Source organism: Chrysochloris asiatica, unplaced genomic scaffold, assembly GCF_000296735.1.
Source record: "Chrysochloris asiatica unplaced genomic scaffold, ChrAsi1.0 scaffold00015, whole genome shotgun sequence".
NCBI lineage: Eukaryota > Metazoa > Chordata > Mammalia > Afrosoricida > Chrysochloridae > Chrysochloris > Chrysochloris asiatica.
Window position 1 is genome coordinate 11519263 of NW_006408533.1, and position 63485 is coordinate 11582747.

At 36.4% G+C, this 63485-nt stretch overlaps 1 protein-coding gene across 1 annotated transcript; it reads left to right on the forward strand.

Moving 5' to 3' along the window:
- The first annotated feature begins 13944 nt into the window (after positions 1-13944).
- Positions 13945-46312, forward strand: DSG1 (desmoglein 1). The gene is made up of 16 exons (XM_006835126.1): positions 13945-14009; positions 19132-19147; positions 21227-21262; positions 21509-21640; positions 22364-22519; positions 24005-24149; positions 25658-25824; positions 27777-27911; positions 28186-28371; positions 30461-30720; positions 32595-32734; positions 37057-37350; positions 39679-39812; positions 40089-40161; positions 41333-41541; positions 45308-46312. Exons 1-16 carry the CDS (start codon positions 13945-13947, stop codon positions 46310-46312), a joined length of 3153 nt encoding a protein of 1050 aa, XP_006835189.1.
- Positions 46313-63485: the final 17173 nt, after the last annotated feature.

Genomic DNA, 63485 nt, shown 5'->3' on the forward strand with positions numbered 1-63485 from the left:
AGCTGGTAGTTTTGAACTGCTGGCCATGAGATCAGCAGCCCAATTTTTAACCACTACGCTACATATATTTTATATATATATATATAATTGCCTTAATATGGAAACTCTTTTTAAGGGGTCATAAAACTCTAGGCCTTCTTTATCAGAAATGTCAATCCATCTTGTAATAATGAATATACAGTCAAGATTGGTAGTGTGCCATGGAGTCGTTTACAGCTCATAGTGACCCTGCACAGGGTTTCCAAGGCTGTAAATCTTTACAGGAGCAGAACGCCTCATCTTTCACCTGCAGAATGACTGATAGTTTCGCACTGCTGACCTTGAGGTTAGTAGCCTGAATTGTAACCACTAGGTTACCAGAGCTCCTTTCTAGAGTCAAGATTATAACATTGTTAAACAGCAATATATATAGTGGAGACCAGTCACAACCTTGAGGAAACTCCTTTTCTATTGACTGGCTGCTCATAGCATATCTCATCATATAGGGAATTACATTAAATCAGACTTCATCATAAGACTGACTACATTATAACTGCAAACCGGAGAACCATGGTCCAGTCAGGCTGACGCACAACCTTAGCCATCATAAGTATCCCTATAATCTGGAATTATCTATTTCACTTCCATTACACTTCTTTCTCCCTTTCCTTTCCTGCCAAAACCACACTATTTCAGTTTCATTACCTTAACTCTTATGATGGCCTCCAAATTCATTTTTTGCTTTCTAGTGACTCTTGCTTATCCATTTATCATAAACCTCCGAAGACAAATTTCTAAAGTCAATATTCCCTCAAAAATCTACACTAGTTGTCTGACTGCTGAAGAATAGTGTCCAAATTTCTCAAAATGGCATTCAAGCTCCTTCGTATTTTGCCCTCTGTTCTACTTCTGTTAGTTCATTACCCTTGCTACCTCTTACAAGTAGTACACTAAAGTTCAAACTGGCTTCTTTCTGGTCTAAAGGCATGCATTCCTTTCTGCCATCTTTCCTATCTACAACTTTGCTTACTGAAAATGAAGTCATCCATAAATCTCAAAATCTATATCTTCCATGAACTGTTCTCCAGTTGCCTTAAGAAGGAAACTATTTCTCTTTTGAAAGGGTTCTTAAATCTCTAGTCCAGTCTATAGCACATACGTCAGTCTGTCTTGTCTCATCAACCCTTGGAGATCCAGTCAAGATTACAGCAGTCTTAAAAATAAGACCATCTTTTATCTATCTTATCTCCCCTAGACAACTAGTACAGTTCCTAGTAAAGCTCAAGAATATTTGTAGAATTAAACTTGAAAAGTCATGCTTAGCAACAACAGTATCTAAAAATGTTGAACCAAACTTTGTCTGCTCATGTACTATGTACACATCCTGAAATAGAAAATATTTGAGACAAATATCAGTCACCATTGTTACCCTGAAGTGAACTGGCATCATTGCCATCAAAAGCAGGTCTTCATAAATGAAATACAAGGGCTTCAAGATGTTGATGAAATAATAGAATTAAAATATAATAGTTGTTTGTTTAATGACAGTTTAATAAAAATAGGATGATTGAATTCTTTCTAACATATATAGTAAATACCTTGGAGACATGATTTTTCTGCCAAAAGATTGCAATGTAAAGACATTTTATTCTGGGAGGAATTACAGAGTTTTTGTGGCTTCTTAAGATGAGACATGCCTTAAGGTAAACAATTATTCTGAGAGACTTTTCTGGAAAATAGGCACAAAACAGATTTCAAGGAAAGAGTTTGGATGTAAAGGTGAAATTAGAAGTATTGCATGATAATGCAAGATAAAGAGATCTTAGAGATGATCTTCAACAGCAAAAAAGGAAACAAGAAGGCAAATATGAAAGAAAAGAGGATGTGAAATTTAAAGTGTAACATGAGGAATTTAGGTAAATTACAAAGAAATCACACATTGTAATACTGTATAACATTGTAATAAACATTGCAATAATCTATTAAATCATAAATGTATGTCAGTTAGTGGTACAAAATTTCTCTAACCTCACTTTCAACAAAACTGTGCTAAGGGTTCCCCAAAGACAGTGTGTGCCTCTATTTAGCATGTTGGGAAAAAATCTGTTGTCCATCTTACTTCAACTAACCTAGAGCCACTTGAAAGGAAATACCTTGCTGTATTTATCTTTTAAAGTTTTATAGTGCAAGACATGTAGCAGGGAAATAAACTGATGATACTTATTTAAGAAAAAAGAAAGACTGAACTTGCACATGAAATCTAAAAAGTACATGGGGTGGAGGTGGTTGCTAATGCACATAGGTGTATGTTTGAGTAAAACAGTCTTCTTGAAGAAGTAGTGATATGTTGTTGTTGTTAGGTACCATTGAGGTGGTACCAACCCACAGCGATGTTATGCACAGCAGAATGAAACACTGCCTGATCCTGGGCCAACCTTACTACTGTTGCCACGCTTGAATCCATTGATGCTGCCACTTGACCAGTCCTTCTTTTTGGGGGTCTTCCTCTTTTTCTCTGACCCTCCACCTTACCAAATATGATATCCTTCTCCAGTGACTGATCCCTCCTGACAATATGTCTGAAGACTGAGAGAAAATTTGGCCATCTTGGTCTCCAAGGAGAACTCTGGCTGCACTTCTTCCAAAACAGATCTATTGGTTCTTTTGGCAGTCCATGGCACTTTCAATATTCTCCTCTAACACCATAACTCAAAGGCATCAATTCTTCTACAGTTTTCCTTATTCACTGTCCATAAGGTTATTGAAAATACCATGGCTTGGGTCAGGCACACCTTAATCCTCAAGCTAACATCTTTGCTCTTCAACACTTTAAAACGGTCTTGTGCAACAGATTTGCCTAATGCAATACATTGTTTGATTTCTTGACTGCTGCTTCTGTGAGTGTTGATAGTTGTTCCAAGAAGAATGAAGTCCTTGACAACTTCAATCTTTTCTCCGTTGGTAAGAATGTTGTTTATTGGTCCAGTGGTGAGGATTTTTGTTTTCTTTACATTGAGATGTAATCCATACCAAAGACTGTGCTCTTTGATCTTCATCAGTAAATGTTTAAAGTTCTCTTCACTTTCAGCAAGCAAGGTTGTATCATCTGCATATCACAGGTTGTTAATGAGTCTTCCTCCAATCCTGATGTCATGTTTTGTTTTTTTTTCATATAACCCCGCTCCTCAGATTATTTGCTCAGCATACAGGTTGAATAAGTATGGTGAAAGAATACAACCTTGTTGCGTACCTTTTTACATTTTAAACCATTCGGAGTTCCCATGTTCTGGTTGAACAGCTGCTTCTTGGTTCAGGTACAGATTCCTCATGAACACAATTAACTGTTCTGGATTATTCATATTTTGCAATGTTGGCCATAGCTTGTCATGATCCACACAATCAAAAGCCTTTGCACAGTCAATAAAGCACAGGTGAACATCTTTCTGATATTCTTTGCTTTCAGCCAAGATTCATCGGATATCAACAATGATATCCCTCGTTCCATGGCCTCTTCTGAATCCAGCTTGCATCTCTGGAAGTTCTCTATCATTGTATGCTTGCAGCTGTTTCTATATTACCCTTATTAAAATTTTACTCACATGGGATATCAAAGAGATGGTCCAACAATTCCGTTGGGTCACCTCCCTTTGGAATGGGCCCACATACGGATCTTTTCCAATCAGTCGGCCAGATAGTTGTCTTCCAAATTTCTTGGCAGAGATGAGCGAGTGCCTCCTGTGTGATATGTAGGTAAGTAAAATATATATATATTACTATAAAATCATCCAAAAAAATTATTATGCAAAAATATCAAAATGTGATGCATCCCATTATCTGTGTCTAAACACTTCTAAAAGCAGTGTTTCCTGTTTCCATCTCTCTTAACTTGAAGAATTCTGCAATCTTTGATATACTCTGTGTCAAAATGACAGTTTGGGCATCTTCAAGTGACTCAAACCCTGTTCCTTTTAAAAGTTCTTTGAGTATGGGGAACAAAAAGAAGTCTGAAAAGGGAAGATAACTGGGGTAGGTTTCTCACTGAAAGTCTAATAGGAAAGCACCTTCCACCCCTGAAGAATGAGCAGGTACATTGTTTGATAGAAAAGGGAAAAAATAATTACTTGGCACAACTTTCTTGACCTTTTCCTAACCAATGCAGTTTTCTGTTTTCTTCTTCAGAATAAGTTCTCATGGTTGTCCTATGTCCTTTGAGAAAATCTATCATCATTATACCTTTTGAAATACCAAAAACAGCCACCATAAACTTGTGAGCTGACTTTCTGCTTGGAATTTAACTAGCCAAGTAGATCTCATTGGAAGCCGATAGTCTGATTGTTGTTGTTAAGTACCATGGAGTCAGTTCCGACTCATAGTGACCCTGCATAGGGTTTCTGAGTCTGTAAATCTTTACGGGAGCAGAACACCTCATCTTTCTTCTATGAAACCGCTGGTAGTTTAGAACTGCTGACCTTGAGGTTGGCAGCCTGACTTATAACCAGTATACTACCAGAGCTCCTTAGTCTGATAGGACCTTTTTATTGAAGGCACCCTAAGGAGAATAATATAAGTGTATTACTGAGAAAACTTGTCTGTAGCAAAGGTAAGTTTAAACATGTTTTGTTTGGAATAAACTTGTGTATATATGAACTATAACCCCAGTAGCAATACTTTTTGACTTACTCTTACATTACATGTCTGCTTCAGTGTGTTTGCAGTTATGGGATAACTCCCTAATGGAGAGCAGTCAAAATTATTTTGAACACACCACAGACCCCAACACAGTAATTAACTCCCATTTGGATGTTCAATTAGAATATTTTAAAATATTTTAAAACACAGACCATAATAATAGCTTAGTGTCTTTCTTTTCTTATTTGATGAGACTAAACCCTCATATAAGGCACTCTGGTAGCATAGTGGTTATGAATCGAGCTGTGAACCTTAAGGTCAGCAGTTCGAAACTACCAGCTTTTCTGGGGGAGAAAGATGACACTTTCTGCTCCCGTAAAGATTCACAGCCTTGGAAATTCTGTACAGGGTCGCTATGAGTAGGAACCGACTCCACGGCACATAACAACAACAACAAACCCTCATACAATGCTTAAGTATTGTGATTGAGCCCAACATTCTTAAAGTCCATTGAGATTTCCTCCATTCTTACATATTTCTCCATATAGATAAAAATATGTAGATATGTGATGATGTTGAACTCTCATCCTAAAATTGACTAGAGAAAAATAAAATCAAGGTTGACTTTGGATTTGGTTTAAAGAGAGGGAGGACGATTAGGTAGTAGGTTAGTTTAGTCTGAAAATATGAAAAGTACACTTAGATTATAAAGACCACCATTCCCCTGGTAATTAATTTTTTTAAATTTCAGTGGTCATTCTCAGTCATCATGATTTCTACTCCACCCCTTGAGCTCAGTCTGTTAAATCTCCTGAGATCAACTAATTGATTAGACATATCTTGGAAGAGTCAGCAAACTTTTTTTTGCAAAGCACCAGGTAGTAAACATTTTAGGTTTTGCAGGACACAGTCTCTGCCACTACTCAGCATTGCTGTTGAAAAGTGAAAACAACAATAAACAATACATAAACAAATTAGCTCTGGTAGCGTAGTGGTTACGAATCGGGCTGCGAACATAAAGGTCAGCGGTTCGAAACTACCAGCCGCTCCGCGGGAGAAAGATAAGGCTTTCTACTCCCGTAAGGATTTACACCCTCGGAAACCCTGTACAGGGTCGCTATGGGTCGGAACCGACTCGACGGCACTTAACAACAACAACAAACAAATTAGCATGGCTGGGTTCCAAAAAGACCTTATTTTCAAAAGCCACATGTGAGCCAGATCTGGCCCATGGGCTAGAGTTTGCCAAGGCCTACTTTATTGCAAAATTTTACTTTTATTATGAAAAGTTTCAAATATACAGGAAAATAGAAAGAACAATACATATCCACTGAATTTAAACAATTACTAATATTGTCCCATGCAGATTTTTATTTTATTGTTGAATTATTATTAGAAAATGATTGTCCTTGTGAGATTTCACCTCCAACTTCTGTAAAACAAAAATATATTATTGCATAACTAATTTTATCTTTAAAAATAAAGACACATTACTGAATCACCTAATAAAATTGATGGAGTCCTGGAGTCCTGGTGCGGCACTGTGGGTTAATGCACTGGAATGCAAAGTCGGTTTGGACTGCAAGGTCAGTGGTTCAAGCTCACCAGCCACTCCTCAGAAACCCTATACAGGGTCGCTATGGATCAGAACTGACTCAGTGGAACTGAACAACAACAGTAAAATTGATAATAGTTCTCTAATAATCTCTACTTAAATTTCTCCAAATAGCTTCAAATTACAAGGACTCTAAGTAAGGATCTTTAAGGAGCTCTGGTAGCGTAGTGGTTACGAATCGGGTTGCGAACCACAAGATCAGTAGTTCAAAACTGCCAGCTGTTCCGTGGGAGAAAGATGAGGCTTTCTGCTCCCGTAAAGATTTACAGCCTCGGAAACCCTGTAAAGGGTTGCTATGGGTCAGAAACGACTCCACAGCATGTAACAACAGCAAGTTAGGATCACTCATTGTACTAGGTTGTTCTGTATTAAAAGAGGAACCCTGGTAGGGCACTGTAGGATAAGCATGGGACCAAAAAGTTGGTTCAACCACAAGGTCAGTGGTTCAAACTCACCATTGCTCCTTGGAAACTTTGTACACTATGAGTCATATCAGCACTTAACAACAACATATTAAAAGTTTTTAAAATCGAAAACAGAAGCTCTGCTCCAGACATTTATATGTGTGTGGATAATATTAACTCTGAGAAATATTCTGAGTTCAAAAAATGTGTACAATAGTATACAAATACATTTTGGTTCATTTATATCATTTTTAAAGGACCTCTGGTGTCACAAGTGGTTAAGCATTTGGCTGTTACCTAAAAGTATGACAGTTCGAATCCAAGCAACTACTCCATGGGAGACAATGTGGATATCTGCTTCCATAAAGATTCCAGCCAAGATAACCCTATGAGAGAGTTCTGCTCTGTCACGTGGGGTCACTATGAGTCCAAATCAACTGGATAGTACCCAATTAAAACATTATTCTTAATTTGTTTGCCCCAAATTCTCCTTTCTTGTTAAGGTTTGTTGTTATTTTGCTGTTGTTTGTTTGTTTTTAATATTTTACCCATTGTTCTATGAAACAATTGTTGTTGTTGTTAAGTGCCATCGAGTCGGGTCCTACCCATAACGACCCTGTACAGGGTTTCCGAGGGTGTAAATCTTTACGGGAGTAGAAAGCCTCATCTTTCTCCCGCGGAGCATCTGGTAGTTTCGAACCGCTGACCTTAAGGTTCACAGCCCGATTCGTAACCACTACGCTACCAGAGCTCCTTGTAGAGCTAATTAGGGTAATTTAGAGACATATATGAAACTGGAGGTGTGTACCTCCAATAACATAAAAGCATATGCCAAAGGGTTATGAAATAGATATGTCCATGCTATTGGCAGTCAGAAAGTGGAGTGGACTAGACTAGTCACTTAATTTCATTGTTGTTGTTAAGTGCTATTGAGTTGGTTCTGACCCATAGTGATGCTGTAACAGGTTTCTGAGAAGCAGCTGATGGGCTTGAACCACTGACCTTATGATTCAAACTGACTTTGCAGTTCAGCACATTAACCCACAACACCACTAAGAAATTATACATCAGTAGACTTCATCAACATTAGTTTAAAATGCGATTTTTCTTTGCAGGAAGACATTACCATCCCAAAATGTGAACAAACATAAAAATGTACACCCTAGGGATGACACTGTGGAGTTGGCAGTGCCTTATGTGAGAGAAAAAAAACTCTCTTCCCATGAGAATTCTGATTTCCTTTGAGGAGCTCAGTCAGCTTGCCAGGGAAAATCCACAGAAAAGCCACCCCAAATTTTATAAAATTTCCATGAAATGAAAACTGTTGACGTGTGTATGGAGTTACACATACTAAACCATGTTCAGAGCAGAAATTGGATGCACGGAGGTCAGATATTTAGTTAGACAACAGTGTGGTGTGGAGTTACAGATGAGGGAACTGAAAGAAAGAATTGAGGAATGTAAATGTGGAAATGAGAGCGGTTTGTTTTGTGTTTATCTTAAGGTTCTTGACCCATTGGAACTAGGAAACAGAGTCAGTAAAGACTCAGGAAAAGGAACTAACCCAATAAATATAATAGGAGTCCTTAGGAGCTCTGGTAGTGTAGTGGTTACTAGTTGGGCTGCTAACCTCAAGGTCAGCAGTTCGAAACTACCAGCCATTCCACGAAAGAAAGACGAGGCTTTTTACTCCCATAAGATTTACAACCTCAGAAACCCTATTCAGGGTCGGTATGAGTCGAAACTGACTCCACAGCACACTACCACCACCATAAAGGAAAAGAAATGGAAAGGTGATGACTACTGCAGATTTAATTAAGAGAATTGCATTTAAGAGAAAGAAAAGAGTTAAGACTTGGAGTAAGAGAAAAGATAATAAAACAAAGATGTTCTAAGCCTTCCACACTGTTCAATGTTGTTGTTGTTGTTAAGCGCCGTCCAGTCGTTTTCGACCCATAGCGACCCTGCACAGGGTTTCCGAGGCTGTAAATCTTTACGGGAGCAGAACGCCTCATCTTTTTCCTGCGGAGCGCCTGGTAGTTTCGAACTGCTGGCCTTAAGGTTTGCAGTCCAATTCGTAACCACTACGCTACCAGAGCTCCTCAATATGGTAGCCATTAATTATATGTAGTTACATAAACATAAATTCCCTAAAGTAAAATAAAGTGAAAATTTATTTCTTCAGTCATATTAGCCACACTTCAAATAATTCAAAGCCATGTGGTTAGTGGTTATCATACTGGATATCACACAGAGAGAATATTTCCTCATTGTAGGAAGTCTTATGCGGGCAGCATTGCAGTAAAGAAATTAAAATGATAAAGAAAGAGAAAAAAGCAGGCAAAGAGAGAGAGTTGGTAATTCATAAACACCCTCTCCCATTTTTGCTTAAAGTCACCAGCTAGCATGTGACCATCCAGACTCCTATTGCTCTGCAATATTAAGGTTCAACCACACCTCCTTTCTGGAAAGATGCTGGGGTGCTGCTTTAGGAATTCTTGAGCGGACTGGGATTGTTGGTGCTGGATATTCAGTTAGGGCTACAGGGCTCGGCTTGCTTCAAGGAGAGTCATTGCATGGATGAAGAGGGACTGTGCACACCCTAGCACACTGCCCAGAATCCAGGGTGAATCCAACATTCACTTGCCACTGGAAAGCTGCTAGAGCAGTTCCTCTCCTCTCCAGTACCTATTGCTCATACTAAATCATAGGTTGACATTCATATTCTATCCTATTTGACTCATGAGAAATTCGAACTGAGCAGATCCTTTCCAACAGTTTAGTGTAAGCCTTGTATAGTTTTTGTCTCACTCACAGAGTTTGCGCTCAGATATCTTATATCATTTCAGTACTTTATAAATATCAAAGAAAACATTCTATATTCAGGACTGCTGTCGATGAATCAATTAATTCATATCAGCTAATTTCATTATAAGCATCCTTGTTCACTGCAAATAACATTTGGCAGCCTATCTGCTTTCCTCCATGATTCATAATCAGTGCCATGAAATTTCAAACCACAGTTGAATAATATTTTTTGCCACACACTTGTAGTGAAATGATGGTTTTCTTTAGAATTTCTGCCCCTCAAAGATACCCTACCTTTGGGGGGAATTTTAAACATCCTTTCGGCTATGATCAACATCTTATCAAATCTGTCTCCTGTTTCAGACTTTCACTTCAAACTCTGAAGTCACCCAGAATCCACAGGCCTCCTGCCTCTGACAATATTTCTAGATACTGACAGGTGAAAAGAAAATATCCCAAGAACATGTTCACAGGTAACTTTCACAGAGTTCAGAGCTGCATTCATTTTCCTATGTGTGTGGGCAGCCATTTCTCCAGCACATTCCCCATGTTCTAATTGGCTCACTATCTAGCTTCTTGGCTCTAGGCTTGGGAGCAGTCATTGACTTCTAACCCACCTCACCTGAAGAACAGCTTTCTGTGTTGTCATTAATATTTGAGGCACTGAACCTTGTTTCAAAAATTATCACCAGGATTTTAATTGGTGGTTTCGATTATTTTCTTTATATCTAGCCTACTGATATTTTAACTTTTGTGTTCCCCCATTTGAAAGGAACAGAATCTGTCAAAGAAAGATCATTGCAAAGAGAAAATATTAATTTTCAGAGAAAATGGAGGCTTTCTTGGATTTAGGCTGGTCACTTAATGAAAACTGTGATCTATGGAGGGGACCTTGTAAATGTAAGTATTCTAATTTCTCTGTTTAAATAAATAGCAAAAAATAAAATAAAATATTCCCCACTTTCAACATTAGTGAAAATCTATCCCTTAATCAATTTAGAAAATCACTGAATCTTTCCTAATATCTACTGAGGTTGAAAGTTTATCATTTTCTGTGGTGATCTGAGGGCTTGGCAATGAGCATGGACCACATAAATGATAAACCCACCCATACTGCACTTTCATTTCAATATGGAAAGAAACACACACAGAAAATCTATAAGTAAATCACAGTATGAAAGTCCCTATCAACTGTACGATTCTTTCTAATTTTGATCACTTAAAATGCCTGCCATTGAAAACATTCAGATAAGGAGTGAATCTTTAGTACTCCGTGGAGAGTTGCTTTTCAGGTGGAAGAAGGGTGTGTCCCAGAGCTTTTACCTGGGAGCAACGATGATCTTGTCAAGCATTTCAGTGGGACCAGCCCAAGTTTTTAGGGTGGGGATCCAGACTGGTTATACGTACCGTCAGTCCTTCTCCCAGAGGAAGGCAGAAACACCTCAAAGCCTGCATGTAAGAACATCTACTGAGAAACGATTTTAATCAGACACCAGCTGAGTGGGGGGAAGAAAAGGAACAGAGACGAACAAACAAAACTCCCTTGGTCTTGGATGTAAAAGAACACAGCAGCAATGGACTGGCACTTCTTCAGAACAGCTGCTGTGCTATTCATTTTTCTGGTAAGTGGACCCTTGTCCAAAATCCTTCACAATTGTTCTCATTGTAAATGAGCGAGGACTTTTTTAGAAAATGTTATTCAATGTTATTTCTCGCCTAAACTCATTAAAAGTTTATGCTAATGACAAGGTGATTTTATGAAGTAGATTTTTACATAGCGTTTCTCTCTTTAATTGAAGACTTCAGATCATATTAATGCTCAGTGTCAACTCATTCTATCACATCTCCAAGTCTGTGCTAAGTCATGCTGGGAAAATATTGGATTAAGGAAACCCATATTACTACGTAGTAGCACTTTACTGTTCGAATTCTCTTTTGTAGGTGGACTTTTAAGAGAAACATCACAAGCATGTGCTGATTTTTAACCTAAATCTTTTTCTACACTTTTAGTATCTTTTCAGGAAGATTCACAATAATTTTTAAAACATAAAACATAGATTCAATAGGATCCGATAAATTAAAATCATAGCAGTTTGTAGCTGGGCATCCTATCAAAATAACATCTGTTGTTGTTATTGTTAAGTGCTGTCAAGTTGGTTCCGACTTACAGCGACTCTGTACAGGATTATCAGGGAGCAGCTAGTGGCTTTGAACCACCAATCTTGTGGTTAGCAGTACAGTACTTATCCTACAGCACTACACCAGGACTCCAAACAACCTTCACAGTTCCATATATGGTTAGGATCCACACCACTACTACAGAAAGCCCTACACTGCTAAATCGTGGTTTTATTTTAAATGGTATTTTTTTAATTAAAAAAAAAGTGGTATAGGAGGTGTCAAATAACATAGTAGATGATGACTATAATTAAGGAGTAAGTATAATTATTACTCTTTTCCGTATTACTGGAAAGTCAGTAATAACTGTGACATGAAAGTTGTACATTGATGGCCAGATGCAATGAAATATTTTGTCCTTTCTCCCATTACCATATTACTAGCTTTCTCCTTTTAGAGCTAATGCTAAATGCAACACCAATGTAGTTCATCAATGTTCTCGCAACAAGGTTAAAGTAATCCAAAGAAGCAGGTGCCAGGTAAATCAATTTCCAACTTGGCAGGAGGTAGTGCTGTAGCTCATATTTGTTTCTACTTGCTTAATTTTGAACTGGAATGTTGGGTTTGTATAATAACAAGTCAGTGCTTTTATCCAAGGTACACTAGTTAGATTGCATTTAGTTCATTAATTAAGAGAGGTCATAATTGGTAGATTTAGTTATAAATGTGCATCAATTAGCTAGTAGTGTTAGTGCTAAGCTGCTCTTTAAACTGTTCTATTTCATGGATTCTTTTATGGAGATTTAGGGTCAGTATGTGGTAAGAATCAATGCACATTGTACAGGATGCCATTTGAACATATGAGCACTTGTGTACTGCCATATCATCAAGAGCTTTGGCCTTTAAGTTTGTATAAATGTGATTCATTTAGCCCTATTATAGATTCAGTTGGTTAAAGTTTGTTCAGATACTCATGTAACTTTCACTGAATCTGTAAAATAGGTCTTACTTCTTGATTCCTATGATTCTTTCTCATTCATTTCATCGTATAAATTACCTTTTATCAACTACTTCCTAATTAGTAACCCTTCAGTGAAATGTTACATTTTATCAAAAACATGTATTCTCATTGAATTTTCTTTCTTTGGAAAGAGATTTCTGGGTAGTCATATTTTCTGGGTCTGGGTAGCTTTTCATTTGTTTTGCCATATTTTACTTGGAATCCATCACAAGCTTTTTGTAACTCTTCTGAGAATTATTTTTCAGAGAACTTATCTGTATATGAATTAAAATATCTTATTTCCATATGGACATCTGGTAGCATAGTGGTTATGAATTAGGCTGCAAACCACAAGGTCAGCAGTTCGAAACTACCAGCTGCTCCGCAGGAGAAAGATGAGGCTTTCTGCTCCCGTAAAGATGTACAGCCTCGGAAATCCTGTACAGGGTCACTATGGGTCGGAACCGACTCAACGGCACTTAACAACAAGAACAACAACATCTGCATATAAATTAAAATATCCTATTCCCATATGGGCATCATACTTTTTTAAAAAATAAATAATTATACTTTCTAAGGTTTATTAGCAAACCATAATTTATTTTTACTGCAGATTTAACCAAATGATTGGTAATTGTTGTTTGGAGTGATCTAATATTTCTTTTGCTCTAAAAGCAATTCCTGTCTCCCCCTTTTCTACCCCTCCCACTGCATAGGATAATCACCTCTGTAGCAATATTATTCTGTTAACCTCACAGATATATGCTTGCTTTTACCAAAAAAGAAAACAAATCAATGTGAAATGCTAAAAGTTGATAAATGAAAAAAATCCATGTTAGGAAATACCAAGAGCTTTATGACATTTAAATTAAAAGACATTAAATTTTAAAGCAAATCCATTTGAGAGTTGGGCACTATTTGTTCATAAGCATAATATAAAGTCTGCTCAACATTTCTAAAGATTTTAGACCTTGTTAAGATTAGTAGGTTAGATCAGGGAGAATAAAGTCAGAAGAATGTCTATAATGTTGAAAAGATTGCTACATGACTATTTCATTATTCAGACAAGTCTGGATTGACAGGCAATAAATTGCACCTGCAGTAACATAGCCAGCTAAATAAACTTCATTGAATTTCCTTTTACTTTTTTCTTTACCGCTTCTGCAAAATCACTGTATTAGGGAGGTGTGAGGATGGAGATTGTTGTTTTTAAATGCTGTCGAGTTGGCTCTGATGCATAGCGACCCTGTATAGGGATTCCAGGGAATGGCTGGTGAGTTTGAACTACCAACCTAACACTTCAAACTGACCTTAGAGTCCAGTACTTTATCCCACAGAAAGAAGATAATGTCACCTTATGCACCAAATATAAGAAATCTGGGTGAATGGTCATGACTATAGTAAAAGCTATGACACGATTGTTGTGGGGAATCAAAATAGAACCAGTAAAATCCCTGTAAGTCTAATGATTTCTGAAAATTACTTACCATTTTGATGAGTTCAAATTACTCCATTCAAATCACTATAAATCTTAAGGTCTTTTTCTCTATAAAAACAAACTTCTGCAGCTTAAGTTCAAAGAACCAAGAAAACTATACTTTTAAATCTGTTACCAAGAATGATATGATTTCTTCAGTTTGTCATACCAACTAATCTTCTCCACTTTCCATGGATTGATAGTTCCTATAAGAAAACCCTCTGGCCATGTGATAAACTGTGTCATTTAGACTTAGCTGTAGTTCTTGAGGATATAAGCAGGAGTTTTTCCAGAGTATTTTTCAGCACTCAGAAAAAAAAAAATACATATGCACATTTTATTGCATAGGCCATCAACTTACCTGAGCCAGTTATCCTAAATTCCCATAATTGTGTCCACTGATGTTTAAAGGCCTAACAAATCAGTACAAACCACACTGAAGAGCAGTAAAAGAGAGGACTCTTTCATCATCCTTTTAATTCAAAATATTTATGCTTTCTTGTACATTGTGTGATTACATATTTTATAGAAATTAGCATTTCAGTAAAATATTTTATAGAAAATGGAGGAAGCATACCTGAGATATGAAACTTGTAAACTGTCTTTAAGAATAATCTTTTCCATCTATCAGATATTATTTCACTCCAGATTTAGAACCATCATCTTCTTTCACCTTTTCTAAGTAGAAAAAAAGGAGTACAAATTTATCATGCAAGCTTTCCTCACTACAAAAAATCCTTGAATATCTGACATTTATAGAAACCATTGCATTCATGTATGTAAGAAATGTGTGACGTACAGTTCAAACAGGAATAACACAGTTATCAAACTTAAACCAAGAAGCATTTTGGTCGAGAATGACCCTGCCCCTGGTATCCACTTTGCTGATGGATTACAATATTCTCCACATTTCACGTAGAGGAAACTTAAGAATCCTTCTCAACAATTACACTTCAGGAAGTTACTATCAGTTGGTTTGAGTTGTCACAGAGTAAAACTTTTTCCATCCCTGATTTAGGTATTGTTGTTAGGTGTCATCAATTGTGACCTGATAGAAGTCTTTATCCCTAGGACCAAGATTCACTTATTTAACGAGACATAAATACAGAAAAAACAGCATGCTTGTCTATCTCAAACCAAAATCACTGCCATCAGTTCAATTCTAACTCATAGTGACTCTATATAGAGTTTCCAGTACTGCTGAATGTTTACAGGAGCAGACAGCCTCTTCTTTCTCCTAAGGAGCAGCTGGAGGATTTGAACTACCACCTTTGTGGTTAGCAACCCAATGCCTTGTCTATCCTAGAGCATCTAATTATGATAGCTCTTTCTTCATGATACATTATTAAGCACATTGTTGTTGAGTACCCCTGTGTCCTAACAGGTCATTGCCTAATGTACAAGTAAGGAGCATGCTCAGCATTGCTGTTGAGCTTACTATTCTCCCTTACACTGAGGAAACGCCTTAGCAGAGTGCTGGGTTGTACCATCTTTGTGGTTATGCTTGGCATGAAAATTCCTGAACAGATTGACGCAGGTCAAACACCATCAGCTGCTGATCAATGCTTTTCATCAGTGCTTTCCATGAGAATGGAATGCAGTCCTTTACACTTACCTAAGGAGCAACGCTTTGGAGCAGTTTTACTCTGCAACACATGAAATCTCCAGGAGTCAGAACACTTGAAGACAACTGCTTTGGTTTAGAATAACAACCCATCTCTTCACAAACCAGGGGCTGTCTTTTGCTCATAAAATTACTTGACTATAAGTTCTTTGAGGGCAGGTTCTGAGTCTGATTCACCTTTGGGCTTTCCACAGTGCAGTCCATGATTGTTCAGTAGGCATCTAATCACACAAAGCAGGGGACCAGAAGGGAAGTTGGGGGTATTTTCTATTTCTCTTCACCCACACACTTCAAAAAAAAAAAATTGTCAAAGCATTAACATGGAAATCATCTTGGACTTCCCTAATGTTTATTTGTATGATGTAGTATTATATTTACATTTTATATGGAGGTTGTTGTTGTTAAGTGCTATGGAGTCAGTTCTGACTCATAGCGACCCTGTATAGGATTTCCAAGATGCATCTAGTGAGTTTGAACCACTGACCTTATGGTTCAAACTGATCTTGTAGTCCAGTGTTTTATCCCACAGCTGGATTCCTTACAAAGGTTGCCACTATATTTTTAGGATTTAGGCCCCTTTAAAAGTTTTAATCTAGATTTGGATCCACATAGCAATACATGTTTCATAAATAAATAAACCAATGAACTAGTAAGAGAAACCAACCCTTTAAGGACCTGTCTACCCAGACTGATGTCCTTGCCAGAAGTAGTATGAAGGAAAGACAAAAAGGGAGACTTTCTAAAGGATGCCACTTACTATATTTTAGATTTGCTCTAAATTCATCCTTGTGATTTATAATAGGAGTTTACAAATACATTAGAATTTGATGCTTTACAAAAGCTGCCAAGTAACTATTGTGGAATACCACCTCACGATTATTAAATGCAAGACAGTTTTATTATAAAAAATGACTTTATTACCCTCAAGTCCATTTTACTATATGCAAATCATTATAAGCTTCATATGAAAATAAAAAACCTTTAGATAACTATAATTAGAAAAACATTAAAATTAATATGCATTTTTGTATACTGTGTTGTTGTTTTTTAATAAATGGATTGACTCCTAAAGGTAAGGGAGGACTCATTGAAGAAACAGTGCAGTTACATTATTCCTTGACTATTTAGGAATCAGGAGTGGCTTTAGTTTTATATACAGATAAGGAAACTGAAACACATGATAACTAAGCAAATTATCCCAATGTCCATAGACAATGGGCAAGAGATGTAAGAAATACTCAGACAGTCCCTACGTTCATTGCTAAGGAAATCTCCATCACTTTACACACAAATTCTAAATTATTTCTGAACCAGTAAATAATCTCATCCTTTCTTTAAGAATAAAGTCTAAGTCATTCATGAAGAAGTCCCTAATTTCTCTCTTCTAATCTATGGATTTTAATCTCAATCCTTACTTACTTACTTACTTACTCTTTGTCTTTGAAGTTCTTTCTTTCAGTGGATTCCCTACTTCTCTTTCCATCACAACACCTCTATCAAATATTACCTCTCCTCTTTCCTTTCCAGCTTTCAAAAACCAATGAATCTTAGCCTTTCAAAAACCAATGGATCTTACCCTTTCAAAAACCAATGGATCTTACCCTTTCAAAATGTTTTCTTGAATGATTACACATTTAAGTCTACCATCTCACCTTTCTATTTCCTCTCATCACTAAATTTCTGGAGAAAATGATCACCTTGATGTTCTCTTTCCCATCAGTCAAGAAAGTTCTTGCTCCGTTTAACTAAAGCATTTTGGTGAAGATCATTGAAAACCTTAGGATTCATTTGCTCTCCTATTTTGTATCATCTGACTCTTGTTCACATTTTCCTTCTCATGACATCATGATACTGCATTAGCTTTTCCTCGTGCTTCATGGACCATTCCTTCTCTTTCTGTTTCCTTTTTGTTGATCCTTGGCTACAGGATGTTTCTTTGCTCTATTCCCTACTTTAGGTTCTCTACCTTAAAGTTTTCATCTGATTCCAACTCTCACAGTGGGGCAGATGTGCCTCAAATCTATGGATTCATCCCGAACATCTGTTATTATTGCTGAGCAATTTTACCTGGCCATTTTTTTGGTATCTCAAATCAGTGGGCCTACTCTGCTTAAGTCTGCTACTTGTTTATTTGAAATCTCCCCATCTAACGTCTTGGGATTCTTCCCTATCTTGACTCGCACATCCCATCTCCTCTCAAGCCCTATCAGCAGTATCTCTCCCTTGATCATTCCCTGTCTGCTCCCACTGCTACTGTTCTGGCTCAGCAACTCCTCAGCAACAGGGCATGCTGGCATTGCACTGGGACATACTCTACTCCTTTTCTACTGAGATTCTCAACAGCTAGTGGCCTGTAATCTTTGCCTCTTCCCATCATTCCTGCCAAGTGCTGTCAGAGTAATTTTTTAAACCCACACTTTCATAATGTCCTTCTCACCACCGATATTTTCTTACTTCACACAGGTATTCGGTGTTAGAACTGAAAAATTACCTATAGAAGTGTTATGTCTTCTATTTCTTTCATTTTATAGATAAGAAAATTAAAGCTCTGGAAATTTTAGAAATGCATCAAACTTTTCTAACTCTATCAAGTGCTCTTTTCAGTTTCCTATACTGCCTGTCAAATTGTGTAAAATTGTCTCAGTATGTACACTAAACTCTGAGCAAAAAACAAACTGTTAGATGACCATATCATATTTTAAAGCAAACTTAGCAGTATTTTTATGACCATCAAGAGCCTGACTCAGGTGAAACCTACTTGGTCTCCTGCCTCAATCACCTTTCATGGGAAAAAAGAATGACCCAGCTTCATAAATTTGGAAAGACTTATGAGTCATCTGGCATAGTTCTCCAAAATAAACAGTTGTCACTGACACTTCCGTGTGGTGAGGAACTTGCAACACAGATAACAGATGAAAACACAATTCTGTGACTACAAAGAAGGAATTCCCAAATAGACATGTAGGGTATCCCACCAACTCTCTCCCACATTCAAAAACAGGAAAGTAGAAGAGAAAAGGGCTCAGGGAGTTTACAAGAAACAAGAATTAGACACTGACATGGCCATCATATTTCAGTTCTAATCCAGAGATTGTCTATAAAAATAACACCTCAGTTACTGGCACTGACTTATCTTTCTTCTCCCCACCTCCCATTTTAGTTTTGTTGTTGTTATATATGAGCATTCCTAATCACAAAGATAATTTTATAGAGACTAAAATAAAAAATTTTGAATTCTCAAAATCATCATATCAGTTCTTTGTAGCATGTTTTAGTAGCTAGTAATTTATTTAGGTTAATAGGCTGGCTATCTTATACTTTCTTATAAAATCCATAATTCAGGTACACAGTTCAGTTCAAAACAATTTTAACTGAATTGTTTTGGAATGTATCTAGACATAAATTAATACTCAAACCTCAATTTTCTCATCTGTAAAATGGCACTGATAATAGTATCTGCCACAAGTACTTATGAAGATTGGTGGTGGTGATGGTGGTTGTGTGCCACCTAGTCAGTTCCAACTCATATTGACCCTGTATAGTGCTAGAAACCTTTATGGGAGCAGAAAGTCTCATCTTTCTCCCACAGAGCCCCAGGTAGATTTTGGTTAGCAGCCCAGTTTGTAATCCACTATGCTACCAGAGCTCCTTTGTGAAGATTGGATGCATGGATTTCTCTAACCATATTGTGTAGTATTTAGTTACCATTCAATAAATTGTAATACTAATAATGATTGACATTAAATATATAGTTCCTATAATAAAAAGTTAAAGGAAATTATAGATGTTATAGGAGTCCTGGTGTGGCACTGTAGATTTAAGTGCTGGACTGCAAAGTTGGTTTGAACCACAAGGTCAGCAGTTCAAGCTCATCAGCTGCTCCTTGGAAACCTATTCAGGGTGGGTATGAGTCAGAATCAACTTAAAGGCACTTAACAATAATAACATAATAATAAAAAAATCTTTTTATACCTCATATTAACTATAAATGTATATATTTTTAAATTATCAAGTGTGGAATTTAACAAATATATCTACTTAGAGACAAATAATTTTATATTTCAATTAATAGTGAAAGTAAATCCAATAATTTAAAAAGTGATTTACTATATTTGTTAATTATCAGCATTAGTGTTTTTAATGGAAATATAATTTGCTTATATCAGTAATGCTGATAAAGACTAATTGTGATAATATCTTTTATATTCTCCACTTTAGAAAATTTGCAATGAAAAATTGAAAATATCTTATATAGGGAGAAATAAAAACTAAGAATGTATACCATCTTTAATAGTTTTGAAATACAATTTAAAAACCTGATGAACCCAAACAAGTCTTCCAATTCACACCTAAGCTTTAGGTTACATTGTACAATGTCTTACAAAGTATATTTATACATTAAGTTCAATATTCAAATGTCTATAGTGGTTACGAATTGGGCTGCGAACCACAAGGTCAGCAATTCGAAAGTACCACCTGTTCTGGGGGAGAAAGATGTGGCGTTCTGCTCCCGTAAAGAGTCACAGCCTCGGAAACCCTGTACAGGGTCGCTATAAGTCGGAATCGACTCCATGGCACACTACCAGCCAGCCATACTTTTATTAATACCTGTAGTTTCAGAGAAAAACAATCCTGATTTCTCATTTAAAATCATGTATAAAGGCCAAAGCTGAAACTAGTCTGGGCTCCGCTTGCCTGGCACCTCTGTTTGACTAAGGGAACTGTTTAATATAGGAGAAAAGACTGTGAAAGTTGTTTACCCAGATGTTCTTTCCTGCACTCCTCAGTTCCCTCTCCTTGCTGGGAAGGATGTAGTTATACCATCTATTTTATTTCCTACTAACAATAAAATATCAAATATAAACTCTTTCTTACCTAAAATAATATGCTTTTATTTTAGAATATTTTATTCTCATATTCCAAAAACAGTTTAAAAGAATGATCAATTTCAGGGTTTTAGGAATACCAAAAAAATCTTCCATCTAGAATTGGAAAGTTAAGGAGCCGAAACTCTGTAGCTTTGTGGATAGTTTTCAGTTTCATATTCTTTCTTTGCTCTAAAATATATTTTTTTCTATTTCTAGCTAAGGTTGTTCAGATCCTGACACTATAGTTGGATCTGTTCATGTTAAAACTTATTGTTAGCCATCGTTGAATGGGATCATAACTTCTGTAGCTCTGCAAACACAAAATTTAGAGAGAGCTAAGTTTCCCACCTTCATTTGTCTTGGGTTCTAGCTTCAGACATCCTCCCTCATAGAGATAACAAGTATCTTCATAGGCTAAGAAAGAAAAGAGGACTAAAAATGAAAGCAATAATTTTGATGAAAAAAAGCAAAATTGAAAGGCAAAATCAAGAGGAATTCTTGGCATGACAATCAGACCTGAGAGGTAAATGAGGGAGGCCCATCTGTCACCTAGGACAAGATTTTCTCTTCAACACTCCTAATACTGTTAAAATAATTCCAATGACTTGCAGACTACTGTTTGATCTTTTCTTAATGATTAGATAGCATAAATTATAAAGCATTCACTTAAAAATTAACTACTGTAATTATCTTATTCTTTTTAGGTGGTGGCGGAAGTTAACAGTGAATTTCGAGTCCAGGTAACATATATAGCAAATCTTTTTGTTTTAATGAAAATTATTTGTAACACTATATTTTCCAAAGAAAAAAATCATTCTTATAAGTTAATATAATACTAAAATCAATAGATTATCAAAATCACCAATGTTCTCAATTAAGTATACTCTCCTTCTAAATTATAATTATCCCTCCTCCAAAATGTCCAATTCAATGTGTGTTACCAGTATAAATTAATAGGTACAGTTACTTTATCATGTTCATTCAAGGTAAGAGATTATAATGCTAAAAATGGCACCATCAAATGGCATTCAATCAGAAGGCAAAAACGTGAATGGATCAAGTTCGCTGCAGCCTGTCGTGAAGGTGAAGACAACTCAAAGAGAAATCCAATCGCCAAAGTAAGTAACAACTCAAAGCACAAAGTCAAAAATCAGAATGTTCAAGTTCCTAAATAAATTTCAAATTTTAGAAAAAAAGGAAGTATACTGATATTTCAGGATAATGAAGAACATACCTTATTAAAAAGTTAAGACAAACATTTGGGCTATAGTCATGCAGATTACAAAAACTGAATCTAAAGTATAAACCTAGAATTTTAGTCACTCAAATAAAATTAGACATTGATTCACCACATTGGTGAAATTAATGGATATAATATGTCACTTCAAATTCTAGATATAAAGAAAAAAGATTTTAAATGATCATCATGTTTAGTAAAGGGCCAAAGAAAATGAAGGAAGCCCCCAATGAGATGAATTGTTTTCTTTTTCTCTTGTTTGCTAGAAATAGAAGTTGAGTTCCTTTCATTACATGTCAGTTACCATTGGAAAAACTTGCTGTTGTTGTTAAGTACCATTGAGTTGGTTCCAACTCATAGTGACCCTGTATAAGGTTTCTGAGGAGCTGGTGGTGGATTTGAACTACCTACCTTGTAGCTAGCAGTTCAGTGTTTATCCTACAGCTCCACACCAGAGCTGCAATTATTACACTTATCTAGTAAAACATTCCCAATTGGTAACAGCGACATCACATTCAACAATTCTCAACAAAAATTGCCATTGTATGTATAGAATAAAACTTTATTTGCTCACTGTAATTTTCCATTTGTTCTTCTCCTACAGATTCACTCAGATTGTGCTGCAAATCAAAAAGTTACATATCGAATCTCTGGAGTAGGAATTGATCAGCCACCTTATGGAGTCTTTATTATTAATGAAAAAACTGGTGAAATTAATATAACATCCATAGTTGATCGAGAGGTCACTCCTTTTTTCATTGTAAGTGGACTCCAAGTCTCTCATTTTATATATATGCCTATCTATATATATGTTTATATATGCATCTTTGTGTCTACATTATTCTTGAACAGTCATAAGGTTAGATCAAAATTTATGTGATTTCAAGAACCTCAATATCCAGGCATTCCTGATTTTCTCTTCATCCAAAAACATCACATGCCCCCCAAATGCTTCAGTGTTTTAACTAAAAATGCTAACCTCTGGTTTGACCTTATTGTTTGGAAGGACATTAACTTTTACTTCTTTATCTTTAAATCTGTTGAGATTGTTGGCCCCATTTAAGACCAGTGCCATGTGCTGATCTGGGGAAATCTTTTTTGAAGGAACATAACTTTATTATAAATTCACATTGCTGACATTCACCTGAGCTCTAAATGTGACTTAGAAGTCTTTTCAGCCATCCTTAGCTGTATGTATCTTACTCCATTCTCTCCAGACTCTGTCATAAGCTTGAGTGTTCTCACTTCACTCATTTAACCTCATTTCCATTTTAAGCAGCTGACCTCATAGCCAACTTCATTAGAAAGCCTGAGACTATCCACCACAAACACCTGCAATTACTTCTATCTCTCCTTGAACACAGCAAACTGGTCACTTTTCTGCTTTCCCCCACAATTTATCCTAAGAGAGTCCCATATCCCATAATTGCATGTTTCTTGTAGGATCTTATTCCATCAACTTTTGTTGTTGTCATTCATTGTCTATTTTCACCACCATCTATGATCACAACCAACACTTCCTAATACTTTAAATAAAATTTATATATAAAGAAATAAAGCCTTATTTGATCCTGTAATTGAAGATGTTCTATTAAGCCCACATAATTCATATCCAGGCTATCTTCAAATACCCCAACTATTATCCTACCACACTACAAGAACTCTGTTGTCTTCTAATAGTTGACATTTGCCACGTTCGGTCATGCAGCTTGTTTCCAATGCTCAGGCTATTTCTTTTAAGTCAGCATTCCAGTCTATTAGCACAGTGCATTTTTATATATCTTATATAAAACTAAATAATACAAATGTGCATTTTACCACCACTTCACTTAAGAACTCTTAATATGTCTTTGAATCCCTTATTTGACTCTCCTTAAGCACATCCTCAAACCTTCATTGGTCACTATTTATAATTTCAAAGGCTTCATTTTCATCCTACTGTTCCTTTCCTCACATGAATCCCTTGAGTTAGAACACTAACAACTCTCAGCTTCACTTGTTGAAACACAAGATCTATTTCAACTGTATATCCTCCTATGAATTCATAGTATTCTTTTTGTCTTTCTTTATAAAACATATCTTACTACCTTTTCTTAGATGATGTTTTGTGCTTGTGTTTGCTTCTCATTACGTTTGCTTGTGCCTGTGCTCTAATTGGTTTCCCACAATGTCTAGCATAACTCACAAAGAGAGAACTGAAGAAATACTTGTTGCACAATATAATTATTTCTCTTTTCTCTTCTAGATCTATTGTCGGGCTGTGAATTCGATGGGCCAAGATTTGGAGAGGCCGCTTGAACTCAGAGTCAGGGTTTTGGATATAAATGACAATCCTCCAATATTTTCTATGACAACATTTCTAGGACAAATAGAAGAAAACTCTAATGCAAGTAAGTGATCTCCTTTAAGTAAACAAAAATACATTAGCTCCAGATCACTCTTGACGGTCAGGCAACTATGTCAGATTAAAGCATGTCAAGGTACCCCATCATAAATATAAGAAATAAGCTATGGAAAAGCATGCTGGTTAAAAGACATCAGAAAATCACCATAATGGCTTTCTTGGGATTTATGGTGGCAGCTCCTTCCTGTCTAGCATGTCACTCATTAGCTCTGGAGGAGATTCCTACTGAGAAATTTCAAAGTATTATGCATATTGGCAACAATCCCATCAGCTGATAATTCAGTCGGCCTGCTTAGGTTGCCTTTGTTAATTAAAAAAAAAAAAATGGGGGAAGCATTGTTTGCTTTAACTACTTTAAAGTTATTCATAAAAATCAACTTCCAAGAGCTTTTGTTGAAACAAATAAATGCAAGGCAAGCATTTTCCATATATATATATATATATAACCTGATGTAGCACTGTAGGATAAACATTGAACTACTAATCACATGGCTAGCAGTTCAAAACCACCAACCACTCCTCAGAAAACCTGTACAGGGTCTCTGTATCAGAACCTACTCCATATATGTTGTTGTTGCTGTTGTTAAGTGCAGTTAACTTGGTTCAGACTTATAGCGACCATATATAGGATTTCTGAGAAGCAGCTGATGAGTTTGAACAGCCAACCTTACATTTCAAATGGACCTAGGGGTCCAGTGCATTATCCCACAGTTCCACACTAGGACTCTAGAACAACATATATAATTCAATAAATAGGGTTTTTTTTAATGCTTTCTTGGAGTCCTAGTGTGGCACTGTGGGCTAATGCATCAAACTACAAAGTCATTTTAACTGCAAGGTCGGTGGTTCAAGCTCACCAGCTGCTCTTTGGAAACCCTATACAGGGTCACTATGGGTCGGAATCGACTCTATGGAACTTAACAACAATGCTTTCTTATTCAATTCACTGATTTTATATATGTAAAACACTTTATAAAGTTAATTCTATTTAGCTCATCATACATATTTAAAGCTGTGCTCTTAAGTGTTGCTAGTTGCGGGTCACCTGAAAATCTTCACAACTAAAACATTCCATACAAGGGGTTTCACAGTCTGATGGTGCAATTGCCTCCTGTAGACTACACCCACTCTTCCTCTTCATTTATTGACCTGATTATGGTCCAAACACCACGCCTTTATTCAAAACCAATATTATGTGAGAATCAGAGACTACTCTCTTTCTACCACCACATTCCTCACACAGAGCCCCCCCCCGTCACGCCCCAATGCCACTCACAGCCAAATGGGGGTATCCCTGTCCCATACCCTGAACATTTTAGACAAAAATATAGAAAGGAGATAAGATATTGATGTGTTGAAGGAGCAGCAAAGGAACATGGTAATGTGGCCACTATATGGACCAACTAACCCTAATACTGTGTTAGGAAATTGATATATTATACTATAACAAAAAGATGTATTGTCCATTTTCAGTCTATTTTCCTTGATTTCTAGATACACTGGTGATGATAGTAAATGCTACAGATGCAGATGAACCAAATAATTTGAACTCAAAAATAGCCTTCAAGATTATAAGACAAGAACCTTCTGACTCACCCATGTTTATTATCAACAGATACACTGGAGAAATTCGAACAATGAATAATTTTCTAGACAGAGAGGTATTGTTTTTCTTTGCATGGTTATTAAGTCTCAAAGGAAAGGATCAGAATTAAAAGTGTATAAGGAAAAAATGGGAAAATACTATGTTTTGATTTTAGATACATAGTCTTCATATAATAGCAATGACATAAGAAATATCCTTTAATATGAGAAAATTTAAATATACTTCATATAGTCATTTTTTCATTAAATCTTATTTAGGATTTGGCTTAATTTTAAATGATCTAAACTGCATTATGAGAACACATAAAACATGCACAAGGTAGAAAGAATTTCATTATTAAAATACTTTACTACTTCTAAGTAGTAAAATATCAGAATTCCTCTTTAATATAAAGGAAGTCCGTTTACAATTTTTAAAGGAATTGTTGAATGCAAGCATAATTTTCTGTATAAATTTTTACCAAAAATAAAATAATATGTCTTTAAAAAAAACTTCATTAAAAAAATGTTCTATTATGAAATTAGTTTAAGAAACAACCTGATATTGTATTTCCATTTTGGCAAGTCATAATGCATATGAATATGATAAAAGTCTGAGAACTTTTATGGACTAACAAACTGGCTTACCTTTATTAATCCAGCATATCCTAATCTCTTCTGAAAGCAGAATTCTGTTTATTATTATTATTATTCCTATACAAATACCTATTAACAGTGCACTGAATACTTGGGAAAATGAATTAAGGACCAGAATGATGGCTAGAAATGAAATTAACAGTCTAAACTTTCTACTTACAAATAAGAAAATAGGTAGATTAGAATCAGCATTGTATGATTTCTATCACATCATGTAGTCCCATGCTTTAATTTAAAATATCTTCTTTCATTATTTAAAAAAAAAAAAAGGATTATTGCCTTTAAATGAAATATAGCTCACCAGCATGCACTAGGCAAACAAATGAGGGGTACTATGTACTAATTGGAGTCCTCGTGTGGCACTGTGTGTTAATGTGCCAGACTGTAAAGCCATTTGAACTGCAAGGTCGGTGGTTCAAGCTTAGCAGCTTTTCCTCAGAAACCCTATACAGGGTCACTATGGGTTGGAACCGACTTAACGGTACTTAACAACAATGTTCTAAATGATACTCAACTAAATTTTAATTACTACAGTTATTGAAGGATCCCTGGTGGTGCCATGGTTAAAGTGCTTGGCTATTAATCTAAAGGTCGGTGGCTTGAAACCACCAGTTATGCAATTGGAGAAAGGTGTGGCAGTGTACTTCCAGTAAGTTTTACAGCCTTGAGAATCCTATGGGGCAGGTCAACTTATTTGCAATGGGTCTGGGTTTTTTTGGAAGGGTTATTATAGCTATTTTTAAATGACAAATTCCCTGCTATTGACTCCTAAGTTTACTATATAGCAACATTATTTGAACACTATTTAATAATCCAAATTAAATGCCATACACTTCTAAGTTACTTAAATCATCTGTTTGCTTGTTTTAAAACTATCATCAGAAGAAACTATTTAGCTTTTTCTTTCTCAAAATTTCTTGAAGAGCCCTATGGGCTTCCTTTAATGTCAAAAAGTCTTCAGTGGTGAAGAGATCTGATAAAAGGAAGTCAGAAGTAAAGGAACTTGCACTTTGAAGCCACCAAAGCAAATATTGTTAACCTAGGTCCATGGAGAGACCTCAAGATGTCCATCAGCTCCCTTCTCCTGATCATTCCAGTCCATTTCATCCCTGATAAACTTTTTCAATCACTGACATAATATGATTAAGAAAAGGATGAGGTCTTTAAAAAGTGCTGCTTCATTTAAAGGAAGCTGAATAAGCATTGTTGGAAATGAAAGTATAAAATTCGGTATTGATTCATGTGGGATTTGAGAGTTGTCAATATTCTGAGTTATTGAAATATTTACCCACCATTTTAAAAGAACTTTGCATGATATGGAATAAGGACCGTCTACATCAACTTTTATATTGCTTATAATATGCGTTTTTAGGAATACAGCCAGTATTCTCTCGCTATAAGAGGCTCAGACAGAGATGGTGGGATTGACGGCATGTCAGCAGAAAGCGAATGCAGCATTAGAATACTTGATGTCAATGATAACATCCCATACTTGGAACAATCTTCAGTAAGTATCTGTTTCTGAAATGAACAACTTTCAATTCATTACATTCTAAAATTTGTACAAGCAATTTTATTTACAGAAGCATTTTTGCCACAACTAATCATTTACTTGTGTTGATTTATATAATGTTTAGGGGGAATAGCTTTGAATAATAAATATGAGACTGTACATATCAATCTCTTTTTAAAATAAGGAATAACTATAAACTGTTTAGTCTAAGTCTAGTATAGTTCTTCCCCCACTCAATTTGTATTAAATTATTGAATTCTCATTTCAGTATTCCGTAAGTATCGATGAAAATACTCTGCATTCAGAACTGCTCCAGATAAGAATAATTGATTTGGATGAGGAGTACTCAGCAAACTGGATAGCAGCTCCTTTCTTCATCTCTGGAAACGAAGGAGGATGGTTTGAAATAGAAATGAATGAAAGAACAAATGTGGGAATTTTAAAGGTTGTTAAGGTATGGTATAATTATCCTAAATCTTCTGTTTTCTTGATCATTTTTTCAAAATATTAAGTTCAACATAAAATGATGTTGATACTATGAAAACTCAAGTCAGTGAAAGAATGCAAATGATTTTGCTTTAAAAAGGTATCTTATATAAAGCTAGCTTTTTTTTTTTTAACATGAAAAGCCTTTTTCTTTATATTATTTCAGAAAAACTAGCATTAAATTTTATCTTTAAACTCTTTTCTATCAATATAGTACTCCCCCATAGATCATATATGTCAAAAGAATTTAAAAAAAAAAATAGATTTTATGCTTACAACAAAGATATTATAATTATACAACATAAATTCTTACAATTTTGTTTTAGAAATGAATTTACATAATGTCCATGTCAACTTTGTAAATCAATTTTTATTCACCAAGAATATTCATCATGTATAAGGGGGCTTCAAGAAGAGTTTGTGGGACAATCCCATTATCTTTTCATTTCATTTTTTCCATAACATTTCTGAAGTCCCCTCTGGTAGCATAGTGGTTATGAGTTGGGCTGCTAACTTTAAGGTCAGCAGTTTGAAACTACCAGCTGTTCCAAGGAAAAGATGAGGAGTTCTGCTCCAGTAAAGATTTACACCCTCAGAAACCCTATGCAGGGTCAATATGCATCAGAAACAACACCACAATACACCACTACCACCATAGCCTGATTAATGAAAGAACCAATTGTAGAGATGTGAAATTGTCATTAAAGTAGTTCTTTATGGATAAAGCCAGTCAAATGATTGAACTGTTAATGTATTTATGCATATTTTTTAAAAAATGAAACACTTTCTGAGAAAAATGTAATAAAAGTTAACAAGTCCTTTCTTTGCCTATACTACACAATGCATGAATGTTACTGCCTATTATTTTAAGCTTTTAATTTTTATTGAACAACTAGGGTTCATCTTATAAGTTTCCAACTTTTTCCATAATAGTTCTAGGGCAAGTGTTTTTTTGTTTGTCTGTTTGTTTGTTTTTTGCTTTATTTTGTTTTTCCCTTACTCAATTTTGAATATAGTCCTAGTGTAGCACCATAGCACAAGCAGTTGACCACAAAGTCGATTTGAACTGCAAGACTGGCAGTTCAAACTCACCAGCCACTCTTCAGAAGGCCTATACAGTGTCACTGTGAGTCAGAACTGACTCGACAGCATTCATAATAACTATAACAAATCGGATTAAAGATAAAGAAAATAAGACCAGATTGTATGTCTCTATAAAGTGAAGAGGACTTAAAATATTTACTGATGAAGATCAAAGAGCACAGCCTACAATATGGATTGCATCCTCACCACTGGAGCAATTAACAACATTCTAATCAATGGAGAAAAGATTGAAGTTGTCGAGGACTTCATTCTTCTTGGATCAAATATCAACACTCGTGGAAGCAGCATCAAGAAATCAAATGACATATTGCATTAGGCAAATCTGCTACACAAGACCTTTTTAAAGTGTTGAAGAGAAAAGATGTTAGCTTGAGGACTTAAGGTGCACCTGACCCAAGCCATGGTATTTTCAATAGCTTCATATGGATGCGAAAGCTGGACAGTGAATAAAGAAGAACATTGAGTTATGGTGTTGGAGTAGAATATTGAAAGTGCCATGGGCTTCCAAAAGAACCAACAGATCTGTTTTGGAAGACGTGTAGCCAGAGTGCTCCTTGGAGACCAGGACAGCCAAACTTCGTCTCTCATACTTTGGACATATTGTCAGGAGGGACCAGTCTCTAGAGAAGGATATCATGTTTGGTAAGGTGGAGGGTCAGAGCAAAAGAGGAAGATCCCCAGTGAGATGAATTGGCAAAGTGGCAGCATCAATGGGCTCAAGCATGGCAACAATTGTGAGGTTGGCCCAAGATCAGGCAGTGTTTTGTTCTCTTGTGCATAGGGTTGCTATGAGTCAGTACCGACTCAATGGCACCTAACAACAACAAGAACAATACACTAGACTATATATCATTTTTAGGGTTTTTTTGTCTTTACCATTTTCAAAGGCTTGTTCTTTCTCTAAGAATGTCTTTCTTCTCACTATACACCTATTTCATTTTGTCTTTTTTTAGCCCCTAGATTATGAAGCTGCACAGAATCTTCAACTTAGCATTGGTGTTAGAAACAAAGCCGAATTCCATCATTCAATTATGTCTCAATATAAACTCACAGCAACTGCAATCTCAGTAACAGTGGGCAACTTAATAGAAGGTTCAGTGTTCCGTCCCGGTTCAAAGACATATGTCGTAACTGGAAATATGGGAAAAAATTATAAAGTGGGAGAGTTCATAGCTACTGATTTGGACACAGGTCTACCTTCAACAACTGTCAGGTAAGAATACCCTATTCTAAATAACTTTCTCCACATATTGAGCTTTAAAAGGAGCCCTGGAGCTTACATCCGTAATTGGAATTCTTAAATTATGATGTAAACTGAGATCAAATCTCAAGCATATTTGTGTTCAGTCAGAAATCCAAACCCATTAATTGTTTCATGGGAGAAAAATGTGTTTTGTTCTACAGCAATGAGATTTGGCTTTTGATACTGAACATAAGTACATATGTTCTTTGTAGAAATGTTAAATATTTGAATTAAAATCCTTTTCATTGCTTTAAAATTATAGTTCTCTTATAAAAAGTATTTAGTATGCAATTATGAAATGGAGTCCTGGTATGGAATAATAGAATAAGCACTGAATTTCTAACCACCAGGTTGGTGGTTCAACCCACCAGCCACTCCTTGGAAACCCTATACAGGGTCGCGATGAGTTGGAACTCACTCGACGGCACTTAACAACAGCAGCAACTATGGAATTCTTATTTAATTTAGTGTGTAAGCTAAGAAAATATAAAGATGTATGTAAGATATAAGATATAAAATGTAGAAGTATAAAACGGTAAAGATGTAAAATGTAGAAGTATAAAACGGTAAAGATGTAAAACATGAAAATCCTATAACTTAAAGGGTTTGACATTCCTGTGTTTTTGACATTGTATTTATCAGTAAGCTGATTACCCCTCCTGGTATGGCACTGTAGGATAAGCACTGGACTGCTAACCACAAGGTTGGCATTTCAAACCCACCAGTTGCTCCTTGAAATCCCTCTACAGGGTCATTATGAGTTGGAACTGACTCAATGGCATTTAACAACAACAGCACGGTTATTCCTTCTGGAATGTTTTATGGGATTGATTTTGCCACTGAAAATTTGCCAAACTTGAAATCAGTAAGATTTAGTTATTTCAGTTGCATTCTTTAATTCTACATAATATTGGTCAATAGCTTTAGTATGAAAATTAGCTATATTAAGAAATTATGTTTTGTAAGTTTTAAAACTTAATATATACAAATATTTATACTTGATCATGAAGAATATATGTGTATGTGTATAAGTGTTTTCACATGCACTTTTGATCATGAATAACAAAGTTTTAAATGTTGTGTTCTACTTATAACATGTAATATTTCCGTTATAGTTCTTACCACACTGTACCTCCATTACCCATCAGCATAGATGTGACCCCCAGGTGGGAGTTCACTGAGGACAGGGGCCACACTCTTCTTTCAAGTTTCATTCCTTGAGCTTAGCACAATGCCTGAGTCTGAAGAGTTGTCTAACAAGTGTTTGTTTAACACATACGTGAAAGAGAAAGAAAATGATGACGTCAAAGATGAGGAGGGGAAGAGAATAGAGAAAGAAAAGAGACTAGAAGCAATGTTTGGGATTTAAAAGCAGTCCTGTAAAGTTGGTGTATATGTGGCTAGAAGGAGTGGACATAGAGAGGGTGAAAATCAAGATGGTGAAAATGTGACTTATTTGATAAGAGAGCAGTTTAGAATTAGGAGCAGCCTAGGAACTCCCAGGATCTATCTTCCAGTAGTTCTGATACTACCGAAATCATATGAAAATGAGATTAAGTGGATTATCTTGACATCCACTGGGCATAAAAAGACAGTTTATTAGAAATGGCCAATCAGTAATTCTGCTTTTTTACATTTAAATTGTTGTCAACTATTAAATGAATCCAAACAGCTGTAACCACACTGGGGGAGGGGGGGCGGGGGTTGTGGGGAAAATGACTCTAATGAGTGAAGACTATATGCAAGGGCTACAAATACGGACTGAACAATACATTTTGTAATTCAAGTGTAATTTTTTTTTTAGGTAGCTGACATGAATTTATATTGTTTTCTTTAAAATACAGATATGTAATGGGAACTAATCCAGGTAACCTGCTAGCTATTGATTCAAGAACAGGAATACTTACTTTGGTAAATAAAGTTACCAGGGAACAATATCAAATGCTTGGGGGAAGATACCAAGGAACAATTCTATCTATAGATGGTAAGATATCAATTTAACTTTTTCTCCTTTGGAAAAAGATGTATATTGACTAGGATACTAATTTTAAATCATTTTTAGTATTTTGCAGTAGTACTTTTTAAAAATGTTGCCATATTGGGCATTATAATATCTGATCTGTAGCATTATGAAAGTCAATATAATTTAATGGCTAAGATCAAAACTTCTGGGATAAAACTGGACAGGTATCTTGAACCATCACTTACTAACTATAGGTATGCCAGAGAAGTTATTTAACACATCTATGTGTCAACCTTCTCTTCTGTAGCATGAAACAATAATAATAGCACAAATTTAGAAAAATTAGAGTTAGAATCTTTAAAACACTTAGAGAAGTGCTAGTGTTCAATAAATGTTAGCTCTTATTAACATCAGTAACAGAAAATGTTACACTATATTGTAAATTATATTCATTTAATGTAAGTTTTACAATCATTTTATCAGAAATCAATTTAACTTACCTTTACACAATGTTTTAGAAAGTTGTTGTATACATTTAAGCAAAAAAATTACAAGTAGCATATTTAAATAACTTTTGAAAAACAACAAAATTAGAAGATTCCACGACAAGATGACAGAGTAGACAGACATACTGAGTAGACTCTGCAACAAAGCCATGGGTGACTTAGTGAAACAGATATAGATAGATGGTGATTCCAGTACCCTGAGATTCACAGGCTAGGACTGAGAGTGTATTGAGTGTGAGCTTGAAGAACAGCAGTGAGAGCAAAGAAAGATGAGCAGATTGTAGGTGAGCCTTGAGTTTTTGCAATGGGCTGTTGATACACCATTCTGTAAGCACAAGAGTCTGCTGGAGGTTGGTGGCAAGGAGGGTGAGGCTATCTCTTGTTCCTGTTACTCCTGGTAACTGAGGACATGGCCAGTCCCTGCCCTCACCAACCCACCAATCAGTGGCACCGCATCCTGCACAGACCCTGCTCTGCCTGAGAGTGGGCTCCAGGCATGCCATCCTTACTTCTGGAGATGTGTGAAACTACATAAACAGTGAACAGAGAACTGTGTTCAGACCTCCAGTCTCTATCACATCCACTAGGAAATAGGTGGTGAGTACCTGAGAACACACTAATGTACAAACATCAATTGAATGTAAATACACCACCAGGTTGTCTCCGTGAAAACAGACTATTTCAGCTTATATGAAGAAGCAAGACATACAAAAAAAGCAATTAGGGAGTTGAAGACTAATACTAAGACTTCAGAAATAATATGTTGAAAGGACAAAGAAGCAAAACTGAATCACGGGAAGGTCAAATTACTGGGATTGCTCTTTTTGTATGGTTTCCAGATTTTCATGTATTTTGTCAGTTTGTTAGTTTATTTACTAAATTGTTTTAAAGTTTTGTTAGTGTTTCCTTGATTTCATCTGCAAGTTTCCGAATCACGCTCTCAGTCTTATAAATTCCTATTCAAGTAGTTTCAGTACCATTTCTGGTATTATATATTCTGACTCTGTATTTTGATTACTGGTGTGAGGCATCCTGTCTTGCTTCTTTATATAAGCTGAAATAGTCTGTTTTCATTGAGACATCCCGATCGATTTGAACCACAGACCTTTCTGTTAGCAGATGAGTGCTTAACCACTGCACCATCAGGACACCTCTTTAGTGAATAGATGAGCCTACTCAATTTCGTTGGGGTTTTTTGGAGGTGGGCTAGGAGTAAGAGTTAAGACTATGGCTAGGCCTACGCTAAGCCTAAGACTTTATTAGTGTTAGGGTTACAATTAGAGTTACAGTTAAAGGTAGAAGTTGGGCTAAGGTTAAGAATAAGGCATGATTTTAGGGTTACTGTTAGGCTTATTTTATTAATTTGTTATTTGAAATCTACTTGATTCCTATTAATTTGAAAGTTCTATAACTGCATTATTTCCTCTCTTAGCTTTTATTTTTTTCTTTAAAATATCAATAGGGTTATTCTTGAGTAGGTCTACTGTGAGCTTGTTTTTTGCTTTTTAAATTTTGTTTTGTTTCTTTCTATAATTCTATACTTTTTAAATTACATATAATATCTACTAACTTATATTATCCTAGTGTGACATTATACGATAATGCACTGGACTACAAGGTCTGTTTGTACTGCAAGGTCGGCACTTCAAACCCACCAGCTATTCCTTGGAAACCCTATACAAGGTTGCTGTGTGTTGGAACCAACTCAATGGCAGGAAACAACAACTTATATTGTAAAAACTAATAATCCTATAAGCTGTATTACTAGTAATAGTTGTACGGTTGTTTATAATAACAAATTAAGAGGGTTCTTGTGAAAAGTATGTGCACTTTAAATGCTATGTTATTGTTGTTAAGTGCTGTAGAGTCTGTTCCGACTCATAGCGACCCTGTATAGGGTTTCTGAGGAATGGCTGGTGGATTTGAACCACTGACCTTTCAGTTCAAACCTATAGTAGACACATAATATTGTTAATTCTTTTCCCTTCCAGTTGGGCAAAATATAGCCTTACATACCTGAGTTTATAGGCAATTGTAGCAGAGTGTGTATATACTTTGAGAAGAGAAAAATCACTCATTTCCTTTCAAAAGTGCTATGATGATTTTTGCAGTAAACATCTTTATAGATAATTACATAATAAAATCAAAAGATCTAAGTATTTAAAATATTAAAATTTTGTTCTAATCTACATGGCTTAAAATAGAGGAATTTATACATTTCAGTTATGGTGTTGAAGGAGAATATTAAAAGTACCATAGACTGACAGAACCAACAAATCTGTGTTGGAAGAAACAGCCAGAATGTTCCTTGGAAGCCAGAATTTACCAGAATTCACCTCTCATACTTTGAACATTATTATCAGGAGGGACCAGGCCATGAGTAGGACATCATGCTTGGTAAATTGGAGGGTCATTGCAAAAGAGGACAATCTCCAACTAAGCATTGGAACAGTGGCAGCATCAATGGCCTCAAGCTTAGTAATTATTGTGAGACGGCGCAGGATCCATCAGTGTTTTGTTCTGTTGTGCGTAAGGGTGCTACTGACTGTAGGAGAAGCATTAGACTGCAAGGTCAGTTTGAACAACAAGGTTCGAGGTTCAATCTCACCAGCCACTCTTCAGAAACCTTATATATGTATATATATTTAATTTGTTCTATGTTTCTGTTGTTAAGCACCATCGAGTTAATTCTAACTCAGGGGGTTGGGGGGGCCTGTATAGGGTTTACTAGGAGCAGCTGGTAATTTGAACCATGGACCTTGAGGTTCAAACTGACCTTGTGGTCCAGCATTTGTCCTACAGTACCCCACAAGGTCTCCATATATATAGTATACTTACATATATATATATACATATATATATGTATGTACTTATATATGTATATATACATCCCACCACTAATACACATAAATTTAGGTATATTTTGATGTGCTACCTTTTATAAAGAATGAAGTCACAGTCAGCCTCTTTTTAAAATATTGGTTGCTTAACTAAGCAGAATATGTGAGGCAATTAGGTTGTAAAATATTCCAAATGTATCTCCCTCTGTGTTTAGTCAACAAAACATTAATGTTTTGGAAGTTTGAATGATAAGGTAGAAAGCAAGTTTGGAATATCTGCTTGTAAAACAAAAGTGCTTCATTTTCTTATTGCAATAAGAATTTATTTTTCCTTACTAAAACCAAAGACAATTCCCTCTCTTTAAGTTACTTAAACTGTTGATTTTTGAGTTTGAGGCTATGCTGTTTTATTTGAATAGAAATTACCAGCCATCCTGCTAAAAATCTGTTATTTTAGTTAGCTCCATGAAAAGAAAAAGATCAACAAGAACTGAAAATGGAAGAGAGTAAAACAGCAATCAAAAATGAAAGAATTCAAACACCAAACACCATCTAGCTTCAGTATACAGAGAAGTGAGCATGTTACTTAATGTCTGAAAATGACTCCACAGAATCTAGTAACACAGCTAGCCAATGCAGACTGTGACATTCACTGTGGTGCCCCTCAACACATGAGACAGTTTTTCAGGAGCTGCAAGTGGAGTCCTGGTGTGGCACCGTGGGCTAACGCACTGGACTGCAAAATCATTTGAACTGCAAGGTTAGCAGTTCAAGCTCTTGGGGAACCTTATGCAGGGTCGTCATAGATCAGAATCAACTCGATGGCACTTAACAACAATATTCATAATAGTTTGATTTATAAAACTGGATTATAAGCAGGGGACAATTTGGGAAGTTACTGAATTGATGGGAACAGACATGTTGAAATGAGTATTGATCAACTGTGTTGACAAATTCAATGTATAAAATATTTCTACCATTTTGAACCTTATTACAGATGCTTCTCAAAGAACTTGTACTGGTACAGTTGTTATTGAATTTGATGATTCTACTATTGGTGGAGATGGAGATAAAGCAGGTGATGGCACCAGTACAAGTACAGGAACTGGTACTGATTCTGGAACAGGTACCAGTACAATCACAGATGAAGACTATACTTCCACGGACTCTACCAACACATATGAACCCCATATCATAGACGAAAACCCAGCAGGACGAAATCCTTCAGATAATGTACATTTTGGTCCTGCTGGTATTGGACTACTCATCATGGGATTCTTGGTCTTAGGATGTAAGTACTTTAACATTCATATATATATATATATGGTGTGGCACCTTGCAGTAAGCACTTGACTTTAAGGTTGGCAACTCAAACTCACCAGTGACTTCTTGGAAGCCCTTTACATGGTTGCTATGAGTTGAAACCGATTCAGTGGCACTTAACAACATATATATAAATTGTGTGGGAGGAAGTAAGTTTTCAAATCCTTTGATAAAAATGTATTTTCCAAATTCTTCTTTCATGCTATAATCAACAAATTTTTGTGCTTGGCACAGGATTTATGAAAAAAGTAAAACATCTTGGCCCCTGATAGTCCAGTGGAGGAACACACCTGTTTGCAGTCTATCTCAGTGGAATGAAAAAGTGCTAAAAATGAAACTTAATTTAATTTGCTATTTGAGGGATATGGACAATCACACAAAACAGTCAGAAAAGGCTATGTAGAGAAATCAAATGCTGTGTGATGAGTATGAGTTTAGCTTGATAGACAAAAGAAAGGGAACACATACATGAACAGCCATGAAATTTACATGTTTCACTAAATTAGTAAACTGGGTTTCTATGATTTTAAATAACGTTTTCACCCTTTTTGTATTTTGATGAAAACCACTAGAAGTTTGGACATGTGGATAATGTAGCTTAAAGTTGAGGCTCTTTTTCCTTATTTTAGAATTTATCAAGAAACAAAAAATGTTTAGATCAAGTAATACAAATTCATCCTTACTGACTCATAATAAATTGCAATAATGAACTACAAAAGATGTATGACAGAGGAAACAAGGCTGAAAAAAATTATTTCTTAATTACTCAAGTGCTGACTATCTCTATAGTAAATAATATAAAAATTGCACTATTGGTTTTTTATGTTGATGACTGACTACTCTTGTATGTCTTTAAGAGCCTTAGAGTCAGTTCCGACTCATAGAAAATCCGTATGGGTTTCCAAGGAGCAGCTAGTAGGCTTGAACAACTGACTTTATGGTTCACAGTCCTGTGTTAATAAAAGACTAAATATATTTACCCGTGAACCTTTTGAAGTTCCCTTATATAAACTTGAAAAATTTTTTTCAACTGACAGCAAATGACATTGTTGAAGAGATAGTTTACCTTGTCTTGTTGTTGTTAAGTGCTGTCAAGTCAGTTCTAACTCATTAAGGCCCTGTTTAGGGTTTCTGAGGTGAGGCTGGTGGGTTTGAGCCACTGACTTTGAGATTCAAACTAACCTTGCAGTCCAGTGCATTATCCTGCAGTGTTCCACCAGGACTCCACCTTGTCTTGTTGTTAAGTGTCATTGAGTCAATTCTGACCTATAGTGATCCTGTGTAGGATTTCTGAGGAGCAGCTGGTAAGCTTGAACCACCAACCTTGCAGTTCAAAAGGCTTTGCAGTCTGGCACTTTAACCCACAGTGCCACACCAGAACTCCACCTTGTCTTAGGGCTTATTAAAATAAGAAACAAGACTAACTGAAGAGTTTTATAGAGCAAATATCCAACATATGAAACAGGAAATTTTAAGCAGAGGTTAGGCCAAAGATGTTTTCGTCTCTTAAAACAAACAAACAAACATGAATATATTTGTGTACATAGAAAGGGAAGAAACTAAAAAGAGCCAGAAATTTATACCAAATAATAAAGAACTCAGTTACACAGTATGAAAAGGAGAAACATAAATAAAGCAAGGAGGTAGAAACACAGAGAATCAAATTAATTGCTTGCCTCTCCAGCTTTCTTCTTCTCTCCTTTAATAATTCCTAGGTGAATGCCAGGAGAAAAGACTTACCTGTTTAAATAGTATGATACTATTTGCAATTTGAACACTGTGCTATAGAGAGATTTTTTTCACTCATAGACAGAGTAGAACTGCATCAGAGGGTCTTCTTGGTTGCAATCTCTCTGAGAGTAGATTGTCAGTCTGGGCTTCCTCCTGTGATTCTAATCAGTAACCTTTGGCTTAGTAGTTGAGAGTTTAACTACGGTGCCACAATGGCTTCCATCTTAATGTGGTGGTGTTCTGTGCCTTCAAGTGGGTTCTAACTCATAGCGACACATATAGGGTTTTCAACCTTGCAGTTATCAGTCCAGTGCTTATCCTACAATGCCAGGACTCAGAATATATCAAACTAAAATTGATTACAGATTAGTATACTGAAGCTCACATTTATCTTAGTGTCTGGCTATTGTTAAGTTTGCTTCCTAAAACTTTCATAATTTTAGAATCAAATGGAGTTATATTAGGAATTCAAATTTCACCAAAATTAAAAAAAAAAAAAAAATTAGGTTACTGTGTCAATATGGGCCTACTGCTAACTTTGCTATTCCAATCCTTCCACCTTCAGTGGTTCCATTTTTGCTGATGTGTTGTGATTGTGGAGGTGCCCCTGGTGTTGGAGCTGGTTTTGAACCGGTTCCAGAATGTTCAGATGGAGCGATTCACACATGGGCAGTAGAAGGACCACAGCCCGAACTCAGAGTAAGTGCTGATACAGAAGATATGTCCTTTGGTAGTGACCTAAACTCAGTTTTACACACATGAACCAAGCTGTTGGCTATCAGTTCTCCATCTATGCTGTTCTTTGCTTTGGAGTAGATGATGGGGAAAATGAAGGGGTTCCGATTTTCAATAGATTTCAAATGTTTTTAAAATAGTGTTCTTGTAGGAAACTTGTGGTCATTTGAGAATAAACCAAATGCATGACTATAGAAAGGAAAGCGTTATTATAAATGGGGATTTTTTCTTCTCTTTTAGGACTTGACCACCATCTGTGTGCCTCAGGTATTACCTGATAATGCAAACTTAATTGAATGCATTGACAATACAGGTAAGAATTTTTTTTTTTTTTTCATTTTAACAGCTCAAATGACCAACAAGAGCCCCTATTTTCTTTCTTTACATAGCTTACTCTTTCACTTTTTATTGTCATTACTTTTTAAAATAACTAATAACCAAATTAAATGATAAGGAATAATACATACCATCAATATTATTCTTTTATGACATGATTGGGACCTCTATAAATAGGAGAGAATTTGTGAAGTATAAGTCAATTGTGGTCAATGCTTCATGTCTAATAGAGCAAACATCATTTATAATTTTTATTTTTTTTTAAAGTCAACTAAAACTAACCCGCTGCCATTGAATTGATTGTGACACATAGCAAATTTATGGGACAGAAAACAACTGCTTCTTAGTGTTTCCAGGACTGAAAATCTTTATGAGAGCAGATTGACCCATCTTTCTCCTGTATGGCAGCTGATGGGTTTGAATTGCCAACCTTGTGGATAGTAGCCCGATGCTTATCCCACTGCATCATTAGGGCTCTTTTACTGGAATTGTAAAATGCCCCAATGAAAATAGAACTGTGCTTACTTACTGAGGTTTCAATGTGTTCTTCATTTCATTTAATAATTCAAACCCACTCTTACTTCAATCATGGAGTCTTCCCCAAATACCAGTGCTTCCCTCTTCCAGCAGCCCAGTCCTTCTAACAATGCACTGAGATATTCTGATAAGTTTTTGGTTTTTCTGAGACATTTAGAATTTTCGTTTTTGTTGTTGTTAAGTGATGTCAAATCAGTTCCAACTAATAGCGACCCTGCATAGGGTTTATGAGGAGCAAGTGGTGGGTTTGAATCACTAACCTTACTGTTTGTTAGCAATCAGATGCTTATCCCATAGCACTGCATCAGGACTCCATAGAATTTGAGTATTTCCTTCCAATTTCCATCTGTTTGAAATCAAACTCTCTAACGAATAGGTTTTTATGACTTTTTTTCCAATTTCCCATTCCCTCAACAGTACAAAGGAGCCTCTCAGTAAATCTTTACCAGATTAATAAACAGATTAATAGCATTTTGGATGCAATATCATATTTGTATCTTCTTCGTTTCATTTTATTTTTAGTCACAAGAAACTACATTAAAATTAGTCACGACTTTATGTTGCTTACAATATACCAGAAAAATTAAATTTAATTTGATCAACACTTTTAGGAGTTTATACAAATGAGTATTGTGGCAGAGAAATGCAAGATCTGGGAGGAGGAGAAAGAGCATCAGGATTTGAAGTAGCAAATGGAGTTAAAACATCTGGAATGCCTGAGATCTGCCAAGAATATTCTGGAACATTAAGAAGAAATTCTATGAGGGAATGTAGAGAAGGAGGTCTGAATATGAACTTCATGGAGAGTTACTTCTGTCAGGTAAGGCCTCTAATCACATCCCTTCCTCTCTGTCCTCATGCCCACTTGCTGTTTCCACTATTTCTCCATGAGACTTTCTGCAAGCCTAGGTGCCAGGCTCTTGTCTTCACCCTTGACAATCCGTATTCTTGTTGAGTAATATTTCTAACCTGAGCAACTTTACTACCCCTTTTCTTAAAAATTGCCAGTGGCTCTCAGCTCAACTCTGTCTGTGGAAATAAGTTCTTAGCATAAATCCAAATTCCTTAACACAGCAATTAAATTTATCCCCAAATTTACCTCTTTCCTCCACATCTCCAACTATTCCCCACTACAAACTCCCTTTGCCAAGCATCTTCACCTTATTAATGCTGTCTATTAATGGCCTGTCCTTATAGCTTATGTGGTGTCCTTCCTGGAATGCTTTTGTTCCTCTATAACTCTTACCATTCCTGCTCATCTTTCAAGACCAACTTCAAAATCATTAGCCCTGAAGTGTTTACTGTTAACTCTCACCTAAAAGAGGATTCATTTCTTTCTTTCTTTGTATTTCTCTAGCTCTTTGCTCAAACATTATATAGAATACATCACAGTGCTGAAATCTGCTTGTTTATATCACTAAGAGTGTCTCATTCCTATATCATCTGTGTTTCTGTTGTCAAGCTAAGTTCCAGGCACATTGAACCAAACCCAAGTCAAATTCCAACTTATAGCGACCCTGTAGAGCAGAGGAGAATGGCCTGCCCCATAGGGTTTCCAAGGCTGTAAATCTTTACAGAAGCAGAATGCCCTATCTCCCACAGAACTGCTGCTGGCTTTGAACACTCATCCTTCCAGTTAGCAGTAAAATGCTTAATCATTGTATTTCTAAACTAAACCAAATCCACTACCATTGAGTTTATCCTAATTCATAACGCGCCTATATAAAGCGTCCAAGGCTGTACATCTTTATGGGCACAGACAGTCTCATCTTTCTCCTGCAGAGCAGCTAAAGGGTTTGAACTGCTGACCTTTTTGGATAGCAGTCAAATGTCTAACCCACAGTATCACTAAAACTTCTTTCAAGGCATGTGTTGTTGTTTGTTGTTGTGTGCCGTCAAGTCGGTTCTGACTCATAGGTTTTCCAGAGCAGCAGGTTGGTTTGAACTACCAACCTTTTTGGTTACCAGTCCAGTCTTATCCTACAGCGCCAAACCAGGACTCAAAGCACATACTAAACAGTAAATAAGAGCAGGTTCAGTAGTCAAAGTACATAAACTGCCAGAACGTTCTAGAAACCAGCTACAGGTGATGGGAAAAGTATGAAGTCTAGAGAAGCAGCAGTAGATGAATTAACTGGATACAATGGTCTGTGGTTACTCAACATGTGCCATTAAAGTCTAATAGAGCCTCCTGTCTCTAATGCCAACTGGACATGCATTTCTGAGCATCTATAGTCTGACTTAAAGTATCTTCATTTATTCCCCTAATGATTTAAAGGGTAGCTGATATTTTGAAAAAATAAATATTAGTTAAATCCTGCCAAATAGCCACAGATAAATAATAAGATACTTATTGCTGAAAGTCTGAAGAATATTTTCTATCCATGCCTCTGTTCTTAAATGTTATTATCATGACAAGTACAGTTCTGCCTCCAAAGTCTTATATTGGGCAGTTCTCTCTTCCTGGAACATTTATTCACTTTCCAGTCTGTCACTTCATTCCCATTCTGATGAAATATTACTACTCAGCAAAGATCTTTCCTTAGCCACCTTATCAGTTTCCTGTGGCTACTGTGATAAAATACCACAAAGTGGGTGGCTAAAAATAACTAGCAATTTCTTTTCTGAGAGTTCTGGAGGCTAGAATTTCAGAATTATTATCACTGAACTGCAATCAAACTATAAACAAAATCACATTTACCTTCTTCTACAGTATCAAGGGGAGAGTTCATTATTTGCCTTTTCCAGTTTCCGGTGGCTGCTGGCATTCCTTGGCTTGTGGCTGCATCACCCCAAACTTTGTCTCATTCACATCACTATCTTTTGGATTCTCCTCTTTTTTCTGTATCAAATCTCCTTTCTCTCTCTCATAAGAACAGTTGTGATTATATTTAGATCCTTCCTGGATAATTTAAATAGTCCCATTTCAAGATTCTTAATTTAATCAAATCTATAAAATCCTCTTTTATTACAAGGTGACATTAAATGTCTTACAGATTTGAAGCTGATATTTTTGAGTGGCCATCATTCAGCCTAGTACAATCACCCTATCCAAAATGGCCATCTCTTCATTCTGTCTCCTTTACCCCACACTTATCACCTCCTGACATAATCAGTCCTCATTTTGTATTTGCAAATTTGCCTACTCACTAGAATATATTTGTAAGCTTAAAATCAATACTCACAGCTCCCTCATGGTCATTCACAAACATCTTTAGAGTGGCAAAAAATTTAAGTCACTCAATATGATACAAATGCAGCTGAGGTCAAACAAGGCAATGTTCTGTGTTCATATTTCAATTATCTGATAGTAAAGTAGGGTACTTTGTGTGGCTCACAGGAACCTCACCCTATATTTTCTCTCTAAGAGTATGGTTCGGTATTGGCTGATTCAGCGTTCATGGAAAAATTATAGAACATAACTACTGTAAATAATAATAATCAACTGTATTTGCTTATATATTGTCTATCTCATCTAACTAACATGTAAGGCCTATGAGAGAGGGATTTTATTTCATTTGTTCATTACTGCCTAGCCAAGTTCCTAGCAAAGTGCCTGGCAAACAATAAGGACTCAATAAATCCTTTTCTAAGGCAAAGACACAACGAATTACTTTGATATAAAACAATTTCTGATCCCTTACCTGAAAATCTGTAATCCAATATTTTTAACAAGAAAGATTAAATAGAAGTTCAAGTATGTGGCTTTCCATTTTAAGTTGAAGGAGATTCTACTTTCAGAAATTGCCTTTGATCAGCTCTGCTTTTGAATCCAAAAGACATAGACCCAGAGTCAAGTTTTCTTGCTGCTTTGCTGAAAGAGTAATATTGAAATGAGTCTGCATAGAACTATTCTATTTATTCCAATAAAGGAAAGAAACCACAACTCTGAATGATCTCAAATCCACTGTGAAACACCTCAGATACAAGGAAAAAACACACGTTGTATAATTGGACCCAAAACTGATTCCTTTAAACCCTTGGTATACAAAGTGTAACATCCAAATAACTTTGAGAAAATCAAATTTATTATCAGAATTATAGTTGAAATCATTTCCAACAAATTCTTACTAGTAATTAGATTAAAAGTTGTAATAATGTCTAATAGATCATTTCTGTTCCAAACTACCAGCTGTTTTGTGGGAGAAAGATGAGGCTTTCTGCTCCCGTAAAAATTTACAGCCTCAGAAACCCTGTACAGGGTCACTATGAGTCAGAACCAACTCCACGGCACATCACAACAACAACAACAATAGATCATTTTAATAATGTCTAGTAGCGTAGCGGTTACGAATCGGGCTGCGAACCTTAAGGTCAGCGGTTCGAAACTACCAGCCGCTCTGCGGGAGAAAGATGAGGCTTTCTACTCCCGTAAAGATTTACACCCTCGGAAACCCTGTACAGGGTCGCTATGGGTCGGACCCGACTCGACGGCACTTAACAACAACAACAACAAGTAGGTCATAGAATTTGGTTTCAAATATTATTTGTTGGTAATTCTCTGGAAGAAAATGAATGGTGAAGACTGTTCTATTATTGCTAAATGTATGTTTATAATTTATTTTCTCTCTTCTCTACAAATTTAGAAAGCATATGCTTATGCAGATGAAGAGGAAGGCCGCCCATCCAATGACTGTTTGCTCATATATGATATTGAAGGTATAGGTTCCCCTGCTGGCTCTGTGGGTTGTTGTAGCTTCATTGGAGAAGACCTGGATGACAGTTTCTTGGATACACTGGGGCCTAAATTCAAGAGGTTGGCAGATATCAGTCTGGGCAAAGAAGTTGAATCCTATCCAGACTTTGATCCCTCATGGCCACCTGAGAGTACAGAACCAGTTTGCCCTCAGCAGGGATTAGAACCCATTGGACACCCACCACATTTTGGCACTACCACAGTGATTTCTGAGAGCACCTATCCCTCGGGACCTGGGGTACAGCATCCTATGCCTATTCCTGACCCTCTGGGCTATGGTAATGTCACTGTGACGGAGTCGTACACCACCTCTGGTACTCTGAAGCCCTCTGTCCACATTCATGATAATCGACATGCATCAAATGTGTTGGTGACAGAGAGGGTGGTTGGACCAATCTCTGGGGCTGATTTCCATGGCATGTTAGATATGCCTGACCTGAGAGATGGATCAAATGTTATTGTGACAGAAAGGGTAATAGCACCAGGTTCAAGTCTGCCCACTTCCTTGACCATCACTGATCCTAGAGAGTCTTCAAATATGGTAGTTACTGAAAGAGTAATCAGACCAACTTCTGGCATGATGGGCACTCTGGGGATGCACCCTGAGTTATCCAGTGCCCACAATGTGCTTGTGACAGAGAGGGTTGTTTCTGGTGCTGGCATAGCTGGGATTAGTGGAGGCAGTAGTGGCGGTGGGGGCCTGAGTGGTGGTAACATCGGTCTAAGCAGCCTGGGTGGAGGTGGAGGCCTGAGTAGCAGCATGGGGGGGTCAGCCACTATTAGCCACATGCGGGGCTCCTCTGACCATCACTTTACCCAGACCCTAGGGTCTGCCTCCCCTAGTACAGCTAGAAGCAAGATCACAAAGTACAGCACAGTACAATATACCAAGTAGCCAGGACCCCAGCACAGTTTTTCAGTTACTATGGTTTGGATTCAATTCCTACCATACACAAAGCAAACAATGTTATTTATGATGCACAACAAACAGGTTCTAAAACAATTGTGCAGCAAGGCAAGAAAGCAGACTGAGAAAAATAAATGGAAAAACTGCTGGAGGCGAGGTCTCCTTAGCATTTGTAAACTTTTTTTCTTATTAATAGTAAAGAAATGAGCATGAACTAAAATTTGAGGCAGGATCTTCTTTGTGCCTATGTTCCTATAAGGTCTTGTGTGGCCTGTAGTGTACCTCCAGCATGCAGAATAAATAAAACACTATCATAAACAAACACCAGCCTTAAGATTGCAATTGGCAGATTTCTTGCTCTGCTTTGATTTGCCATATAGCTCAGTCAGTATTCCAAAAGAACTAAATGTGATGCAAGAATTCAAGATGCATGCCAGGTGCCCTATCAGTTTCATAGTCCATATAAATAAAAAATCTATCCTTAAATTCATGCCAGAGCTAGCCATTAAAGGGAAAGTTTGACTTCATAGTCAAGTGCATAATCTACCAAACACTCCTTTCTCAATAACTGGATTGTGATTGTTTGGTGTCTTTAAATCAATTTCAACTCACAGTAATCCCATGTGACAGACTTGAACTACCCCATGAGGTTTCCTAAGCTTGAACTTCATGGGAACAGATTGCCATATCTAATCTCCCATAGAGCCACTGGTAGGTTCAAACTGCCAAACAGTAGAGTGCTTAACCATTGCAGCACCAGGGCTCCTTATAATTACAGTAGATAAAATAAACTTCATTAGGAAAGGTTTCCAGGGAGATAAAACTCTATTGAGAGTGGCAATAGATGAGAATCATCTGGGGTAAACTGGCAATTTCGGATCTCAAATGCTGAGATGGGGCTTCAGTTAAATTTCCTTCTGGGAGTCAAGAGCTTTTCTGATTCTAGTTTGTGTTTAATAGTAGATGGAATATTGATGAATACTGCATTCTTGTGAGGCTGCAGGATATCACATTCATTTATTCCTTTAGCAGTAGCTCTGATCTAATAAAGAAAAGCCTGCTATGCGTCCTTCTCACTGGACATGGTTGTCGTCACTAGTGGCAATCTACCTTCCTGCTAAGCAGAGGGGCACTGCACTGTATTTTCAGATTGTGGTTTTAGTTAAGTACCCAGCTCTATATTACATGTCTTTTAAGTTCAAATGATTTATTTAAGCTAAGCTATGAAAGCAAGCTTGCAGTATAAATAAACTTTGAGGGGTTTTTGTAGAGGATCTGAAAAATGTTTGTAGAAAATGTTTAATGGGGAAAGTTAGAAAATAATGGTTTGGTAAAGTAATACCATGCTAACTAATAGTTTTAATTGAACTTCAGTACTTTTAAAAAATAAATAAACAACTCTCAGCTGCCATTTTGGAGAAATCAACCAGGAGTTTTTAGCAGAGTTGAAGATACTGTGTTTACAAGAGCAAACTAGCACTAAACAAAACCCATTTTTTTAGTCTATCCCACCCAATAACTGAATTTTTTCACTATTGCACATTTTATAGTCCAGCTTTCATTTGTCAATAATACTTGGTTTATATGTACTCCAATTTATAGGTAGCTTCTAAATTGTGACGTATTTATCTATCTTTAAAGCTCAGTAATGTCCTATTTATGATATATCATTTCTGTATGTTTACTATATAATGTTGCCTGATTAAAATCTCTAAAAAGAATAAGGACATTCATAGAGATAGATATATTTACTACCACATAGAAGATGTACTCTCGTTTTGAAAATGTGATGTAAATATGAGGTGGTTTCACTAAAGTAAAATTGAATATGACAAAATAAAATTTGAAAGGAAAAAATCTTTTGCCCTGGATTTGTGAATAAAATATAATTTTTTAAGAATTTTCCCCCAATTACTCAAGTTCCCCAGGGTGTTATAAAATCTAAATAGTTATTTAATTTCAAACATTTATCAAAGGAGGTGTTTGGAGGTGAATTACTCTATCAAGAGCTATTTTAAGGAGCCCTGATGGCATAATGGGTTACTTGTTAACCTGCTGTCAGCAAGGTCAGCAGTTCAAATCCACCAGGTGCACTGCATGGAAAAGATGAGGCTTTCTGCTCCTGTAAAGATTCACAGTCTCAGGTTTCTATACAGGGTCACTATGAGTCAGAGCCAATTCGATGGCATATAGCCAGCTAGCCAGAGATATTTTGCTCTTTTTAATAGCAGATGAGGTCAGCATTTTAAAAGCCACAATAAACATCTTATTTTAACTCTGTAAGATATGTAAACTTTTGAGAACCTAAAGAATGAAAAATGCAGAGGTGTAAATAAAGTTATTAAAAGGAAGTTCTTTTTAAAAATATATCTTTATCCCATTCTGGGACTTCATTAGTAATGGGTAGTGTCTCCAGAAATAAAGTCAAAAGGCATTTATGGAAATGTTTTTGAGTGTGTCTATGTCCAGGAATTTGAAAAAAAAAAAAAATAAAATCATTAGCTAATTAATTAAAGGGAATGGTATCTGAACACAGAGAACCTACTTGTCACTTCCATACAGCATATTATCAGAATCTTATGATAATATACCATCCAAAGATATGTTTTAGGTGGTCTAACATATTCCACAGCAAGAGTCCTGGTAAAGAGTTGTAGGATACTGCACTTGACTGCAAGATTGATTTGAACTGCAAGGTCCGTGGGTCAAACTCATCAGCTGCTCCTCAGAAACTCTATACAAGGTCACTATGAGTCAGAACCGACTCGATGCCACTTAACAGCAAATTCCAGAGTGACCATCTCTAATAACTACTGCTATTACGATCCCTTGGAGTCCCGGTGTGATGCTGTGGGTTAACGTATCAGACTGCAAAGCCGTTTGAACTGCAAGGTTGGTGGTCCAAGCTCACCAGCTGCTCCTTGGAAACCCTCTACAGGGTTGCTATGGGTCAGAACAACTCGACGGCACTTCACAACAACAACACTATGATCCTTTAGTTACATACAATCATGGCAGATACATGAAAAATATAGCAGTAATAATCATCAATCTTTCTAGGAAGATACTATAAATAAAATTGTTATTTTTAGAATTACACACTGATGTTCTAGCTATTTAATCCTAAATTTTAAAATTACCTTGTTAAGACATCAACCACTCTAATAGGCATGTTACATTTTTTAATAAACAGTCTTTGGGCAGAATTTCTTTCTTCTCTTTGATAATTTAACTTATATGCTTCATTCCATAAGCTTAACATTTACATGGAAACTATTTTCTAAGTGAATAACTGTAATTCAAACCTGTATTGCAAGCTGAATCTCACATCAACTTGCTCTTATACAGAAGGACTAAAGAAAAAATAATAATTTTATCTTATGTATATATCATTAGAGAACAAAGTGTTTAATATTTATAAAAATATCTGATTTTTTAAGAAGTAGTCCCCAGGGGCAAAAATCTGTGCATCATAAGGTACTTTTTTGATAATTTAATATTAACCAAAATGTCATTTTGAGCCAATTTTGACATTGAGTTCTATCTATATTTGCTACATATTATTAACATCTATGCATGTTGTCTGATACAACTGTACTTGCAGTCAAAATTACATAAACAGTATCTACTCTGGATTATTTATATGACTCCATCTGCACACCTGCTCAACATTTGTGTATAAAGATTCTAGTAACATTTCATTTACTGAAATGTCCTGAAAGAAATTTTAGTACGGATGTTCAAAACATACATTTTTCTCTCTGTTCAGTGGATTTTTTTTTTTTATTATCTAATTCAGTTAGTTATTACAATTCATTTCTAAAGTTATGCCAAAATTTGCTTGTCAGCCAGGGTATAACCCATATGCCGCTCCTTATCTTTAGTAGAGGAGTCCTGGTGTGGTGCTGTAGGGTAAGCACTGGACCTCCATGTCAGTTTGAATCCCAAGTTCGGGGGTTCAAACTCTCCAGTTGCTCTTCAAAAACTCTATACAGGGTTGCTGTGAGTTAGCAACTTGACGGGACTTAACAATAACAACAATCTTTAGTAGAGGTTCAGTGGTCTGTTACAAACAAGGCCAAAATGAAACAGCTATTTGGGAAGGTTTTTTGATACCCAAAACAAACTTAAAAATAATTTGACCACATTTTTCCATGCTTATTTAGTAAATTCCAAACTTATTTGTGATTTCTCGTAATTTAAAGTTCTGTTTTGCATTGTAATAGAATCTACTAGTCCATGATAGACTCCAAACACCCAGAAAATATAAACAGTCTTGAAATTCTAGACTATCCCATTTATTTTAGGGTGAAAGCTTGAATGTATCAACTTATTATTCACCAAATAACTTTAAAGCATTGAGTAGTCTATCATTTAATGTCTACACTCTCCTCATGTGGTTCTATTTGAAACATTATACATTTTATCTTCAAACTGTGTCTGGTCTAACATGTTTCTTCTGCTGTTTGTTTTCCAAGCATTTGTAAACTCCAATATTCAGTTCTGGTGATGTTTAACCATGGTTCTCTCCTCCAAGTTTCAGTCTAAACATGTTTGGATTACTTGGGTGTTCTTTCTTGCTTGGTCGTTTTACTACTTTAAGTCAGTTTGTGATTTCCAAAGAGTTATGTTTACAACAATAAAACTGTTAATATGCCTCCATTATCTTCTTTATTCACATGTTATTGTATTTTAGGTGAAAGTTGACACTACAGATTAGTTTCCCATTCAACAGTTTATACACAAATTATTCATTGACATTGGATTCTTCACCTGCAATATGTCAAGACTCTCCCCATTCCAACCCTGGCTTCCTCGTCTCCATCCCTCCAATTTCCCTGTCCCTTCTTTCCTTTTCATCTTTGCTTTTGAGCAAATATTGTCCCTTTAGTCTCACATAGTTGATTCTTCTAAGGAACACATTCATCAAGAGAGATATTATTTATTTTATAAACAAATCCTTTGTTTGACTGAAAAATAACATTGGGGAGTGGCTAAAAAGGTTAAAAAGGTCTCCTAGGGTGATAGTCTCAGGGGTTCCAACTTCAGTCTCTATCAATCCAGTAACCAGGTCTTACTATGAATTTGAATTTTGTTCTCCATTCTTAGCAGGACTATCTATTGTGTCCTTGGTCAAAACAGTCAACAGTAGTAGCTGGGCAGCTTCTACTTTTCTGATCTCTGGCTAGAGGAGGATGTGGTTCATGTGGGCCATTAGTCCACAAGATTAATGGCTTCCTTGAGTCTCTAGTTTCCCTCATTCTCCTTTACTCCAGAAGGGAAGATGTAGCTTAGATGACAGCCCAGAAGATTTTAAACCTCAGAATCTACACATCGAACTGGGATGTAGAACATTATGGTATATGTTATGATAGTTGACCTAGATGTCCCTTGATATTGTGGTCTTTATCCTCAAAGCCATGGTGTCACAAAGTTCTTGTGTGGTGCCGTAGGATAAGCACTTAACAATAAGGTCAGTTTGAACCCCAAGTTTGGTCATTCAAACTCACCAGCTGCTCCTCAGAAACCCTATGCAGGGTGGCTATGAGTTGGAACCAACTCGATGGCACTTAATAAAAACATCCCTCAAGCCCAGGAGTCCTGGTGTGGCACTGTAGGTTAAGCAATGGACTGCTAACCAAAAAATGAGTGGTTCAAGCCCACTAGCCACTGCTCAGAAACCCCATGCAGGATGACTATGCGTCAGAACCAACTTGATGGCACTTAACAACAATTTTGTTGTTGTTAGGTGCCATCGATCAAGTCAGTACTGACTCATAGCAACCCTATGGACAACAGAACGAAACACTGCCCGATCCTGGGCCAATCTCACAATTGTTGTCACGCTTGAGTCCATTGATGCTGCCACTTTGCCAATCCATCTCACTGGGGGGCTTCCTCTTTTTCTCTAACGCTTCACCTTACCAAACATGATATCCTTCTCCAGAGACTGGTCCCTCCTGACAATATTTCTGAACTATGAGAGACAAAGTTTGGCCATCCTGGCCTCCAAGGAGCACTCTGGCTGCACTTCTTCCAAAACGGATCTTTTGGTTCTTTTGGCAGCCCATGGCAGTTTCAATATCCCCCTCCAACACCATAACTCAAAAGCATCAATTCTTCTATGGTCTTCCTTATTCACTGCCCAGCTTTCTCATTCATATGAGGCTAATGAAAATACCATGGCTTAGGTCAGGCATACCTTAGTCCTCAAGCTGATATCTTTGCTCTTCAGCACTTTAAAAGGTCTTGTGCAGCAGATTTGCCTAATGCAAAACATCGTTTAATTTCTTGACTGCTGCTTCCATGAGTGTTGACAGTTGAACCAAGAAGAATAAAGTCCTTGACAACTTCAATCTTAACAACAATATCATCCTTCAAAACCAGTAACTCACTTCCATGAAGTGTATAAATATGTCTAAAAAATGTCTATAACTGTGTATCTTATGTGCTTTATGATATATCTGCATCACATACAAATATGTATATACAGATGCTTACAACTTTACCTATATATTGAACCCTGGTGTGGCATTGTAGGGTAAACATTGGATTGATACCACAAGGTCAGCATTCCTATACAGGATCATTATGAGTCAGAGCCGACTCAATGGCACACAATAATAGCATATCTATATATGAATATGGAAATCCTGGTGTGGCACTGTGGTTTGATGAGCCAGACTGCAAAGCTGTTTAAACTTCAAGGTCGGTGGTTCAAGGTTGGAAATCCTATACAGGGTTGCTATGGGTATGCACCGACTTGACAGCACTTCATAACAATAACATATATGAATACACATGTACCCCAGATGGTCTCACACACCTCACAGCATGACCATCTACCTGTGCAGCCACTCAGAAATTTTGTTATTATTGTTGTTTCAGAATTGTATGTTGTTGTTAGGGTTCTCATAGCAACCCTATGTACAGCAGAATGAAACACTGCCGGGTCCTGTCCCATCCTCACAATGTTATGTTTGAACCTATTATTGCAGCCTCTATGCCAATCCATGTCATTGGAGTTCTTCCTCTTTCTTACTGACCCTTTTTTGTTGACCTCTTTTTTACTAAGCATGATGTCCTTCTCCGTGGTCTGAACCTTCCTGATAATGTCCAAAGTATGAGGGATGAAGTTTTACATCCTTCCTTCTAAGGAGCATTCTGGCTGTACTTCTTCCAACACACATTTGTTTGTTCTTCTGGCCATCATTGGTATATTCAATATTCATCACCAACACCATTATCAAATGGATGTCTTCTTTATTCATTGTCCAACTTTACATGCATATGAGGTGTTTTAAAATATTGTAGCTTGGGTCAAGTGCTCCTTAGTCCTCAGAATTTCATTTACCATTGTTGTTAGGTACCATCAACTCAGTTCCAACTAGTAGCAACCCTATGCACAACAGAATGAAACATTGCTCATTCCTGTGCCATCCTCACAATCATTGCTGTTTGAGCTCATTGTTATTGCCACAGTGTCAATCCATAGACTATTGTACTTTATTCTTGTTTATTTCTCAATGTCTTCATTTACCTTGATTACATTGTGCTGACTTTCTCCATATTGTATATTGCTTTTTCCTTAACCAGAATTAATACATGTCTACTCTCTAGTAAGTAACCATCTGCTTCTAGTATTCCTGGTAACCATCACAAAACATTGCTTTCTGTGAGCAAACCTATTTTTTGAATTTTTTTAACCGCTTCATCATTTTTTCTCCTTTTGTGATTGACTTATTTCACTCAGCATAATGTCCTTCAGATCCATCTATGTAATATTTCACAAATTCATCATTATTCCTTATTGTTATATAGTATTTCATTGTATGTAAGCATCACATTATTTTTGTATCCAGTCATCCATTAATGGGCACTTTGGTTGCTTCCATATTTTTACTATTTGTGAATAATGCTTCAATGGCTATAGCGTTGCATATGTCTACTCACATCACTATTCTTATTTCTTGAGAATGTATTTCTTGGAGTAGGATTGCTGGATCATATATTTCTAGTTCTAGTTCTTGAGGGAGTGCCGTACCATTTTCCATGGTAGTTTCACCATTTTACAACCTCAAAATTACTTTTTTTTTTTTTTTTAAATGCCATGAAGTTGGTTCCAACTCCTAGTGATCTGTATAGGATTTCCAAGGAAGTGTCTGGTAAACTTGAACTGCCAACTTTATAGTTCAAACCGACCTTGTGGTTCAAACCAAACTTGCAGTCCAGCACAATAACCCACAGCACCACACCAGGAATCCAACATTAGTATATAAGTTCCAAATTCTCCCACAACCTCAACAGCATTTACTGTTTTCTGCATAGTTACAGACTATATTGCAAATTCTGAGATCAGGAAGTGTGAAGTCTCCTACTTTGTTTTTCTTTAATAATGCTTTAGTTATTTAAGGCCTTTTTCCTTACAAAGTAAAGTTAGAGATTAGTTTTTTCAATTTCATTTTTTAAAATGTTGTTGGGATTTGGATCTGGATTCATTATTTCTAGATCACTTTGGATAGTAATGAGACTTTCACAATGTTGAATTTTTTAATCCGTAGCACGGCATGATTTTCCATTTATGCAAATCTGATTTTGTTTCTTACAATAGTGTTTTACAATTTTCCCTGTATAATTACTTTGCATCCCTGGTTAAATCTACTCCTTTGTATTTTATCTTGATCATCTTTTCTGAACTGTCTTGGGAAAAAGTTTTTAGACTGCTAGAAATATTTAGAAGTTATCAAATCTAGTTTTATTTATTATCTCATGCAGAGATGGTAATATTTATTTTCATATTCACAGGGTTGAAATATATTTTAGTTCTCCATTTTCTTCTATTTCAAGCTTTTGTTTTGTTTTGAGTTTTGCTGAAGTGCCAGTTTCCCAGAGTACTGCTTAGAGATGACAGCTTAAAGCTTTGGCCAGGTGGCTAGCCTTGCACAAATGAACATAAATAGCTTGTGTTTTTAACTTTCATTTGATACTTTTAGCATTTTTATGCTTTTCTTTTCTCCCTTTCATAATTTAATATGTTAGAGTTGTTTTTTCATTAGCATTACATTTCTTTGAACAAGTCATTTTTCATATTTGTTTGAAAAATCATATTACATTTGTGGGTCACTTCCAGACCATTATCACATTTGTCTTGCACAACAACTTTCTCCCTTGTAACTCATGTGATCTGTGTATATTCCCCTTCTTCATGTTATGCTATGTGTTGCCTTCCACGTGGGAGATCTATGTTCGATTCCCAGCCAATGTACTTCATTGTGTGTTGCTATGATGCTGATCAAGTTTCAGGGATGCTTCCAGACTAAGATGTATTAAGAAGAAAAGTGTGGCAATCTGCCTTCTAAATAATCTGCCATTAAACATTCTGTAGATCACAATGGTCCTATCCCATTGTGCATGATTGGAAGCGATGAGTTAGGCTGACTTGATGAAAGCTTAATTACACTTAAATTTTTGTATAATGGCTCATAGCCATCTTCTGCAACTCCGGAGTGTGTTTACAGTAATGGAAACACTACATGGATCAACCACATGATAATTTGTGGATTTTCAGTTTCTAAACCATCATTTTCTCTACTCCATCTCAGCCACAAAGCAGCACCATAGTATCTTGGATAGCTCCATTTCAATCTTCACACTTTGTAATACATTCTTCTAGCTGCCTTGCTCAAGTGTCCTGACTGCTGCAGTGCCTCCACTTGATCAAGACTTTCAAGCCATTTCCACTGTCCACCTACCTCTTGCTGGCTTCATTTCTCTCCTTATCTATTTCAGCTTAATGAATCCAGCACTGCAGCTATTTCTTTGTGAATGCTTCCCATTCTCTTGTCCTACTCTCCTTCCCTCATACTTCAAACCTTTCACCGTCCTTCTCTCTGTCTGCACTAAAACAGCTGAATAATTGTTCGACTGAGTTGGCTTTTTTCACTTTAAATTCTCAATTTCAAATCTCAAGCTAGCTTCAAATGTTTTACTACAATCCTACCTAGTTCTCCAGTATATTTCTTGTCTCAGTATGCTAGATTACTATTTCATACCAGTTAACAATAAGGAAAATTGAAGCTCAGTCCTCTTGGAAAATGTATAATGTATTACATTCACTTCAGATTTAGTCTATCCAAAAAACAAGGGATATAGCATTATTTATACACCAGCTACCATCAGTTAAGAAACCCTACTGGTACAATGGGTAAACATTCGACTGTTAACTGTTAATGTTGGTTGTTCATAGCCTCTCTGTGGAGGAAAGATATAGTAGTCTGCTTCCATAAAAATTAAAGCTTGGAAACCCTATGGGGCAGTTCTATTCTGTCCTATAGGGTCACTCACTATGCATCAGAATTGACTTGATAGCAAGAGGTTTCATTTTGGTTTTGTACCATTAATTAAGGACTGCCTCAAGTACAGTTAATTCTATGACACTGACAGAAATTCTATGACACCATGGAAAGTCCTTGTGTGAAGAAAAGAAGCTGATAATTGGAAATCAAGTGAGGAAGCATTGAAATGATCAATGCAAAATAGTAAAATGGGACAAACAAGTTCTTTCAAACCATTGGAATGCTCAATAGCTCTCACAATGTTTTTATTTTATTGGCCTTTCTTGAAAATTTTCCTATGTAGAAGAGAAAATCATAAACTCATATACTGATAGACTAGGTAACAAAACCCAGTGTTATTACATAGAAAAATCTTCACATTCTCTTCTTATTAATTGGTAGCTTCATGGTTCTGTATTATTTTTATTAATTGGATGCTTGCCCCATGTAGTGTCTCAACATATAATCATTCTCCTATAATATATGATTTGGTTTTACTGTTACAAACTAGGAGTGACACTAATTGATAATTGGTCTTGATACATATTTACAGCTAGAAAGAAAGGTTATGAGTCAATTAAAGTCATTTTTTGTAGACATATACCCAGCATTTTAATAGCTTATTGCTAGCATCAGGCTGATTCACTTAATTTCCTAGACAAGTTCTTGTACCTAGTTTATTTTAAAAGGTTCTATATGTGTTTGTACATATATAATCATTATTTGACTATGGACGCAATATTAAATAACAAAATTTAAATTAATGTATGATGCACAGAGCTCTTCAGAGTGACAGCAGACAATTCTTTGTTGAGCACATAAATAAAAACATCCCATTGTTAATAGAAGTGCTTTTTCTGAATTGCTCTTCTACATTATGAAGCCTCTTTAAACTAAGAGACAATGAACTCATTCCTCACTTATCAACATGGTTAGTCCTGAAGACCAGACCATTATGTGAAAACTGATGTACAAAAATAGAGGATACCGTGCTTAATGGTGGATTAGGGAGAAGTGTGATGCAGACCTCCACCAGCAACAACACAGACTACCAGATGAAGCAGGTTCAGGGGATGGTCCCAGAACTCTGAACTACATATAAAGGAATATTTAGACAGTCCAAAGGCTTACAGCCAGTGTAGTTTGTAGCAGAAGCAAGAAACATGGCACTTTCTGATTCGCAGTACCCAGCTACTCACAGAGCTGCCATCTTGGGCTTGAAAGAGTGGGTGAAGGTTCAGAGGAGCACTCCCACTGCAGAGGTCTGACCAATCATCAGAGATAAAGGTGAAGACATTTTTCTCCCTCTGTTCATTCATCTCGCTGTCCGTGCACCTCTACTCTGACAACTAGAGGGGGTTCCTGAGCGAGTGGACACCCCCCCCCCCCCCCCACCTTCAGAGGGTTCTACTACACATACAAATGGATCTGCTCAGCAAAGACCTTTGGACCAAGAATTGAGGAAGTAAGAAGAGTCAACAGGAACTGCTTAAAACAGAATAGTCTCCCAGAATGTCCTGAGCCATCCGAGAAAGGGCCATTAAAGTCCTATCATGTTTTACTACAGATTTTATTTTTCTCTTCTTTTCTTTTATGTGATTGTAGACTGTAGTACAAAATCAGTTTTGTTTGTTTGTGTTTTTTTGTTGCTGTTGTTTTGTTTTGGGTCCCCCTTTTACCTTCAGGGGTTTCTTTCTCCCCTTACGTTACCCAAGAAGAGATAGCAATTGTGGTCATATAGCCAAGCTGCAATCACACCCTGTAAAATCCCACCATCCAGGCAAGAGCAAATACCAACTACTGCACACCAGATAGATAGCCAAAACCTGCTCTAGTTACTCTGAGTTGAGTAATGAGAAAAATGAAAAGGGAAGACCATCTCATGATCACATCTACCTGAAGGCAATCAGAAAACTCAATAACATATCAACATACATTTATCTATCTAATTATTGAAGATGCCCAAGAAACGACTGACCATTTTGGCACATGTCCAGAAACAAGAGAGAATAACTGACACAAATGAGCTAGAAGGTACACCTATACTTCACACTGGAAGAATGGCAGGCTTTGGAGCTGCCTGAGAAGGAATTCAGGAAAATGATATTGAAGTACATTCAAACATTTCACAGAGGGTTTGAGAAAAATAAGGAAAAAGTCAGGAAAGCACTACAGGAACAATCAAATAAGATAGATACAGTATTGTAAACTATTCAAAACCTGCAAAAAGAGGTCCAAATGATTAATAATAAAATATCAGGAACAGAAAATACACTGAAAAGGCAAAAAAGAGGACGAAAAGATGGAAGCCAGAACCAGTTAGCTGGAAGACAAATCTCTCAATACTGCTAAAATAAAAGAGCAAGCAGAAATATGGATTAAAAATCTGAAGAAAGTTTAAGATTTATGTGGGACAACATGAAGAGGAATAACCTAAGAATTATTGGCATTCCAGAACAAGAAGAATCACCAAAGTCTATAGAAGGGATAGTTGAAGAGCTGCTGGAAATAAAAAATGGAGGATGAGCACATCAGATCATGAAATGAAGGATACCTACATGATTACATAAATGTGAAATGTCACCATTACTGTTGTTGTTAGGTACTATCATGTTGATTCCAACTCATAGTGACCCTAAGTACAACAGAATGAAACACTGCCTCAAAAGTGTTGTACACTTGAATACCTTGCTGCTACTACAGTGTCAATCCATCTCATTGGAGGGCATTCTCTTTTTTACTGACTGACCCTCCACTTTATCAAGCATGACGTCCTTCTCCATAGACTATTCCCTCTTGATAACATTTCTAATGCACAAGAGATGAAGTCTCACCATCCTGGCTTCTTAAGGATTATTCTAACTGTGCAACTTCCAAAACAGATTAGTTTGTTCTTCTGGCAGTCTATGGTACTGTTATACGGTATGTGGTGGTGGTGGTGATGTGCCGTGGAGTCCATTCCGACTCATAGCTACCCTGTACAGGGTTCCGAGGCTGTAAATCTTTACGGGAGCAGAAAGCTTCATCTTTCTTCCTTGGAACAGCTGGTAGTTTCAAACTGCTGACCTTGAGGTTCACAGCCCGATTTGTAACCACTACACTACCAGAGCTCCTTGTTATATGGTATATCATTATATTATTGCTGAATTTCATCATTACATAACTGCTAAATTACTGAGAATCATGGTTCTACAAAGTTGATATATAACCTTATCAATCACAGGCACACTTACTTTCATCTCACATCTTGACATTCATTACTGCCAGACATGCATCCTTCATGCACAAAATAGTCAGATAGTAGTTTTCTTACTATTATCTTAAATGTGAAATGTCATTAACAAGATCATCAAAAAGTAAGGAGTAGGTCATAATTTAATTTTGTTAGGTTGTAAAATATCTCGATTAGTTGCCTTCAGTATGTTGTGGGAAAAGATTGGAGATGTAATAATTTTTTCTTGACTAGTGGGAGTCCTGGAGTGGCACTGTAGGATAAGCACTGCTAATCACAAGATTGGTGGTTCAAAACCATAAGTTGTTCCTTGAAAGCCCTATAAAGGATCACTATGAATCTGAACTGACTCAACAGCACTGAACAACACTGAATGTAGTTAGAAGTAAAGGACAAAATAAAGGGAAATGTTTATTTGCAAAGAAAAAATATACATTTTTCTAAGTATTTAAAATATTCTAAGACTAAAAAAGAACTCTAAAATTAAAACAAGGATGTTTAACATGATAAAGATGCTAGCAGCAATACAAAAGTATTCCCATAACTCTGTTAGATTGGTGCATAGACAATATATAAAAGATCACCTGATAGATAAATCAAATATATACAAAGGTTCTGGACTTTCAAACATGCTGTTCCCTGGGATAGTAAATCAAAGTGCTACTTCTTATGGGGCAAGAATATCTTCCTGATACCTCTGCAAGTTAGAAGAAGAACGTTCAAAATATCTACCCATCTTTGTTCTCTAGTCATCATCATTTAACAATTTTAGGAATGATACCTTGATTGCTAGGACAGTGGAGGGAATTTTTGTTTTGCTTTGCTTTTAAAGAGGGAATATAAACTTCACAGTTATCTCCAATGGGGAGTTATTTCTTACTGCAAATTAATAAATGATATTTTACTTTAAGCATCATCTTTAACTTGATTATTGAGAACTCATCATCAAGAAAAAGAATCTGTGTACAATATAAGGACAAAAATTAATTGACCTTGGAATACTGAGATGTAAACCCTTCCGAGGGGAAACTCAAGCCAACTAGAGTAATTAGTAAGTCTCATTGGGTGACTATGTGGCTGACTTCTTGGTCACATTCTAATGTTACCATTAGTATCCTACAAGCTTTCCTTCTAAACAATATTACTATTTGTGAAGAAAGGAAAATGAATTTGATTTGTAAAGATATATTTTCAAATTGTTGTTGTTATTAGGTGCTGTCGAGTCAGTTGTAACTCATAGAGACCCTGTACAAGATTTCTAAGGAGCAGGTAGCCAGTTTGAGCTGCCAGCCTTGTGGGTCACAATCCAGTACTGATCCTACCATGTCACACCAAGAGTCGATTTTTTAAAAAATTATCAACACCAAAATAAAGATCAAAAAGCAACAAAATAGAATAAAATTTTGAACATAGGGCAAAATTGTCAGAATTAATTGTGTGCTATGAACTAAATTAGTAAACAATGAAGGAAAATCATATTTAATGACTATTTAAAAAAATTGAGATTTAATAAATAAGATATATAACTTAACTCCAAACTGACAATCTTTATTTTAGTAATCATTAAGGACTAGGGGTCTTTAATAAACAGCTAGTGTATTAAAGATGTAAACACTCTAACAATTTAGAATCTAAGGAAGAATACAACTCAGAGAGAATGTACTATGTGAATGTATCAAACTGAGTCTTCCAAAATCCACCAGGGAGGGAAATGGATGAGAAAATTACAATTACTAAAGATAAATTAATTTACTCATAAGAACAAACCAAGTCAGTGTAATATCTGGAATTTGATTCCAGGTGTAGATCTTTATACATTTAATATACTACACTGTCATAACCCATTTACCTTAAATATAAATATAAAGGGACTTCAAAAAAAGTTCTTGAAAATTCTATTGTCTTTCTATTCCATTTTCCATTAACTTTTTGACGTTTCCTTGTAGAGATAATTATATGACTGTCAACAACTAGACAAAGAGAGAGAAAAATACGTACAACAAAATGAAAGGTTGCCCTGCCCTGCACCACCCTCCTGATCGCTGGCACATTTGACTCCATCTTTATTGCTATGTGTCAATCACCTCATTGAGATCTCCCTTGCCCTTGTTGGCTCTTCTCTTCACCAAACCCGATGTCCTCCTCTAGTGATTGATTTTCCTGATTATGTGTGGAAAACAAATGAATCAGATCATTTTTCTGTTGTGATTCTTAAAGATTTCATTGGGCAGTTTTCTAGTTTGCTAGGTTTTCCTTCCTCATCTGCTTAGTCTGGAAGTTCTATTAAAATCTGTCCACTATGGTCACCCTGATGGTAGTTGAAATATCAATGGCGTAGCTTCCAGCATTGCAGAAACATTCAAGCCACCGCCAGTAACACAAACTGACAGAAAGACATTGTACTGCTTCTATAAAGATGATGCAATGACAGAAGAAAAAGAAAAAAATCTAAGCCAGAAAAACTCAATGGGAGAAAAATAGCAATGGTCTCCAAAATTAAAAAACTTTGAAAATTTGCATCTTAGCTGTATATAACTATCAATAGGCATTTTATATTGAATTATTTTCATCCTATGTGCTTATTTCCTCCACTTGGCCATGATTTATTACAAAAAAAACCTGGCACCAACCATGCCACTCACAGCACTCTCTTCTTGACTGCATCCACAGTGCACAGGCAGGTCTCGCTCCAGCCCTCTGTCCCTTTACCTGGACTCTCTTCTGTTCTGGGAATGCTACAAAGCTCTTTTAGAATTGCTGATAAATGCCCACAGGGCACACCACTAAGCGTCAGCCTGATGCCACTCTGACTCTGTGGGTTGGCTAACCTAGCTCACCCAATTAAGTGTCTGGAGACATCTCACTATGCAAGCAAGGCTCCTGCCCAAAGTCACTCAGTTTTACTTGCTTCATGGACTGGGAAGCTCTCCAATGTCTGGTGCTCTGGCTCTTGGTTCTGCTTCTGCTCTTCCTCTGTCATTCTTCCAGTATCATAGCTTTCTGTCCCTAAATTAAAGAGATTCAATATGCAAGGATCTCTGAGTCCACTCCAGGCTCTTCTTTAGTGGTAGAAAGATTCCCCACTCTGTTTCTGAGATGGCTCATTTTATACCCAGCAGGATGGAAAAACTGACCAATCACAGATCTGTTAGCAATCACTGACCAATCACAGATCTGTTAGCAATCTCTTACAGCTAAATGATATCACCTATCACATCTTCCCAACCTCCTCTCACCCAGACCCATCAGGAAAAAGTCATGTGGTGGGCATTTACAAACTCTATGGCTATAAGAGACATTAAATAATTCACTGCACTACCACTGCTTACTCCCCTTTGTATACTTCCTTAATATTGCAGCAATCCAAACTAGACAAATTCAGTGGATAATGTAACTGCTGCTTCCAGGGGTCACTCTGGAAAAGATAAGGAAATGGATTCTCTCTTAGAGCCTCTATAAGGAATATAGCCCTGCCGAATCCTTGTTCTAACCCTTTAAGACTCACTTCAGACTTCTGATCTCTAGGAGATAATAACTTTGTGTAAAATAATAGATTTTTTTTGTTTTAGATCACTAAAATTGAGGTAATTTGTTT

What these genes read in the sequence shown, in the direction of transcription:
- DSG1 (XM_006835126.1), top strand. Translation starts at nt 13,945, where the DNA reads ATGACTATAGTAAAAGCTATGACACGATTGTTGTGGGGAATCAAAATA. An exon ending in AGGTCACTCCTTTTTTCATT is followed by an intron (nt 22,520 to 24,004) that starts GTAAGTGGACTC and finishes TTTCTCTTCTAG; the next exon opens with ATCTATTGTCGGGCTGTGAA. An exon ending in TGAATGCATTGACAATACAG is followed by an intron (nt 40,162 to 41,332) that starts GTAAGAATTTTT and finishes CAACACTTTTAG; the next exon opens with GAGTTTATACAAATGAGTAT.